This window comes from Pinus tabuliformis, chromosome 2_2, assembly GCF_031772625.1.
Source record: "Pinus tabuliformis cultivar Carrire ecotype Pingquan chromosome 2_2, CPIR1, whole genome shotgun sequence".
Classification (NCBI taxonomy): Eukaryota; Viridiplantae; Streptophyta; class Pinopsida; order Pinales; family Pinaceae; genus Pinus; species Pinus tabuliformis.
In genome coordinates this window covers 770,213,699-770,285,787 of record NC_142300.1, presented here as the reverse complement: position 1 = coordinate 770,285,787, position 72,089 = coordinate 770,213,699, and positions in this window count along the sequence as shown.

The window sequence follows — 72,089 nt, the reverse complement described above, 5'->3', positions numbered from 1 at the left end:
TAGGGCTTTCCACTTCTCAAAATATCCCGTGCGTAGGGTATTTGTAGTCTTCTGTGTTTAAAGACTATATGACTGCAGTCTGAAAAATTCCATAATTGTCAAATTTATGATCAAAAAATGCGTGCACATATAGCTCCTCTTCATCTAATTATTTTTGTCGGTCCTTTCACTAAATGGGGAATTGAATTTCTTACAACCCTCACTCAGCCGACGGGCATGGATATATTATCCTTGTGGTAGATTATTTTACAAAATGGGCTGAGGTGATGCGTACATACAAGAATGATGATGAAACAACATCCATTTTCATGTTCAATCATGTAATTGCTCAATTTGGAGTACCGCAAGCTATCGTCATGGACCATGGTAGCCATTTTCGAAACCATATGATGACTGATCTTACCACGACCGATCTTACCACCAAGTTATGCCTATGTCATGATAGTTCTACCCCATATTCCGTGTAGGAAAATGGCCAAGTGGAATTTGTTAACAAGGTTTTAACCACCATGATTAAATGGATTATTGGGACTCATAACCAAGAATTCCATCTAATTCTACATCTAACCTTGTGGGCATACCACACTATAGAAAAAACTTCAACTGGTTTTACTCATTTCTATCTTGTCTATGAAATGGAAGCGGTTCTTCCAATTGAATGTGAGATACCATCTTTGAAACACGCAATTGAATTATTACCAACTACTTTTACTGAAGAGGAATGCTTTCTACACTTAGCATGTCTCGATGAGACTCACCGTGATGCTCTATTAACTAGCGAGACCCAAAAGAAATGAGTTAAAGCACCGGATGATCAGAATATCAAACCTCCTTCCTAAAAGGTGATTTAGTCTTAGACTATGATCAAGAGCATGATAAGTTAGGCACTGGAAAATATGAGCCTATGTGTCATGGCCCTTATATTGTAAAATGTGCATTTTGGAAATGGCATAAATGGTATTTACGTAAAGAAACACTATGCTTAGATTGTTTGGTGAAACATTTGTATATTATTGTACCATAAATTTTCATATGACAACTTTTATCGGTTTTGCGATTTCTTGCTACTTCCTCTGCTTATCATGTGTTTCACTTGATTTACAGATGTCGACATTCCCCCAGACTTACATTGGATTCACTAATGGCGCTAGTCATAGTACTCATAATTTGTCTTCCACAACTTGGGTCATCTATTCACCCATAAACGAGTTAGTTTCTATTCATGGGATATGCCTTGGTCGAACAATGGACAATATTTCATAATATAGCACAATGATTGAGCTAATATCTAATGCCATTTCATTTGGAATTCATTGATTGATCATTGGGTTAAATTCACAACTCGTGGTATTACGTTTTAATGGTGTTTATTCAGTTAGAATTTCTTCCATGTTGAGGATGTTTTTGTGGGTTCGTCTCTTGGAACGAGAATTTGATTATATTGAGTATCGACATATTCCAAGGAATTTAGACACATTAACAGATGCATTAGCTAATTATGTGTACTTAAATTGGCACTTATAAAACATTTGTAAAGAAATCAATAAAATATTCATTCATATATTGTACAAGACAATAAAAAATAGAAGTAGTAGTTTTTTCATTAGATAAAAGTTTGTAAATAAGTGTGTCTTTTACAAAAAATGTCATCTAATGACATGAAGCCCTGTCGCCTTTATTTTACGAACATGGCTATACATCATCGAAAACAAAAAATGTATCCCTTAGGCTAGTCACTACGCATGATGATGGTCATGGTAACATACAATAACAAATTCTACTCGTCGTAGCAAATGACTAATAGGACGAGGAACTCCTATAGCATGACTTTGGTAGCAGAGAGGTAGATCATCCATAGCGGGAATGTCCACAGTCAACCTCTCAAGGTTGTACTCTATCTCTATTAGTGTCTCTGTCACATCCAGGTTCTGTACTATGGGGGAAACTGGCTACTCATCATGCTGATCATATCTGTGCAATCCATCTGGTCTCACACGAGCCACATCTACATGATCATTTTGGATAATTAGTTGGATGCCAAAAAAAAAAAAAATGAAAATATTGAAATAAAACAAAATGTAAAGTTTTACCTATAGCACCCCACTGCATCCCAGGAGGCAGTGGCATATCGATATCTCCTGTGTAGTCCATCCCTACATATGGAAAGTCCTCAATCATGATGATCTATCTTTCCAGCCACTTGAAGAAGTCAAGAGTAAACTTGATAGTTTCTCCTTTGCCACCTCCATGGCGTGCCATAAGTGTACTCCATTTTAGCATGCAAGGGTCATGAGGCCCTCCTCTCTCTGCAGATACCAATGGAGCCAAAATAGGAATCCACTCCAGAGAAAATGAAATAACAAAGGCGCCATAATCAAATTTTTTGAGTCTGCTCGTTTTAACCCTAGTTAATTTCCCCTTCAATTTGGTAGCTATAGCCTCACACTAGTTAAATATGACACCTTTAAATAAATCCATAGAAGCCTTCATATGAGCCTTAGTGAAAAAATGTAATGCTGCACTACCACACAACCGTGCAACAATAAACCCGATGGCTTTCAAAGGAATTTGAGATATGGTATTGATATCAATTCGACCATCTTTGAGAGCAACCCTGATGCCGGAGCATCCAGCTAAGGGCGCCATGACCGAGTGTTGGTCTCAGCTAAGGAGGAGAGGTTCATCAGTAATTTGAATTTCATTTTTGTTTGTTAATTAAGAACAGTATTAAGAGCCTGTTTTATGTCTTTGTCTATTAATAGGTAGTTAGGGATAGTACAGTTAGGGACAATACAGTCAGGTATAAGTAGTTGCAGACACATGGTTGTCTGGTCTCTTTTTTAGTTTATCTTCATAGTTATTTACTTTTGAAAAAAAAAAAGCAAAGTAACATGGAAGAAAATATTATCTTTGTATTCTACAGAACGAAAGAATCAAAATAGAAAGATAGTTAACAACTGCATAACTAAACAAGCAACTTCCAACAGTTTGCTAACTATATTGTGAAGACTATAAAACAGATGTACACAGCATGGACTGGGTTTGACATATTTTTCTGGGAAGAGAATAATAATACAAAAGAGAGATATTTTCTTTTCATTTTTTCTAGAGTCCATCTGAATAGCTACTATGTTCATATCATCTAATTCTTGTTATATGTAATAAAAATACAGTCAAACAATCTGTCAATATCCTTTCTGGTAGAACAGAAGCGAGTTCCCAAAAATAATGACAAGAAGAAAGTATAACTACGAGAGAAACATAGACATAAACAACGAAGATGAACACATAATTCCTTTGCACGCTAAGAAGTTACATAGGCACAAGAGCATGCTAAAGCGAGTCACCATTAGCAAGTTCAGTCACAGAATCAAATTCGGGCAAGAGGTAATCCTATGCGTACTAATAAAAATCCTTTTCATTAATTTTTCACAATAATTACAATAGCCAACAGTGTGGTTCCAACCATAAAATTACAAGTTTAAAGTCCAGCAGTCCTGAAGGTGAGGAAACCCTCCTTTGGGAATAGAGCAGCGAAAAGAGGGTTAGGGTTTAAAACCCTTAAACAAAAATTCATTACAGTTAACGACAAAACCCATATTAATCAGTCAACCGAACCAGAAAACCAAAATTGCTCACAACTGAACGACATTGCAACCGGATTCAGGTCGAGTACAAGAAAAGACAACCAGAAACCCTTCAACCAAACAGAGAAAACAAGGAAAGATCCTACCAGTTCCATTCGAGGAAGGAGCTGAGGGATACTCCAGCGAGAGACCAGTGACCTGCAAGGACAATACAACAAGGCATTAGCATCGTGGTTTGGAAGCAAAACAAAAATACAGTGAAGACTAACAGAAAGGGAATGAGAATGTCGAAAGAACTTACCCTATCGACAACAAAGCTGGACAAGGAGAATCATAACTAACCGCGGCCATCACGAAACAAAATCCTGCTCGCAAGGAGTCGAGTCTATTAGTGCACAGAAAATCTGTGAGCATAATATTCATCAGGGAGAGAAATTTTTACCTTGCCAGAGTGAGAAAACGCCGAATGGAAGGGTCCTGTTGAGGCCGCGACCTGAGCACAAGTGCATGCATACACAAACAATCGATTATACAACCATACAAGTAGCAGAGGAACCATAAGTTAATCTAAAAGACCGAGCGAGCAGCGAAAATGAAACAGTGAGCATCGAGCCACCAAAGGAACAGAGAACCTCACAATAGTTCAACCAACGACTAGCAGAGCTAAGCCAATAAGAGTGTAAAACAAGAAAAGGGTTGAGGCACAGCTGCCACTTACCAACAGAGAAGCCACAGTCAGCACGAGCAAAACATTGTTGCATAACAGTGACAATCACCCACAGAACCACAGAGCTCACAACCCAAACAGAGTATAGTGAAAATGACCAGGAGAAACCAATACCCTAGGGTTTAGCCAAATGCGGGACGGAAGCCCGAGGCCAGGACAACTGTCCTCTCGGCGTACAAATTCATCAATACAAAAATCAATTCGAAATCTAAAATATCGGCGCTAAGCCCCGGTTAATAGAACAATTATTTCTAAAACATTGTTAATCAATGGTTATTGGGGTGATTAAGTCATATAGCACAGGCTAGTCGCATCATAGTGGTATCAGAGCAGGATTTAGAATTGGATTGAGAAATGGATGTGGGAAGACGAGGTCATGGAAGAGGTGCTCGGATGATAGCAAAGGAAGGATTGCGGGAGGAGATCAAGATCCTTACTGCCCGTTTTGAGGCAGTTAAAGCAGGGAGAAGAAGGGATCTGGAGATAGGAGATGATAGTGAAGAAGACATTGTAGTGACAACAGATGGATCGGATGAAGAAGGGATGGAAATGAGACTGTTGAGGTCGGTCCTATTGGTGAGCAGCAAGCCTAAACTAGAAATCCAAAATTATGACGGTAGCTTGTCCACAAAAGTTCTGTTGGACTGGATTAGCAAACTGGAAAAGTATTTTGAGTGTGAAGAGGTCAGTGAAGACTCTAGAGTCAAGTTCGCTACAAAAAAGTTGAAGGGACACGCAGCCCTGTGGTGGGATAGTGTCCAAATAGAGAGAAGGAGGATGAACAAGTTTCCAATCAAGAAATGGTCAAGGATGGTGGCCAAGTTGAAAGGTAGATTTCTGCCTAAAGATTACCAGATTGCACTACATCAGTATGTGCAGAATCTGAAGCAGAAAGGGATGACAGTACAAGAGTATACTGAAGAGTTCTACCGGGTAAATTTGAGAGTTGGTTATGCAGAGGATACCCCAGAGAAAATAGCAAGGTATGTGAATGGTTTAAGGTTAGAAATATTAGATGAAATTAGCATTCTTTCCCCAAAAAATATAGAAGAAGCATATCAAAGTGCTCTGAAAGTAGAGGAGAAGATCACTAGAAAACAAAATGCTAGGAGAGGACAGGGAACCGGTAGAGGAAGAGGATAGTCTTATGACAGAGGGTGAACTGCTAGCAGTAATGAAGAAGGCAGCAGTTCCAAATCTTCTGGAACAGCAGAAAAAGGTTACAGCATGAGAGGTGGCAGGCCATACCAGCGATGGAGAGGAAATGGGCAAGGAAGAGGAGCTAGTTATCAATGTTATAGGTGCCACAAGTGGGGGAACATATCTTTTGAGTGTCCGAAGGCGGAACAAGCTAGATAGAGGGGTGTGTATGTCGCACAACGAAAGGAAGCAGAGGAACTTCCCCAAGAAGCAGAAAATGTGCCGGAAACAGGGGAAGCCTTAGTTTTGAACAAGGTGTTGTTGAAACCAGCGAAAGAAACAACTGAACAAACTCAAAGGAAAGCTTTGCTTTGGACAGTTTGTAAGTCACATGGAAAATGTTGTAAGCTGATTATCGATAGTGGGAGTACAGATAATTTGGTTGCCACGAAGATGGTGGAGAAGTTGGCGTTAAAGCGATTGAAACACCCCACTCCTTATAAGTTATCGTGGCTGCAAAAAGTCCATCAGTTGTTGGTAGATGAATAATGCAAAGTGGAGTTCCATATCGGCAGATATAAGGACAAGGTAATTTGTGATATAATGCCAATGGATGTATGTCACATGTTGCTGGGCATGCCATGGTAGTATGATAGGAAGGTGGTACATGACGGGAAGACAAACTGTTATAAATTTGTCAAATATGGGATCAAGCACACGCTTGTGCCCATCAAGGAGGAAGAGACAGCCGGAACAAGTGAGACGAGAGTGCTAATAATGAGCAGAAAGCAATTTTTGAAATAGATTGAAGATAGTGAAGTAAGCTATGCTGTTGTAAGAAGAGTGAAGACGGTGCTGCTACACACAGAGGTGTCAGATTTGCCTGCAGAAATTCAGCAGATGCTACAGGAGTTTAGTGATATAGTAGTGGATGACTTGCCAGATAAACTGCCCCCTAAGAGAAGTATAAGTCATCATATTGACTTTATACCCGGAGCAAGTTTACCGAATAAGGCAGCATATCGGATGAGCCCCAAAGACAATGAGGATATTAGAAAACAGGTGCAGGAATTGCTAGATAAAGGGATGATAAGGGAGAGTTTGAGCCCCTACACAGTTTCAACAGTTCTCGCTCCCAAGAAAGGAGGAGAATGGCGGATGTGCACAGATTCAAGGGCCATTGACAAGATTACCATCTGGTACAGATTTACACTACCACGGATGGACGACATGATGGATTGCTTGAGTGGGGCAGCATATTTTTCAAAGATTGATTTAAAGAGTGGGTATCATCAGATTCGAATACGAGAAGGGGATGAGTGGAAGACGGCCTTCCAGACCAATGAGGGACTGTATGAGTGGCTGGTAATGCCATTCGGACTGAGTAATGCACCCAGTACCTTTATGCGATTAGTGAACGAAATGCTGAAAGAATACATTGGGAAGTTTGTAATACTGTACCTGGACGATATATTAATTTTTAGCAAGACGAAAGAGGAACACTTCCGACATGTTTGAAAAGTGCTGGAAAAATTGTAGCAGAAAAAGCTGCTGATAAATCTGAAAGTGTACTTTTTTGCAAAATGAATTGGTTTATCTAGGTTTCTTGATTGTAGTAAACGAGTGGAAGATGGACCCAGAGAAGATTGTAGCAATTGTCAACTAGCCATCCCCGAAAACTCTATTTGAGGTACGTTGTTTTCATGGGCTAGTGAGTTTTTACCAAAAATTTATAAGAAATTTCAGTGGAATCTGCGCACCTATGTTGGACACTATAAAGAAGGCAAGTCAGCCTTTTCATTGGACTGAGGCAACAGAGAGGAGTTTTAAGCTACTAAAGAAGAAGATCACAGAAAGGTCGATCCTGAGATTGCCAGATTTTAAAAAGCTTTTTCAGGTTCGCTGTGATTCAAACGGTATCGCCATTAGAGCTGTACTTAGCCAAGAATATAAACCTGTTTCATTTTCAGCGAGAAGTCGAACGAAAGTAGGCAAAAGTATTCATCCTATGGCAAGGAATTCTATGTTGTCATCCAAGCAATGAAGCACTAGAGACACTATGAATGAGTTCGTTTTGTTCTCAGATAATTCTGCACTACAATATGTGATGCAACAGCATAAGCTAAATTACAAGCATGCAAAGTGGGTTGAATATTTGCAAAGTTTCACCTTTGTGTTGAAACACATCAGCGGGTAGGCCAACAAGGTGGTAGATGCGTTGAGTAGAAGAGCCCTACTCTTGCAGGAGAGTATGATACAAGTGTTGGGCTTTGAGAACTTGAAAGAGTTGTATCAGACTGACACGAATTTCAAGGAGGCATATGAAGCCTATCAGAATCCATTGGTGAGAGACAATAGTCTGTGGTTGGACTATAACTTGCAGGAGAAGTTATTATTTAAAGGGGGACAATTATGCATTCCTGACTGTTCAATGAGAGAAAATATCATTCGGGAGAAGCACAGTGGAGGTCTAGCCGGACATTTCGGCATAGACAAGACATTAGAGCAACTCAGCCATTCTTATTATTGGCCAAGAATGCGAAGGGATGTGCAGAGATTTGTGAATAGATGTAAAGTGTGTTAGTTGGCAAAAGGACAAAGTCAAAATATGAGACTTTACACACCATTGCCCATTCTAGGTAGACCGTGGGACTTAGTCAGCTTAGACTTCATCTTGGGTCTACCAAGGACACAGTGGGGTTATGATTCGGTGATGGTAGTAGTGGACCGGTTTTTGAAGATGGTGCATTTCATCCCTTGCAGAAAGACCAGCAATGCCACTCATGTGGCCCACTTGTTCTTTACAGAGATTGTTAGGTTACATGGTCTACCTAAGTCCATTCTCTCTGACAAGGACGTGAAGTTTACAGGGAACTTTTGGCACACCCTGTGGAAGAAGATGGACACGCAGTTGAGTTACAGCCCTGCTTATCACTCGTAGACCGACAGGCAAATAGACGTGGTAAACAGGAGTCTGGGGAACCTACTATGAAGTGATTGGTGAAAATTCACAGATGTGGGATCGAGTACTTGCCCAGGAAGAGTTCTCTTATAATGACTCGCCCAATCATAGCACGTGTTACAGTCCTTTCCAGATCTTGTATGGCATGCATCCTTGCGGAGTGCATGAGTTGCGAGATATAGGACAACAGGAAAGATGGAGTGCTGATGGGGAAGATTTCGCTAACGCAATGAAAGATTTGCATGAACTGGTGAACGTCAAATTGTAGGACAACAGTCAAAATTATAAGCAGTGAGCAGATTTGAAATGGTGAGAAGTGTAGTTTAATGTGGGGGATGAAGTCCTCATGCATTTGCGCAAGGAGCGTTTCCCTAGAGGCACATATAACAAACTGAAATACAAAAAGATAGGCCCCTAAAAAGCTCTCCGAAAATTTTCAACGAATGCCTATGAAATACAACTACCACCAGGAATAGGCATCTCGCCCATCTTTAATGTGGTAGACCTGTTTCCATACACTGCTGATCCAGAACAAGATAGTACAACATGGCCTACATGGGACACCCAGGATGGAAGTGAGACTTGGATGATACAAATGCCTTACGTTCAGCCCCTCGAGATTGAGACGATCCTCAACACTCAGGTGGCCAAGCAAACTCGACAGAAAGAGTATCTGCAATATCTGGTCAAGTGGAAGAACCCTCTTATTGAGGATAGTTTGTGGCTTGACGCCACGCAGATAGAGCAGGTGGGTTATTCAGTTGAGAAGCTCATGGATCAGAGTCATGAATTTTTCTTACCCCGGGAGCCTGATGCAGGAGCATCCAGCTAAGGGTGCCATGACCGGGTGTTGGCCTCAGCTAAGGAGGAGAGTTTCATCAGTAATTTGAATTTCATTTCTGTTTGTTAATTAAGAACAATATTAAGAGCCTGTTTTATGTCTTTGTCTGTTAATAGGTAGTTAGGGATAGTACAGTTAGGGACAATACAGTCAGGTAGAAGTAGTTGCAGACACATGGTTGTCTGGTCTCTTGTTTAGTTTATCTTCATAGTTATTTACTTTTGAAAAAAAAACAAAGTAACAGGAAAGAAAATATTATCTTTGTATTCTACAGAACGAAAGAATCAAAATAGCAAGATAGTTAACAACTGCATAACTAAACAAGCAACTACCAACAATTTGCTAACTATATTGTAAAGACTATAAAATAGATGTACATAGCATGGACAGGGTTCAACATATTTTTCTGGGCAGAGAATAATAATACAAAACAGAGATATTTTCTTTTCATTATTTTCGGAGTCCATCTGAATAGCTACTATGTTACTATCATCTAATTCTTGTTATATGTAATAAAAAGATAGTCAAACAATCTGTTAATATCCTTCCTGGTAGAACAGAAGCGAGTTCCCAAAAATAACGACAAGCAAAAAGCATAACTATGAGAGAAACACAGACATAAACAACAAAGACAAACACATAATTCCTTTGCACGCTAAGAAGTTACAGAGGCATGAGAGCATTCTACAGCGAGTCACCATTAGCAAGTTCAGTCACAGAATCGAATTCGAGCAAGAGGTAATCCTGTGCGTACTAATACAAATCCTTTTCATTAATTTTTCACAATAATTACAATAGCCAACAGTGTGGTTCCAACCATACAATTACAAGTTTAAAGTCCAGTAGTCCTGAAGGTGAGGAAACCCTCCTTCGGGAATAGAGCAGTGAAAAGAGGGTTAGGGTTTAAAACCCTTAAACAAAAATTCATTACAGTTCACGGAAAAACCCATATTAATTGGTCAACTGAACCAGAAAACCAAAATTGCTCACAACCGAATGGCATTGCAACCAGATTCAGGTCGAGTACAAGAAAAGACAACCAGAAACCCTTCGACCAAAAAGAGACTACAAGGAAAGGCCGTACCAGTTCCATTCGAAGAAGGAGCCGAGGGATACTCTAGCCAGAGACTAGTGACCTGCAAGGACAATAAAACAAGGCGTTAGCACCGTGGTTTGGAAGCAAAATAAAAAGACAGTGAAGACTAACAGAAGGGGAACAAGAATGCTGAAAGAACTTACCCTCTCGACAGCAAAGCTGGACAAGGAGAATCATAACTAATCGTGGCCATCATGAAACAAAACCCTGCTCGCAAGGAGCCGAGTCTATTAGTGCAAAGAAAATCTGTGAGCATAATCTTCATCAGGGAAAGAACTTTTTAGCTTACCAGAGTGAGCAAACGCCGGATGGAAGGGTCTTTTTGAGGCCACGACCTGAGCAAAAGCACATGCACACACAAACAATCAATTATACAACCATACAAGTAGCAGAGGAACCATAAGTTAATCTAAAAGACAGAGCGAGCAACAAAAATGAGACAATGAGCATTGAGACACCAAAGGAACAAAGAACCTCACAATAGTTCAACCAATGACTAGCAGAGCAAAGCCAATAAGATCGTAAACCATGAAAAGGGTTGAGGCACAGTTTCCACTTACCAACAGAGAAGCCACAGTCGGCATGAGTAAAACATTGTTGCATAACAGTGATAATCACCCACAGAACCGCAGAGCTCACAACCCAAACAGAGTATAGTGAAAATGACTAGGAGAAACCAATACCCTAGGGTTTAGCCAAACGTGGGACGGAAGCCCGAGGCTAGGACAACTGTCCTCTCGGCGTACAAAATCATCAATACAACAATCAATTCCAAATCTAAAATATCAGCGCTAAGCCCTGGTTAATAGAACAATTATTGTTAAATCATTGTTAATTAACGGTTATTGGGTTGATTAATTCATATAGCACGGGTTTGTCCCATCAAACCCCATCAGTGAAATATTGTATCAAATAGGTATCATTGGTCTCGCCACCGCGCCTATCGGCATACAAGCTAATTTCCTTGCCACAACGTGGGAGTCCACTCAAGAAGTAAATGTCATCAACGTTGATGACAAGACTATGATCTCTAACTATAAAACACTCTTCCTAAAAATTCCACTTGCCTAACATCCATTCAAGCAAGTCTTCTTGGGCTCTCATGGTCGGAATGGTGAAAAACATGTATAATCCACAATTTGTTAGGGTTTTATGGTTACTGGGTCATCGAGAGAAAGTATATCTTGTTCTCCATGCTCAGGCTCTCTCCATTCCATGTTTATGGACCAAAAGCCTCTAATTAAACATTAAAAATCATTAGAAGCAAACATGGAGAGATTTAGCAAAAATTTGGGGCATTTTCATTTGTTTTTCTTTGCCTTTGGTGCTATGCGCAACCGACTTTAATGAACAGTGCACACTTGTGTAGTTTATTTCCTTGAAACTGTGCACATTGCATTAGAAATTATGTCGGTGTACACATGCTCGATGAAGAGTACCTGTACACATCGAGGGTGAAAATAATTTTATGAAACCCTCCCCAAAAATCCAAAATCCATGGTGAAAAGCTAAAAACGTTGATATGAAAATGAAGAGACCGGATAAACCATTTATCTGGTGAAAGCATCTCCCCATTTCGTCCAACAATTTGCCTAGAATCAGCTTCGAAAGTTTCTGGTAAAATATGGCTTCTATCTCTCTCGAAATGGTAAAAATGCAAATGATGAATTTTTTTTACTTTTTTGGGCTTTTTATAGGTTTTTCAGGGATAATTAAATACTATTTTACACCTATTAAATTTTTTGAGTCCGATTTTATTAATATTTTTGTTTTATTGTTGAATAGAGATAATTATTTTGAGTTTAAGTGTGTAGGTTATGGGATAATTACGAAAACATATTGTTTTGGTGTTGAGTACTATTTATCACTTTTTCAAACTCATTAAAACTTGTTAAAAATAAAAACCACAGATTTCTCTTTATGCCCTTTTTCAGACACCTTAGAAATGAAAATATCGTCGAGCACTTGATTGTTCAAGCTCGTAAAAGTAAATGAACAACTGTCCTTTCAGTATAAGTTTACCCCTTTTACGGACTAAACCAAATTATTTATAGAAAAGGTATATGTTGAGCAATGATGGTAAATAAAGTTTTCTCTTGCATTATTTTATCTTTTTTCGGGTTTGAGGGCCTAAATGTACGAAAAAATAACATTGTGGAGTTTACTTACGTTTTTCTTCTGACTCCCTAAAACTGAAAAATACTGAGATTTACTTTTTCTCGTCTAGTTAAAATTTTATGGTAAAAGAGCTGAATGAGTTTTATTTTTGTGTCTTTTCAAACTCTTTAAACATGAAAATGACATCGAGTTACTCCCTTACTAGACTTGTAAAAATTAAACAATATAGGACTCATTAAACATAACGAGATCGAACCACTCCTTCTTAGGGTTTGTTAAAAAAACTTTGGAGCACTCATCCAAAAGATGATCTTACATGAAAAATATATACTATCCTCCTCAAGCTTGTAAAAAATAAAGAGGTACTTTCCAGTAATGGTGGGGGAAAAGTGAGAAAGAATATTTGTTTTACAATTGTAAAAGGAAGTATGTCACTCTTGAACATGACACTCTGTCACTTTCGTGTCTGGGTTGGGAAATCCATTTGTTACTTAGTTGATCATACCTCATTGAAAGTCTTTAGTTGGGTTGGGTTTTGTTTTTTGAGTCAAATATTATCAATTCATCATGTCGTGTCTCTGATCTGTTCAAGATAAGTTCAACCTCAGTCAAAATTAGTTTGCTAGTCTTTTCCTTTAGTTGCATTGACCATCCTTGAGTTAGTCCTGAATTACTCTAAATTGATGTTCTCCAAAACTTGACATTAGTTTCATGTCGTAGGGCCTCCTACGACATATCGCTTCCTATCAGCTTCAACTCATTATCTACGAAATTGATCTAGAAACCTTCAATACCTTGAAGCTTTCATGCCCTAATGGTAGGCTTCTCACCTTCAATGATAGATTCTCATCATTGGACTTCGGTCGAATGATTCTATGAGTGTTCAACATCAAATCATCTATTCACACTTCATACATTGTCTTGGAAGTACCTTGAGATCCATTGTCATTATTGGTGTTGTTTCGTGCGCTTGTTAACGATACACATATTTACTAGTAAGCAAGTGGTTTCTACCATGTTCAACTTCAAAACATTTACTCGCATGGATAGATTCGTATTACGGATCGAGAAATAGAGATCAAGACCCTGGATCTGGTTTCATCCATCTAGGATACGTGGAGTTATCAAATATTCGTGATTGTAAACATAGATCCATTCATGGTTGCGTCCATACTATGATGTTTTTTGACATGGACCTTCAGGTGTATTTTCGTACTATGCTTTGAGACATTTATGTTTTGAGTATGGGAATTCCTACTTCAGTGATGATATTATATATTGCATTCTAAATGTTTTTTGATTGTTTCAGGTATCCAACTACAGTCTCTAACCCAAACCTTCGCATGATAAAGCACGTGAGTCATCAAAATATTTCTTCTGACTTTTCTCTTTAGGGGGAAATCTGTTACACGTCATTTTTTCGCATTAGGAAAATCACCATCGGTTTGGATCTTTTGATATCCACGCATATGTTATGGAGACTTACATTGCAGGGTTTGAAACTAAATCATCCCAAAGAAGGTGGAATTTCTAGATCCTATGGTACAAAACCCTAATTTTGGATATGTTCACAGTTTCCTAGTCACTTCCTATGCATAAGCAGGTAATACCATTATTATATGTGCAGAAGTACACAATGTCTTCCATTACGACCTATGAACATGACTTGAAGTACGTAAAAATAAAAAAACAAATTCTAGAAGGATTGTTGGTAGAATCTATCCCAACCAACAAGCTTTGAATGAGTTCTTATTTAATGTTGATACCTCCCATCATGGAGTAACACCCCTTCATTTCTAGTACCTCTTTCCCACTAATACTGGATCTCATCCCTTGGAGAATGGATCCATAACATGTCATCCTTGGCCTATAAAGCCATTACAGGTTTGGGGTTTGAGGGAGGACAATTGGAAGTAGGTTTATGCTGTTGAGATTAGGTTGGAAGGCTTGTCTTGCAAGGGAGAGGGTTGGAGATTGCAGAAGGAAGTTGCTACATTAAGGCTACATGGCTGTAAGACTTTTCTCTAGTTTTATGAATATAAGCAATTGTTCTTTCTTAGTTACATCTCTATTGATTTTATATGTAGGATTCTTTGATCACCTACATGACTTTTGGTTGCATAATTGATCAATTTTCATATATAATTGGTTAATTAGTTCATTATCTCATTGATTATATCCTATATGATTTGATCTCTTGTTTGTCTCTGTCTTTGCAAATCTCTTTCAGAACATTACAAAGAAGTTGTCGGGGGTGACAAGAGGACATTTGGATCATCAAACAGTGCATGATTGAAAGATTCAAGGGACTTATCAATAAATTAACAAAACCAGTAAGAGGCCTCTTTCATTATATTGCTTTCAAATGGTCAGAACTTAGGGAAATATAACAATTACTATGTGTTTATTACTAGGGTTCTTAGAAGTATAAGGAGATCACTCTTGTCTGCAAGAGGGATTTGTCCTCATAACAAGGTTGAATAAAATTACGATTTTTCTTAGGAAAAAAAATAATGTTGATGCCGATGAAAGGCTTGTCTATTTTGGAGTAACGTTTCTGAAGTTTTAATTTAATTATCAATATTTATTAGGTGGATGGTACGGATTTAATGTTCACAAATTAAAGGTTGAGATTTATTTAACTGTGCTATTTTTTCCTTTTTCATTAGATTGATTAATTCAAAAAAAAAAAAAAAAAAAAAAACTAAACTTATATGAACAAGTCTCATATGAAGTGAGTCATGATTTTTTGGAGATGTGCTATTGATAAGCCATGGTATTGGTTCATGATATTGTAACAAAACCCATTTACAAATAAATAATGTCCATGATAGACTCGGAATAACAGTTAGATAATAAAACTGCTATGTCAAGTGCTAAATCTCCGCAATACGGTCAAATTAGACGTCTACAACTTGAGCATCATTTTGTTGCAGGTGTTGACCGGTCAAGCAACTAAATGTTCTAACATTAGTTTTTGATACTTTTGAATGGCATGACGATTTTCTCTTATTGTCCATTTTACCCATGGTATTAATAAATGTGCCATTCTGCGGGGTTTTCAGCCATTTTTTATACATGTTAAGTGAATATATGGAGGATATTCTTTTACAATCTTTCACTTTTTTCTTTTTAATTCTTTTAGTGGAAAGGGATGATAAAAGGGATTCCAACTTATTTTATTTAGATGCTATTCTGATCTTCATATCTTTATCAAGATTTAATTTGAAATTTAGAATTTTCTCACTTTCCACTAGAAATATTTTCCTCTCTATCAAAAACGAAATGCCCCCCCCTCCCACAAAATAAATTTGTCGTAAAAAACAATTTTGAATACAATAGAAATATTTTCCTCTCTATCAAAAACGAAATGCCCCCCCCACCACAAAAAAAATGGACTCGAGACCATTTCTCTCTTAATAAATTAGGGACCTTTCTAATCCACTTATCTTTAAATTAAAAATCATTAACATGAAATAATTTTTACTAATAATAATTAACATTTTATTAACATTTCATAAGAAATTACTCAAACCACATATTATAATTTGACCTATAATAACAAAAATTTCTAATATTAATTTGTGGTAATTTGACTTATAGTAGCGAGTACGTTGCCGCCTAATTTAAATATAGTTAGATGGAAATCTAGATAAGTGCATGCAAAACTAGAAACAAAAAACAAAAGGGAAGAAAAGTAAAATTGGAAAACAAGAGATTAGAAAAAAATGGGCTATATATAATTATAGAGAGGTAAGTTGTGTAATTTATAAATTGTAAAGATATTCATAACAAATTGTTAAATATTTCCCGCTTTATTATTATACCCTATTTTATGATTTTTCTTTTAAATACAAATTTTGGTGTTAAGTATCATGCATGCATTCGTGCATAGCAACTAATGACATGCTAATTTATGATAAGTATTCCCAGTGAAAAAAAAACTTCACATAAACTAATGTGGATTTAGAATTCTTAATAAGCAAATCAACAAATTCAGAAATTTTAATCAACAAATTTTACTCAACTTTGAAACTAATAAACAATGAGACGCTGTTGAATGTAAACTAGTTTGGTTGACTTATGGAGTTCTTACACAATGGAACTTTTATGCTGGGTAAAGTTTGAAAAAGCATTTATATTTTAAGGGCATGTCAAATATAGCTAAATTCAATTAAAAATTTTGTTTTGAAAATGACAACCAATGGATAATTACTAGGACAACCCATGAGCATGTGAATTTAAGGATTTAAATAAAATGTACTATATATGGTTCCCTTATTCTTGGCATAAGACATGAATATGCGATTCTACTTCTACGTTGTGATTATCGTGTACATTATATATGTGTGTGTGTGTGGTGGTCAAATTCATTTTGGGCAATAATATTTTCTTATATTTTATATCAATTTAAGTTCAAATATAAAGATATAAATTAAGAGTGTATTAAATAAAATATTTTAAATTATTAAATGTTTAATTAATAAATATGTAATTAAAAAAATTATTGAAATATATTAAAATATTATTTAAAAATAAATTAATTTTTGTTTACATATAAATTTAATCATTTTTAATAATAATTAAAAAATGAAATTTAATCATTTAATTAAAGATTTAACTTATAACCATTTCAATAAAAAATTTAAGTTCAACTAACCTAAAATATATAAAATTATGATAAAATAAATAATTATTAGTTTTTTTTTTCAATTGAATTAAACTATTTGAATTAGAATTTTGTATTAAATATTATATACAATATTATAATTAGATATTATTAGTATATTTATAAATTTTCTGCTTAAAATTTAAGTAATAATTAAAATACGGATATAATTTTTTATTTTTGAAAATACATTTTTATAATACATATTTATTTTAAAATAGCACTGAAATTTCATAAAAAATGAGATATGTACATGTCATTAATGAGATCTATTTTAATATTATAATTTAACATACATTTTAATTTTAAAAAAATCAACAACATATAATGATTTTCTTAAACATTAAATATAGTATATAAACATCATTAGATATGAAGTAATTCGAATCTAACAAATTATTTAAAACCCAATATGACACCCACTTTAATATTACTTTAAGAAAAACAAACTTGGAATTATAAAACGTCAACAACAAATTAAGGGTGTGTATTTTTTAAGGTATAATGAGCCACGAGTCACATAAAATATACCAATCACATTTAAATTCACATTTGTATTAAAATAATCCACTAAATAAATCGAATTTTATTATTTTTTTAAATAAAAAATTCAATCTTACTATTAATTTTGTTTCCCAGTTTTTAAGAATTGTGTAATGATTTTTTTGGAGGGAATTCCCTACTTAAACATTTCAAGCACATGTATCACCAGCGAGGCAAAGAGACTTAACATATGGGAAGCTTGGAATAAAAAATGGAGTTGGAATTTTTCATATTTCAAAGTTTAATACAGAGAGACTGTCACGATTACCCATGAGCATTATCCAGGGCTGTAGTGTAAAAATTATGTTTTTTTCTCTGAAAGTTATGGAAATTTTAGTCATATTTTGAAAAAAATATTTTGAAAAAATAAATTCAAGTAAAAGCTGTTAAAATTCATAATTTTAGGTGTTCTAGACATTTTTGATGGCGTTGAATCTATATTTCCACCATCAAAAATATGATTTAAACACTACATCTACCAAATTTTAAATTTTTTTTGTGCGAATTCCGACCGGTTTGGACCCTCGGTGCAATTCCTCTGCCTCCATAAAACGACTCCTTATCGAGGTCGATGTGGATGCACAATTAAAGAGGAACTCCATTTAGACAAAATCCAAATCCTTTCCTTATTAAACGGTAATAACGAGGCAGGGCATATCGAAGCCGAAGCATGGGATATCAAAGCTGGTTACCACAGGGAAAGTTTGGAAGGAAAGAGGAAGATATACTCTGATTCAAATTTCAATGGATATGCATTCTCATGATTAACATCACCTCTGTAGAAGTAGTGAGTGAGCCTCGTGATTTCTGAGATGATATCAATGTCGTATAAGCATGATATGAAAAGCGTAAGAGTCAACATTTTATATTGAATTAAGTAATAGATTTTTATTAATATTAATAAATAGTAAAAATGATGTGGATGGTATAATAGTAGTTAATGATGTAGTTACACTATAAGAGGTGAAATATTTTAACCAATGAGATAAATGAAATTAAATTATTTAAAAATAATAAATTTTTTTTCATAATCCTAAACTTTGGCTAAATTTCGAATTTTTTTAGTCAATGGGAAACTAATAGAAAGAAATGAATATGTTATATAGCCACAAGTACAAGGGGAAATAAAATATAGCTAAATTAAAGTAAAAGTTTTGTTTTGAAAATAACAACTAATTGATAATTAGTAGGATGACCCATCAACATGTGCATTTAAAGATTTAAAATATATTTATTATATATAGTTCCCTTATTCTTGGCATAACAAATGGAAATGTGATTCTACTTCTACACTATGATTCCCTTGTTAATTATCGTGTAGATTATGTGTGTGTCTCTGTGGGAGGGGGTAGGGGCAGTGGGTTATCAGGTAGAAAATGGAAAACACAAGAACACTGGCAAGAAGCACGAAACAACACATTGGGAAAACTACAAAAAGGAGATGGAGACAAGGAAAATCACGGTCAAAGAAGGGAATGACATCATAAGATGGGGAAAAAGAATTAAAGGGATGTCCATGACATCAAAAGGATACTACATAAAGGCTAGAAGCACTAGCAACCCCGAAACAAAAAAATGGGACATAATTTGGAAAATGAAAACCTGGCCAAAGATAGCGTTGTTTACCTGGATTATGACCCACGAGCGAGCTTTAACCTGGGACCAGCTGTGAAGGAAGGGGACGCAAGGCCCATCGTGCTATATACTATGCCAGGAACAAGAAGAAACGATGGAACACCTGACTAACACCTGCCGAGTCAGCAACATCCTGTGGTGACACCACCAGCAGCTCTTCGAAATCAGCGATAGAGACACAAATAGTATGAAATTAACAGTAGAAAACTGGAGGAGTAAACCATACCAAAATGCAGTCCTGAATAGAGCTTGGAATCTCTCCATAGGGTTCATCCTATGGAACATATGGAAAGAAAGGAACCGGTTGATTTTTAAGGACGATGGCAGAGTAACGAATGATATGTGGAACCAAACAGTCCAGAACATAAGAGAAACCATAATCATAGAGAAGTGGACCGACGAAGACTGGAAAGCAGACCAAATAGAGACACGAATTATGAACCATCTGCAACTAAAAATAAGCATAACAAACATGGCTGTAAGGAAATATCAGGCCAAAGACGTAAAAGACAACGATTACTACAGGAATCCGCAACAGGGATTCACAAAGTTGAATTTTGACGGAGCTGCAAAAGAAAACCCATGGGAGGCACGCATTGGAGGAATATTCAGGGATGACAGAGGAAGAACGCTAAGGGTATATGCGATGGACTATGGAAATGCATCAAACAATGAAGCCGAATTCCATGCATTGAAAAGGGGGATAGAAATAGCGATAAGATGGGGGTATCAGAAACTCCAGGTTGAAAGAGATTCGAATTTAGTGATAGACATGCTCAAACAATCACATCAAGGAACACCAGCAGAAAAGCTAATTCGCAGCTGGCGGACCGCATGGATAGTCAAGGAGATAAGCAAACTGCTAAGAAGGATAACATACATACTACCATCCCATGTGAGACGAAGAGGTAATGCACCAGCAGATAGCCTAGCGAATTGGGGATGCAGGAAGGGAGACCAGCAGCTGGATGCAAGCGGGACAGAGCTAAACCAAAAGGAGGAAATGGCACAACTGATACAACTCGTAGAACAAGATAGGAATACGAGTGAACATCTAGAGAATTCAAAGAGAAAAGACTAGAGCAGAGAGGGAAAAGGACAGACGTAGGAAAGGATAGGGGAGGAACAAGATAGGAGAAGACAGGTGATTGGTAGGATGACAGAGCAGGGTAGAGGAGGGACAAACCCCGAGAGTACGGGGGATGAGCCAGAAAGGAATATCAGAGGAGAGGGCAGGATAGAGAAAACGAAGGCGGGCAGAGGAATAAAGACAAGTGGTGGAGTAGAGTTAGAAATACTACAGCAAGAGCAGTCGGGAGAGGATAGGACATGAGGGCAACATCCTAAGACAGTAAGGAAGGGATCTGTGCCGGGAATAAAACAGGACAACTGGTAGTAAAGACAAGAGCCAAGAACAAAAAAGAGATAAATCTCAAGGAAAATAGGAAAGAGGCATTATGCATGCAGACGACAACGAGGAAAGGTGACGAGAAAGGAAGAGGAGGCAGTGAGAAGACGCAGAAGGCAAAAGAAAGGCGAAGTTTGGTAAGCAGGTATGTAATACCTCTGGCTCTAACTCTTGAAAGCTTTAATTGTTTGAGAAATAGGCCTCTAGGATATTGGTATTATAAGCAAACCTGGTATCGTCATATCAATTTCTATAGAAACCTTAGTGGAATGGGGGAAAACAGGACTGAAGAGCTCTCGTCCACTCTAGACAGAGAGAATGAGAGGAGAGGCAGAGAAATCTATGAGAAAGAGGGCCATTCTCAGGAAAAATTCAATAGTTCCCCCCTCAAAATATGGGTCCTGGCAAGACTCATTGGAGTGAAAGGCAGAATGCCTGTAGCCTTGAGAGAAGAAAGCTGGGAAAGGAAAACCCCAATCTCCAGTGAGATGACACTGCAACCTAGGGGGAGGGGAGGGAGAGAAGCCAGCAGAAACCTTGCTAAAAAGCCTGAGAAAACCGGGTTCAGGGGATACCTCTTCTACCTAAAATTATCCAAGGGCGAGGCCCCAGGAGGGAAGAGGAAAAAAAGGCAGGAGTTGAAATCCTGTGTGGGATGGGAGAAGAAATGAACCCATCGATACCCCATGACCCTGGGAATTAAAAGAGATGGAGCCAAATTCAGATTGGTGGGAAACCAGAAGATAGGAAGCTCAAGAAGGAAGAAGGAGGAAAAAACCAAGGAAAATGTTTTAAACCAAAATAATATGACTGACATATGCTTTGATTTTGTGATAGGTTCAATAATAGAATAGGGAAGGCATGTAGAACAGTTCAGAGAACTCAATATTACAGGCTTCAACCGCCAAGCTAAAGGCAAAATGGCTCCTAGAAGAGGAAAGAGGACAACTAAGAAGGATGAAGGAACAAGTGGTCAGGCAAAGAAAAGATGTAGGAAGCAAGATGGAGACCAAATGAAGACAATTATTGACTTCTACATGGGACGAAGCCCAAAGGAAGTAAGGGACTAGATTGCTAGTTAGGAGTGAGACCTAAGAGATAATCTTAGATACAGAGGTATGCCTATGGATGAATGGGAAACAATGGTGCAAGACGTCGAGACTACTAATCGAAGACAATCCTTGTTCAAAGAAACCCTGCACCAATATTGGGTCATGAAAAATGTGGTGGCACAAGCAATGATCGTCCACCGCAAGCACATGGTAGGGGAAGAATTCGGAAAACAAGAAGACAAAACGGAGAAGGACCCAGTCAGAGCTGAACTTCTAAAGGAAATAGCAACCATACAGATTCAGACTTACAAGAACAATCTTGCATTAGGAAGGATTGAGCAGATCCTGAAAGAGATAAAGTGGAAAATGGAACAGTGAAGGGAGATGCCAGGATCCAGTGCAAAGGCACCAGCTCTGGTAATATCCTCAGATGAGGAATGATCAAGCGAGCTAGAAAGCTTTGAATTTTGTCTATGATGAATAAAACAAACATGTTTATGTTGATCAGTAGAGATAGTAGTAGAGACAATCAACATAGAAATAGTACATGGATTGTTATGAACTTATTTAAATTTTGGATAGGATTTAAAGTTGAGCAGTGGTCACCTGGTTTCCTTCGGGTAGGTGACTACCCGGAACATAGGGATGTAATTTTTTTTGAAAAATAGATGATAAATAGAGATCTACCAAGTTTACAAAAAAACAATATTTGAAATTATTAAATGTTTAATTAATAAATATATAATTTAAAAAATAATTGAAATATATTAAAATATTATTTAAAAATAAACTATTTTTTATTAAAATATAAATTTAATCATTTTTAATAACAATTAAAAAATGAAATTTAACGAGGTTTAGCTTATATATATATATATATATATATATATATATATATATATATATATATATACACTTGATAAAAAAATTATGATAAAATAAATAATTATTAGCTTTTTTTTAATGGAAATAAACTATATTTTGAATTAGAATTTTGAATTAAATATTATATATAATATTATAATTAGATATTATTAGTATATCTATAATTTTTCTACTTAAAATTTAAGTAATAATTAAGATACGAAATTAGTGTACTTGTATATAATTCTTTGATTATTGAAAATACATTTTTATAATACATAATTATTTTGAATGAGATATATAAATGTCATATAAGCATGATATGAAAAGTGTACAAAAGTGTACGAGTCAGCATTAATAAAGGTTGAAATATATAAATGTCATTAATGAGATGTATTTTAATATTATAATTTAATATACATTTTAATTAAAAAATAAATAAAAATCAACAACATATAATAACTTTCTTAAATATTAAATATTATATAAATTATATAAACATCTTTGATATTATAATTTAATATACATTTTAATTAAAAAATAAATAAAAATCAACAACATATAATAACTTTCTTAAATATTAAATATTATATAAATTATATAAACATCATTAGATTAGATATGAAGTAATTTGAATCTAACAAATTATTTAAAACCCAATATAACATTCACTTAAATATTACTTTAAGCAAACTTAAACTTGGAATTATAAGGCATCAACAACACCAGAAAATTATGGGTGTGTATTTTTTAATGTATAGTGAGCCACGAGTCACATAGAATATACTAATCACATTTAAATTCACATTTCTATTAAAATAGACAACTAATTAAATCGAATTTTATTTCTTTTTAAATGTAAAATTCAATCTTACTATTAATTTTGTTTCCATCTGTATTTCCAATTTGTAAGAATTATGTAATGAATTTTTTTGAAGGGAATTCCTTACTTGAACATTTCAAGACTTAACACGTTGGAAGCTTGGAATAACAAATGGAGTTGGAATCTATCATATTTCAAAGTTTAATACATAGAGACTATCATCATTACACACTATCATTATTGAGGGTGGTAGGTTAAAAATTATGTTTTTTTTCCTAAAAGTTATGGAAATTCTAGTCATATTTTGAAAAGATCTGACAGGTTTGTAAATCCAAATAAAAGTTGTCAAAATTCATAATTTTAAGTGATCTAGACGTTTTTGATGGTGCTGAATCCATTTCCACCATCAAAAACATGATTTAAAATTTTAGAATATTAAATTTTTTTGTCTGAATTCCAACCACTTTTGACCGTTCCTGCAATTTCTCCCCCTCCATAGACTTCTCCTTATTGAGATTCCTCCCCCTCCATAGACATCTCCTTATTGAGGTCGATGTGGATGCACAATTGGAGAGCAACTCCCTATAGACAAAATCCAAGGCCTTTTCTTATTAAACCGTAATGAAGGCATGGCGTGCCGAGGCATGGCATATCAACACTACTTACCATGTAGAAAGTTTGGAAGGAGAGAGGAAGATGTACTGTCATTCAAATTTAAATGGATACACATTCTCATGATTAGCATCACCTTTGTAGAAGTAGGTGAGTGAGCGTCCTCATTGCCAAGATGATATCAATGTCATATCCTTATTAATGTCGATGTGGATGCACAATTGGAAAGCAACTCCCTATAGACAAAATCCAAGGCCTTTTCTTATTAAACCGTAATGAAGGCATGGCGTGCCGAGGCATGGCATATCAACACTACTTACCATGTGGAAAGTTTGGAAGGAGAGAGGAAAATGTACTCTCATTCAAATTTAAATGGATACACATTCTCATGATTAGCATCAACTTTGTAGAAGTAGGTGAGTGAGCGTCTTGGCAAGGGAAGGAGAGAGGAAGATGTACTCTCATTCAAATTTAAATGGATACCCATTCTCATGATTAGCATCAACTTTGTAGAAGTAGGTGAGTGAGCGTCTTGATTGCCAAGACGATATCAATGTCATATAAGCATGATATGAAAAGTGTATGAGTCAGCATTATACATTAAAATAATATTCAATTAATCAATAGATTTTTATTTTACATTAATATTAATTAATTTATATTTTAATAAATAATAAAAATAATGTAGATGGTACAATAATAGTTAATGATGTAGTTATATAATAAAAGTTGAAATATTTCAACCAATAATATTTAAGATAAAATAATAAATTTTGTTTCATAATGTTAAACTTTGGTTAAACTTTAAATTTTTTTAATCAACGGGAAACAAATAAAATGTCAATAAAAAAATACCAGCACAAGTATCAGGGGAAGTCAAATATAGCTAATTTAAAGTAAAAGCTTTGTTTTGGAAATGATAACCAATTGATAATTTTTTTTTTCTGTAAACTGAGGTAGGAATTCTATTACTTCAACATCGTAAAAATTACAACCAAGCTATATACAAAAATATACATCGTTGCCCGCCCTTAAGGGAAACCGGGATCCGTCGATAGTTTTTAACTGCCATCCATAAGAAAAACATATCCAAACTATCTATCCATACAAAATTTTCTACTATGAGTTTCACAAGCAAACTATATCTTGTTTGAGACAATTCCATTAAGGATTACAAAATTGACAAACTAAAAAAGTTTCCGAAAACCTGTTGACAGCATAGTCCATTCCTTAGTGAGTTGGGATATCCAGTTGTGGTTCACCTTCTGCCTTGATCTCGAAACCATTTTCCTTGAGCAACTGTAGAATTTTGTCCAGCTTATGATTTTGGACATTCAGAGTCATCTGTATATTCCTTAATTCCCTTTTAAAAGTAGGGAATCCATGGACTAATTCCACCATTTCGACTGCAATTTGCTCCATGGCCCTAGCCAGGAGTCGTTTCATGCCCCAGTAAGCATGCAGAGATTGTTTTTATAAAGACAACCTTCCTCTAGTATGTCTAGGATCAGGTATGTAGTTCTGCCAGTCCTCCATCTCTGGGTCTGAAGCTACCTGCATAGCTTCCTCTTCCAACTGATCAATAACTGTCCTCATATGTTGGCTAGTTCCATGATTATAAGCTTCCTCTGCTTCAGTGAGTTTCATGTTCATGTCCCGCCTGGCCCTGCCTCTAACCCTACGCTGCGGTTGCCTACTCCCTCTACCACCTTCGTCACTGCTCGTTCCCAGGCCCCGTTGAGTCCCCCGAACTTTCGGTGGTCGTCCTCTTCCACGTCGGCCACCCCTACCCTCCTCGGAGTCTTCTGGTTCCTCGAGGTCTTCACTCCGACTCATCCGCTTCCCTATCTTCCCTCCTGTCACCCGTCGCTGATCTTCGTCCACTAAATACTCATGGATATCAAAATCCTCCTCAGATTCGTCAGGGATATCCAAATAGACGCGAGGTAAGAATTCCGCTTCAACAGCTTTGCCCTTTGCGGCCTCGAACAGACCTTTTCCTGTCTGTTCTTCAACCTTACCCTTACTCCTTGTCCAACGGCCATCTTCTTGCACCCTTCGCCCATCCATACTCGGCACTGTCGTGGTTTGCATTCTACACTCACACGCTCTCTTGATACAGGGATTTTCTGTAAGTTGCAGACGATACGCTGCGCATTTACAAGCAAAGCGTCTGATGACCCTCATCCACCACCCTTCTAACTTAATAAAGAAAACTCGTCTGACGCCTGCCTTAACACTTGCCCCATTAAGTTTACGATGATGTGAATCGTACCCAATGTTCTCATAACATCGCGCTGGTGTCCTCGACAACGTACCCAAAGCCTGCATTGGGAAAATCATCCCGCTCGTTTGGTGATCACGATCGTCGCCCCTATTTTTATCGCTCTCCACGCGGTGCATAAACCCCTGTCGATCATTAACTACCATGTCAGGACGCCTCCCTTTCTGAATAGGGAAACAATTAATGATTTTCTTGCAATGCCATTGCCGCATCATAATCCGTTTGTAATATATTTCGTAGTGCGCTCCATCGTGGATCGTCACGATATGCATCCCAGCTCTCATCCATGATTCTTCCCGACGCCTCGCTACTCCAATTGGCTAAGAAATCTGTAGCCTGATTACCATTTCGTAGGACGTGAGTAACCATCATATAGTCAATCCGACCAAGCAATTCTGCGATGTCTTGTATGATGGCAGCTGTTCGCCAGCTCGTCGCTACCTGGTCCCACCGTTTACCATTCCGCAGTTTGCATAACATGTCAACTGTAATTTTAGAATCCCCTTCCACCTCAAGATTTTGGTAGCCATTTTGAACTGCAATTCGAAGTCCATTATAGAGGCCCCATAGTTCTGCTTCATTGTTGGTCATATCTCCGCCCCATTCCGCATACACCCACCGTGTTCGTCCTGAATTATCTCTGAAGAGGCCACCCCATCCAGCGTTTCCCGGATTACCCTTTGACGCCCCATCAAATGTCAGTTTAATTCGCATATCCCCTTGCAATCTGAAGTGATTTGGACTATGTATCTGATATCTAATTCCCCGATCCGGGTTAGGGAAAATCATTGTATAATCTAGAGACAAACTTACGAGGATTCGTTGCTCCTCCTAGGGCCCTTTCCAATCATTATCATCCCATGCTTCAGATAAAACTGTCTCCTTGATTGATCTACAGATTGTTTCCCAAACTGTTGCTTGTGAAGAGGCTTTTCCTCTAAAAATTCGCCGATTGCGCTCCTTCCAAACTTCCCATATTGCAAAGCCAATCACCAGAGTCCACAATCTCCGAACAACTTTACACTGAAAATTCCCTTTACCCCAATGGAACAAGGTGACCCTGAGACTAGTTGGATCCCGATTTGTTTGTCCAAATAATACTCTGATTTCCTCCCATATACTCTGAGCATAGAGGCATCGATTTAGCAAATGCTCCAGATTTTCTTCCTCATGAAAGCACAAGTAACATCGGGATGGTCCATGCATACCACGTTTTTGAATGTTTTCCCATGTTAAGATCCGGCCATTACAAACTAGCCACACAAAGAACGTTATTTTGGGCCACCATTTAGCGTCCCAGATCTTGTTCCATTCCAGTTGATCGCCGGCCCTTACCCCCCTCAACTTCCAGTGATATGCTTCTTTAACAGTGAACATGCCTCTCGTTGTTTTACCCCACCTTAGAATGTCGTTACCACCTCTAATCTTAATTTTACGTGAATCCATTTCCCGGGTATACCGGTGTTCTGTCTCCATACTGATACCATTTGCCCATTCCCTAAGCGGTTTCCATATTCGCCAAATACCATGTACATCTCCTTGACGCCAATAGTCTTTGATATGTATCATACCTGCTCTCTGTCCTAGCACTTGAACATCCTGAAGAATATGTTCTCCATTTAATTTATGCCGCTCCTGCCACCCTTCATCCCAAAAATTTGCTGTACCACCCTCACGGATTTCCCAGAAAGCTAAATCCCTGACGATATCTTTATTGTTGCTTGAAAAGTTCCATATTTGTGACCCTCGGGGAGTTTCTACTAGACGTAAGCGATCTTCAACTGTGCTTGGCATATTATATTTTAAATTCCATATTCTTTTCCATAGATCAATACCCCCTTGTACCCATCTCCACCACAACTTCGCCCCGAAGACCTGGTTAATAATTTCAGGATCGCGAATTCCTAAACCGCCCTCCGCTTTGCTTTGGATAACCTTCGTCCATGAAACAAGGACCCATTTCTGTTGCTGTTGCGTACCACTCCACAAAAATTTTCCAAATATTTCCCGCATTTTAGATAAAACGCCTTTGGGCGCTGCCATGATAGATAAGGAATATATGGGAATAGACAATAAAACAGACTTTAAAAGAACAATGCGACTAGCCAAATTCAATGTTCGAAAGGACCAATTAGCCAGGCGTTTTCTAACCCTTTCCAACAAACTCTGCCAATTTTTTAGACAGTGGGAGTAAATATCCAGTTGGACACCCAGATATTTAGTTGGTAATTCACCCAGGCTGAAGCCTAAGACTCTAGTTAAATGCGCTTTGACATTTGCAGGAGTATTAAAAATAAAGGTGCAAGACTTGTCATTATTAATCGTCATACCTGAAGCCATCATAAAAACTGCTAAAACAGATTTGAAATTTCTAACCTCTCTGATCGATGCTTCTCCAAATAGCATCAAGTCATCAACAAATTGTTGATGTGTGATAACTAAATTAGGTCCCCACAATCTGAGACCTTTGATTCTATGTTCGCTTACCTCCTTCTTGATCAGACGGCTTAACCCTTCCATAGCTAATATGAATAAAAAAGGGGAGATCGGATCCCCCTGCCGAATACCCCTGGTTACATTAAAAGAGGCTGATGGGATACCATTGACCAATATTGAGAAATGAGGAGTAGAGATCATACTGGTAATCCAATGTATCCATCTGTTGTCAAACCCAAAAGCACCCAATACGTGTTGAAGATACCTCCAATTTAAACAGTCATAAGCCTTAGATAAATCCAGCTTCATAAGCATTCCCTGCTTTTTCCGCACCTTTAAAGAATGTATCACCTCCTGCGAAACCACTATACCGTCGAGTATTTGGCGTCCCTCCACAAAACCAGTTTGCTCCGGCGATATTAGATTTGGTAAAATATGTTTCAGTCTTTTGACAATCAAAGTAGAGATAATCTTGTAAATGACATTGCATAACGCAATGGGTCTGAATCCCTTAGGTTCATCCGAGGTGTTACTTTTAGGAATGAGGGTCAATAAGGTTGAATTAATACCTGGCCATATATACTGTCTCATTCGTGATTCCTCCACCGCCTCCAGTACGTCGTTTCCGATAAAGTGCCAGCTAGCCTGAAAGAATTCCGCCGTATACCCATCCGGGCCTGGGGCCTTATTCTTACTCATATTCATAACCACTTCTTCTAATTCCTCCATAGTTACTCTCCGCATGAATGCCTTATTTTGATCCTGGGTAACTAATCTTGGTATCTCCCGACATATTTGATGAATAGCCTGCCTTCGGTCCTGTTGATCCTCCGTTAAAATTCCTTTAAAATAATCAAGTAAGAGGTTTTCAATATCTTTCTGCTCTAACACTCGTTCTCCTTCCTCATTCTTTAGTGAAAAAATCCGATTCCTCTGCCGATGTTGGATCGTGGCTTGGTGAAAAAATTTAGTATTGCGCTCCCCTTCCCGTAACCAGCGGATTCGTGATTTCTGTCTCCACAAAATCTCCTCTTGTTTTCTGCGTTCCTCTAGCAGACTGAGAATTCGACCTTCCTCCCGACTCTTTTCTTCATCTCGACCCTCCAAAATTATCCTTTGTTGGATGTTCTCCATTTCGCCTTCTAGTTTATGCTTTGCCTCAAAAATGTTACCAAATTCTTTACGATTCCAGTCCTTAATTTGCTGTTTGATTGCCTTGAGCTTCAGCTGAATGGTATGCATTTTACCTCTGCCACTAATGTTACTTCGTTTCCACCATTCTTCCAAATTGGTGATAAATTTTGGATCCCGCAACCAAAAAGATTCAAAACGAAAAGGTCTTCTTCCTTTGACCCTTTTCATATCAATCTCTAACCGGATGGGCCAGTGATCGGACCCCAAGGTAGGTAGAATCTGCGCTTCAATAAAGACATCACTGTTAAGAATTTGTTCTGATAGCAAAAATCGATCCAATCTGGATGCAATTTGGTTCTGACCCCCCCGTCGATTATTCCAGGTATATGTCCCATTGATTGTGGGGATATCGACTAACCGTAGATCTCTTATCATATCATTAAATTCCTCCATTGACCCGTCCTCTCTCCGTAGCCCCCCTCTCTTTTCATCTAAAGTCCTTATCATATTAAAATCCCCACCTATTATCCATGGGGAGTGGGGACTGAAACTTCGCATCATGTGGAGGTGCCTCAGAAAATCTTTGCGATCCCTACAAATATTAGGCCCATACACCCCAGTAAACAAAATCCGTTCCCTCATCCCTACCAGTCGAAACAAACCAGAGAGTATCCTAGGCATAGTATACCAATGCTCAAAAATTACCTGCTCAGGGTTCCACAAAATAGCCAGGCCTCCAGCGGTTGCAGTAGCATCTAAGGCCATAACCTCATAACCTATTTTCAATTTCCGAATAATATCTATCAACGTCTGACTTTCCATTTTCGTTTCCTGTAGTACCATAATACTCGGCTTACCTGTCTGGATTCGTTCCTTCAAATATCTCTGTTTACCACGACTATTTAACCCCCTTATATTCCAGGTAAGCACAATCATTTATAACTTTTGGAGGTTGGTAAAAAAACCTCTGATAGAGGTATCACCCGTCCTGAATTAACAAGAGTCTCACCAACAGCTTGAATTGACTCATTCAAAGTTCTTCTGCCTTTTTTCCTACCACTCTTACCAGGACTTTCTCCTTCCAAATTTGGTACATCCGGATTATCAACAGCAGCTATCCGCTTCTCTTTATAGCGCTGAAAAGTCTCCTTGTATAATTGCTTCTCTTGTTCTGGGATAAACCGTTCATCGAGTTTTTTCCAGTCAGCAAGTAATTTCTTCAATATTTGTTCTTCCTCGGTTCTGATTTCCTTTACCACCTCTTTTCCTTTTTTCAAGTTATCTATAGCAACTTCATTTCTTACTTCTACCTCCCCATCTGGTGCGCGGCTTGGACTCCTGCTTTTCCTCTTACCATCCTTTATAATTTCCATCGGAGCAGCCACATTAACCAAATGTTCGGGTTGTATTGGGTTGGATGCAGGAACTTCCGTATCCTGGTGGTCCTGGGGTTCCTCAGCGTCTTGCTCCTTAGATTCGTGGAGGATATTGAAGCGGTTCATACTCTCAATTGGGGAATTCGCAACCTTAGTATTCTTTGCAGGAACCCCCGTGGTTTGTTTCCATTTCCTCTGAACCTCCTGGAATTCTTGTTCGACCCCTTCCTCACCTGCACGTGTTTGACTAACTGTCTTCAATTCCGGTTCAGCTGTGTCCGTAGTTACTAGTGGACAATCTCTCACAAGATGACCGTACACATGACAACGTCTACAACGAAATGGTATATGCTCGTAATCAATGGGCTGTTGCCAGATTTCATCCTGATATTCAAGCTCAATAGACTCTGGAAGGGGGGCCGAAATGTTTATATAAACACAAATTCGGGCATAAGAATTATATTTGCCTCGTTTCGTAGATTTCGCAACCTTCACAAAAGTGCCTATAGAATTTCCAATTCCTTCCAGAATTCCAGGGCTCCAGAATTCATCAGGGAGCCCAAATAGCCGCACCCATAGCGGGGCTGCCATGATTTTTTCCTCATTAGGGTTGTAACGATCCTCCCAGTATCGTATGAACAAACCTGCATTGTTCAGAAAATAGGGACCATTTTCAAAGACCCGTTCTTTATCCTGTAAGTTTGTGAAGATGACAGTGAAAAATCCCTTAGCTCCCAATTTCAGATCAATGTGTCCCATTGGCTTCCATTTCTGATGGATCCATCTCGTTAAGTCCCTTTCAGAGGGCCAGTAACCGATAAATTTACAGATTAATGCGTGGTCCCTCATATAACACCGATAATCTTCTAACGTGTTATTTGGGATGACATACCTGGGTTTTTTCTGAGCTCTGGGGAGACACTTGTTCACCAGTCTAGCCTGCCATTGAGATCCCATAACTGGAATACCATGAGGCCTCTCCATCGCTCCCCCTGATCCACTATTGGTTCCAGACGTTCCAGCTGTAATATTACTGAAGGAGGGGATCTCTCCCCTCCCCTGCCGCGCTGCCATGATGTAGTCCCGAGCCACCAAAGGTAACTGCTACCCTACGTTGAAGCTCTTCTCGAAAACCCTCGTGCTGATTCTCTCGAAAACCCTCGTGTGTGTATTCGAACTGTGTGTTAATTGTTCCTCATAGATGATGATGACACTCAAAATTTATCCTGGATTTTTCTTTTGTTATTAAGATGACCCATGAGTATATGCATTTAAATATTTAAAATAAATTTACTATATATAGTTTCCTTATTCTTGGCATAACACATGGATATGTGATTCTACTTCTACGCTATGATTCCCTTGTTACTCATAATTTTCGTGTAAGATATATATATATATATATATATATATAGATATGGTTATCCGGTTGTTTTGGGTGATGGTCTTTTTGTATATTTTATATAAATTAAAATTAAAACATAAAGATGCAAATTAAAAGTATATTAAATAACAACATTTTAAATTATTAAAAGTTTAATTAATAGATATGTAATTTAAAAAATAATTAAAGTATATTAAAATATCATTTAAAAATAAACTAATTTTTATTAAAATATAAATTTAATCATTTTTAGTAATAATTAAAAAAAATTTAATCATTTAATTAAAGATTTAACTTATAACCATGTAATTTGAATAAAAAATTTAAGTTCAACTCTCTCACACACACATATATATAACATTAAAATATTGCAAAACATTAATAACATTAAAAATATTGTTACTTCTAAGTTCAAAGAAAAAATGTGGTGTGAGAAAGATTTAGCAACTAAAAGAAACTAAAGATATTATAAGGAGGTCATCAACCCCACCCTAGAAGATCAAAAGTATCTCTCTGTTTTAACTAGTTCAAAGAAGAAAATTAATATAGCCAAGATTAGAACGAACTCTCATGAGCTACATAGTGGAGCTACATAGTGAAATGGGTCGTTGGGCAGTTTCTAAAATATCATCAATGGAAAGGCTTTGCCACCTCTGTGAGAATACAAACATCGAGGACGAAAAACAATTTCTCTTGGAGTGCCCCACACACAACCACAATAGATCTCAATTTCAAACTCTTTGTTGCAATACTGACCTTTCAAACTCTTTGTTGCAATAATGACCTTCCTAGCCTTTTACGTTGTCAAAATTACAATGAGCTCGGGAGGCTTCTCTCCAAGCTTTTTGAGCATTGGAATAAAATCTTAAATCAAACTAAACAATTCATTTCTTTAGGTCAAATAGACCAAAGTTTGGTCTGAGTGGACGTTAATCATCATCATCATCATCATCATAAAATTTTGATAAAAAAATATGATAAAATAAATAATTATTAGCTTTTTTCAAATGGAATTAAACAACTTTTTGAATTAAAATTTTGCGTTAAATATTATATATAATATTATTATTAGTATATCTGTGAGTTTTCTACTTAAAAGTTAAGTAATAATTAAAATACAGAATTAGTGTATTTGTATACAATTAAGTAATAATTAAAATACAGAATTAGTGTATTTGTATACAATTTTCTTATTATTGAAAATACATTTTTATAATACATAATTATTTTGAAATATTATTGAAATTTCATAAAGTGTAAGGTATATACATGTCATTAATGAGATCTATTTTAATCTTATAATTTAATATACATTTTAATTTAAAAAGAAATCAACAACATATAATAACTTTCTTAAATATTAAATATTATATAAGTTATGAAAACATCATTAGATATGAAGTAATTTGAATTCAACAAATTATTTAAAACCCAATATAACAATCACTTTAATATTACTTTAAGCGAAACTAAATTTGGAATTATAAACCGTCAACAACACAAAAAATTACTAATGTGTATTTTTTAATCACATTTAAATTCACATGTGTATTTAAATAGTTTACTAAATAAATCAAATTTGATGATTTCTTTTAAATATAAATTCATTCTTATTATTATTAATTTTGTTTCCATCTTTATTATTAATTTTGTTTCCATCTTTACTATTAATTTTGTTTTCAACCCCGCGCCATGTCCATAGCGACCGGCGGTCCTGATCCCTGATCTCGCGGGTCAATGTAATCTCATATCTATACTGTTACCTCTTGATTACTGGCATGTGAATCTTATGGCTTTTGTTAACTCCTCCTTCAACACTGGATAGGACATCCTAGAAAGAGGGCATGCCTAAACTAACTTCCTCCTCCCACCGGTTTTGGGGCGCGGAACCGTCTTGTTTTGGTTCTTCTCCACATTCTTTCGGGGTGATCTGGAAATTTTTCCGCTATTTTATTCACTGATATTTCGATATGGGAATCTTTCCTCACTTTTCTCCCCATGGTGCCTTGACCGACTCTGACTCTGTTGACTATGACTCTTGTACCTCTGTCTTAGTGCTGTACTGCAACTGCCCTAGTTCGCGCGATAAGGATATGATAACGAGAAGACACAACACCTGAGAAGAAACGTGTTCTTTGAGGTAATTATTGCTCGACCTAAGGTTATGCATAAGTTCCCTGTTATTGTGCGGCTTGCAGGCGGTTGCACGTAGCTTAGGTTTATAGTGGTAGCCAGTAGATTTGATCCAGGATAACTCTCACCAGTTACCGATTATCCTAGATTAAAAATAAATTTAAATTAAAATATAAAAAAACAAAATTAAAATATATTAAATAACAACATTTTAAATTATTAAATGTTTAATTAATAGATATGTAATTTAAAAATAATTAAAAAATATTAAAATATTATTTAAAAATAAACTAATTTTTATTAAAATATAAAATTTTAATAATAATTCAAAAATAAATTTGATCATTTAATTAAAGATTTAACTTATAACTATGTCATTTCAATAAAAAAAAAATAAGTTCAACTAACATGATAATATAATAATATTATCTATATATATATATATATATATATATATATATATATATATATATATATAATTTTGATAAAAAAAAATTTATGATAAAATAAATAATTATTAACCTTTTTTAAATGGAATTAAATTATATTTTGAATTAGAATTTTGCATTAAATATTATATATAATAGTATAACTAGATATTATTAATATATCTATAATTTTTCTACTTAAATTTTAAGTAATAATTAAGATACAAAATTAGTGTATTTGTATATAATTCTTTTATTATCGAAAATACATTTTTATAATATATAATTATTTTGAAATAATATTGAACTTTCATAAAAATTGTAATATATACATGTTATTAATGAGATCTATTTTACTATTATAATTTAATATGCATTTTAATTTAAAAAAATCAACAACATATGATAACTTTCTTAAATAATAGATATTATATAAGTTATGTGAACATCATTAGATATAAAGTAATTTGAATCCCACAAATTATTTAAGACCCAATATAACAATCACTTTAATATTACTTTAAGCAAAAGTAAACATGGAATTATAAGGCGCCAACAACACTAGGAAATTATGAGTGTGTATTTTTTAAGGTATAGTGAACCACGAGTCACATAGAATATACTAATCACATTTAAATTCACATTTGTATTAAAATGGTCTATTAGGAAAATCAAATTTTATGATTTCTTTTAAATATAAAATTGAATCTTACTATTAATTTTGTTTCTATCTATATTTCCAGTTTGTAAGAATTGTGCAATGATTTTTTTAAGGGAATTCCTTACTTGAACATTTCTGTTAAACAGACATGGACAGCACAAGAATGTGAAAGATAAATCAGTGAGTACAATTTTTATTAACAAAAGATGTACATTTATAGTACAATAGGTGACTCTTGGGATTCAGATCCCAAGGTCTCTTGGACTGCTTTGTCCATTCAACTTCCACGCTAACCCTTTAGGATTAGGTGTCCAACATTCCCCCCCTTAATCCGAAGGGTTATGTATGAGTCCAAGAAAATAGCTGTAATACAAAATGTGCAAAGAATGCATGGCAGCACTAGGCTGATTGTGCTCTATGAAATGTTGGTAAAAAAGGGCGGTGGTTTAAGGATGACCACCAACACTGGAACGCTTAGTGCAGTTCCCGGAACTCTTCCAAAACTGGCAAGAAACTGAAGTTTTCTGCTAGAGGAAGTGATCCTATTGTTTTAAAGAGGGAAACCTTCAACCATAAAAGGGAGGTCTCACCCCGCATAAAAGGTAAAACTTCAACCTGAAAAGGGAAGTCTCAACCTGTGATGGTTTAAGGATAACCAACAACTCTGGAATGCTTAATGCAATTCCTGGAACTCTTCCAAAACTGGCAAGAAGCTGGAGTCTTCTGCTAGAGGAAGTGTTCTCAATCTGTTCACGGGCATCTTTGTCTCTGGCTGCAACTCTGAAACTGGTGTGGCAGGTTGTGGCTCAGGCTCGCTTGATGTGACTTTGAAGCTTGTAGATGACCATCATTTCCCCCCTGTCAGGTACAAGGTGAGAAGATGGAGAAAACTCAACTGCAAGACTGTTCAATACTCTGGAACAAGTTCTAACATGTGTTTGGAATATCTTCTTGGCTGTTGATGCCCATTGCCAAGAAGCGATCCATCCAAGATGAATCTTTGTTCTTGCAGGACGTTTGTTTCTGAAGCATCTGTGTGAAGAATGACTGGTTTTATGACAGTGCTTACATGGATGAAGATCAAAACAGTGATCTTTCAAATGGCCAACTCGGTCACAGTGTTGGCATTTCACGATCTGTTGTTGTTGTTGTTGTTGCTGCTGTTGCTGTGGAAGAGGGGCAGAGTCTGGAACAGCTGAAGCTGAACTGTCATGAGGAGTAGCTGAACTGTCATGAATGAATCCAGCACTCTGAAACTGAATGGGCTTGGCATAGTCTGGAATATGAAAGGACAAGTCCTTGTCATATCCAAGACCAGTTTTGTGCTTGTTGTGGACAAGCTGTTCCCAAGGTCTGATGATGGGCTTGGGAAGTGCAGACTGAGTTTCTGCATCTGCATGTTCGGCTGCTGCTTTATTTGAATAAACTATAACATTATTAACATGCTGCTGATGGGTGGTTGTATCAATGTTCTGAACAGAAACAGGTTCAGAATGGTGTAGCTCTTCTTGCTGTAGTTGTGATTCAAGCTGCAAAAAGTCGATCTTTTCTTGTGCATCATGCAGGCAGGTCTGAATGTCACAAAGAGTGTCTTTGCTAACATTTACCTTCCCACCAATAGTGGAGTGTATTAGTGTATTCAGTAACTCTAATACATCATGAAATCTAGCCATTGTCTCAACAAAGAAATGAACACTCAGCAAGTCTAGACAAACCCCAGCGAAATTAAGAATATCAGTAGACTTTGTAGCTGATTCCTTCAAACTTGCCTCTATATCCCTTCTGGAAGCTCAGGAAAGCAAAAAAAATAAAAAATCCGCAAGTACCAGCAAATGTCTGAGTTTATAGTCCTCCTTTTACAGTATCAGCAGCAAGCTTTTGGAGTTATATCCAGGAAGCTATAAAAGAAAACAGCTGATACATAATAGACAGAAAAATGTCCTTACAAGCATGTCTGTGAAACACTCATTAATATTTGTATCTAAAATGATTGTTCTATAGGAATTCTCAAAAGATATACACTTTTGGCTGCAAATGACACTTCCTCATGAAACAATCACTGATTTGATTCGGTGTACAACTGTGAGCCGATACAGGCACTCGTTACCCTCCAATCTAAACAACAAATACAGTGCAGCTTTCCAGCCAATACAAGATTCACCTTCAGAAATTGATTTTTGCAAATCAATTAGACAGCCACGAAATAAATGCGTGTCCAAGGTACATTAAGATTTCAGCCACTGGAAGAGGAGATTCATATGAAATTGAGCAGAGAGAATCAAAACAAATTGACCGGAACTGAACAGAAGTCGACTCCAGCCACTGGAAGGTTGATGCTGCCAGGCGTGGTCACGCCTTACACATTCTGCGCCTCTAGTCCACCTACTCTACTACCAGTTCCATTTACTACCCCTCGGCACTGAATACTCCATCTTTTATGCAGTAAGTTTCTTGGGCAAATTTGGTGTAGAAATGGAGCGGTTACTGCCACAGAAATCTCTTGGAACTGAGCGAGCAAATTCAATTGCAAGGAAGCGCCTGGAAGTTATATCAGAGTACTGATTCACCAATGGTCAAGAACTTCTCAATTGTTTATATTGAGATGGCTTTTGATCGCTTGCACATGGAGGAGAAGATAAATTTTGCTCCTGAATTACTTAATGGTCTTTCAAAGTTGCCTGGTCAACATCAAGATATCTTATTGCGAATTGTTGCACTGGCTATGGAATGCCACTCCAACCAAATTAATGAAGCAGTTGCTACAACCAAACTCTCCTTTCAATACAGCAACCGACCAAATGATCGTTTCAATACAGTAAAAAACAGCTCTTCATTAGAACGACCCTTTCGATGCTTCTCCCACTTCGCCTGGCTCCTCGGCAGCGCAGAAATCAGAGGCCATTTCGGTCATGCCTTGATCTATTCATCTCACTACATGCTTGCCAAGCTCTCTGCACCGCAACGTATCTCCATTCTAGTAAAAAGCCTCCTTATTCACAAGTTATTTTGACATTTTCACCTTCTTAAGATTTGCAGCTTGTCTCGATGGACAGCGTATCTTCCCCTATTCCGCACACAGATGGGCATTCGTCAAGAGATTCAAGTCCCCTCCGCAACTCCGAGGGCCCGAACGAGCACGGCGGTCACAGACGCAGATCAGGAAGCCTCTCGTCTGGATACAGCACTCCGCTTCAATTCGGAACTCCTGTAACCCCCAGAAGTGTCAGAGGAACACCTTCGTATTATAACTATCGCAATGATGTCAGTAGCTCCTCGACAGGTAGGCATCCAAGACAACCGGTCACTCCCACAAGTGGAGGGGAAAATGCAGATATGCATCAATCTTCTGAGGGCGATCTTGATGGGAACCCTCCTATGCTTGTCTGGGGGACTAACATCAGTGTTCAAGATGTTAATCAAGGAGTTCAGCGTTTTCTTAGGAATTACAGAGATGATCCTTCAGATCTTGAGGGAAAATACATGCGCATTTTAGAGCAGACAATGGAAGTAGAGGGCGATTCTTTGAATGTTGATGCAATGAACATCTTGGATTACGATGAAGACCTTTATGGGAAGATGGTTAGATACCCCCTTGAAGTTCTTGCTATTTTGATATAGTTTTGATGGATGTTGCTGTCCGCCTTAAACCTTTGTGGGAGAAGCACATACAGGCAAGAATATTCAATCTCAAAGATACTGTTAACATGCGAGATTTGAATCCCTCGGATATTGAGAAAATGGTTTCAGTGAAAGGGATGATTATACGATGCAGCTCGATAATTCCAGAAATCAAAGAGGCATTTTTCATACCAGATGCAGAGGTTCCATTCAACAGTGGTTCAAAGCATGTTTCAATGACCAGCCTTTGATAACATAGCAATGACTCATTTAATGCAGCGACATTCCACACATAGAATGAACCATACGCTGCTCCCTTCAACGCATACAAATCAGAGAGAACGTTAACAAATTTCAAATGATGGCAGCAATGCGTTTCAGCTGAGCCTTCGAATAATCTTCAGTGGAGACGAGTTATGGAGCATCCTGAGAACAACGTTTCTGATGCACCGGCTCTTTCAAAGGAAACCGACGCTCAAGTGTGGATAGAGGCAATCAGTGTGCAGAGAATCAGTGTCAGGCAGAGGCAGAGCGGCCCAAGACAGTGCAGCGAAGAGTCACCTACTCGCAGACGTTTATGAACAGTGAACGTTTATGGACAGAGAACACAGGACAGATGTGTTATATGGCAGAGGGCCAGGACTGCTGGCCCTGCTCAGGACAGAGGAATGGCAGCGCTGAAACAGGTGGCTCGCAGAAACAGGTGGCTCACAATGGAGCAGGGCAGGAGATCACCCGCTCTGATACCATGTTAAACAGACATGGACAGCACAAGAATGTGAAAGATAAATCAGTGAGTACAATTTTTATTAACAAAAGATGTACATTTATAGTACAATAGGTGACTCTTGGGATTCAGATCCCAAGGTCTCTTGGACTGCTTTGTCCATTCAACTTCCACGCTAACCCTTTAAGATTAGGTGTCCAACAATTTCAAGCACATGTATCACCAGCAACGCCAAGAGACTTAACAAGTGGGAAGCTTGGAATAAGAAATGGAGTTGGAATATTTCATATTTCAAAGTTTAATACATAGTGATTATCATGATTACCCACGAGCATTATCGAGAGCCGTAGTCTAAAAATTATGCTTTTTTTCCCTAAAAGTTATAGAAATTTCGTCATATTTTGAAAAATTCTGGCATGATTTTTTGTAAATCCAAGTAAAAGCTATCAAAATTCATAATTTTAGGTGTTCTAGACATTTTTGATGGCGCTAAATCCATTTCCACCATAAAAAACATGATTTAAACACTACCTATACAAATTTTGAAATTGTTCTAGATTCTGACCACTTTTAGACCTCCGTGCAATTCCTCTACCTCCCTCCATAGACGACTCCTTATCGAGGTCGATGTGGATGCACAATTAAAAGGCAACTCCATGTAGACAAAATCCAAGTCCTTTTATTATTAAACCGTAATGACTAGGCAGAGCATATCGAAGCCGAGGCATGGCATATCAAAGATATCAAAGCTGCTTACAACGTGGAAAGTTTGGAAGGAGAGAGGAAGATGTCCTCTCATTCAAATTTCAATGGACACGCTCGATGTGGATGCACAATTAAAACGCAATTCCGTGTAGACAAAATCCAAGGCCTTCTATTATTAAAGCATAATGACGAGGCAGGGCATATCGAAGCCGAGGCATGGCATATCAAAGCTGCTTACCACGTGGAAAGTTTGGAAGGAGAGAGGAAGATGTGCTCTCATTCAGATTTCAATGGATACACATTCTCATGATTAGAATCAGTTTTGTAGAAGTGGGTGAGTGAGCATCGTGATTGCCGAGACCATATCAATGTCATCTAAGCATGATATGATAAGCTTACGAGTCAACATTTAACATTAAAATAATGTTGAATTAAGTAATAGATTTTTATTTTACATTAATATTAATTAATTTATATTTTAATAAATAATAAAATAATGTGGATGATATAATAGTAGTTAATGTTATAGTTACACAATAAAAGTTGAAATATTTCAACCAAAAATATTTAAGATAAATGAATTTAAATTTTATTTTAAAATAATAAATTTTGTTTCATAATATTAAATTTTGGCTAAATTTTAATTTTTTTTAGTCAATGGGAAACTAATAGGAAGTCAATGAAAAATGAATACCTTATATCCTGTCGAGCGACAAATATAAGAGGATGTCAAATATAGCTAAATTAAAGTAAAGGTTTTGTTTTGAAAATGACAACCAATTGATAATTACTAGGATTACCCCTGAGCATGTGCATTTAAAGATTTAAAATAAATTTACTATATATAGTTCCCTTATTCTTGGCACAACACATGAATATGCGATTCTACATCTACGCTTGTTACTGGTAAATATTGTGTAATATATACATATATGGTTATCAAGTTTTTTTCGGGCCATTGTCTTTTCCTATATTTTATATAAATTTAAATAAAATATAAAGATACAAATTAAAAGTATATTAAATAACAACACTTTAACTTAATAATGTTTAATCAATAACTATGTAATTTAAAAAATAATTAAAATATTATTTAAAAATAAACTAATTTTTATTAAAATATAAATTTAATCATTTTTATTAATAATTAAAATATGAAATTTAATCATTTAATTAAAGGTTTAACTTATAACCATGTAATTTCCATAAACAAATTAAGTTCAACTAATCTAATATATGTATATGTATATGTATATATATATAATGTTGATAAAAAAATATGATAAAATAAATAATTATTAGTTTTTGTTTAAGGAGTTGAATTATATTTAGAATTAGAATTTTGCATTAAATATTATATATAATATTATAATTAGATATTATTAGTATATTTATAATTTTTCTACTTAAAATTTAAGTAATAATTAAGATATAGAATTAGTGTATTTGTATTTAATTTTCTATTATTGAAAATACATTTTTATAATACATAATTATTTTGAAATAGTATTGAAATTTCATAAAGATTGATATATATAAATATCATTAATGAGATCGATTTTAATATTATAATTTAATATAAATTTTAATTTAAAAAAATCAACAACATATAATAACTTTCTTAGATATTAAATATTATATAAAGTATGTAAACATCATTAGATATGAAGTAATTCGAATCTAACAAATTATTTCAAACCCACTATAACACTCACTTTAATATTACTATAAGCAAAAGTAAACTTGGAATTATAAGGTGCCAACAAGGGTGTGTATTTGTTAAGGTATAGTGAGCCACAAGTCACATAGAATATACTAACCACATTTAAATTCACATTTTATTAAAATGGTCCAGTAAGTAAATCGAATTTTATGATTTCTTTTAAACATAAAATTCAATCTTACTATTAATTTTATTTCCATTTGTATTTCCAATTTCTAGGAAATGTGTAATGACTTTTTTTTTTTTAAGGGAATTCCTTCAACATTTCAAGCACATGTATCACTAGCGAGGCGAACGAACTTAACACGCGGGAAGCTTGGAATAACAAATGGAGTTGGAACCTTTCATATTTCAAAGTTTAATACATAGGGACTATTATGATTACTCATTAGCATTGAAGACGGTAGTCTAAAAAGTATGTTTTTTTTCCAGAAAGTTATGGAAATTCCGGTGATATTTTGAAAAATTTTGGTAGGGATTTTTGTGAAGTAAAAGTTATCAAAATTCATAGTTTTAGGTGTTAAAAGCTGCAAAAATTCATAATTTTAGGTGTTCTAGAGGTTTTTGATGGTGCTGAATCTATTTCCACCATCAAAAACATGATTCAAATTTACATCTACAAGATTTTCAATTTTTTTTGGCTGAATTCCGGCTACTTTTAGCCATTCCTGAAATTTCTCCACTCCATAGATGACTGCTTATCAAGGTCGATGTGGATGCACAATTAAAGGGCAACTCTCTGTAGAAAAAATCCAAGGCCTTTTCTTATTAAACTGTAATGACCAGGTAGGGCATATCGAAGCCGAGGCATGGCATATACCACGTGGAAAGTTTGGAAGGAGAGAAGAAGATGTACTTTCATTCAAATTTCAATGGATACGCATTCTCATGATTAGCATCAGCTTTGTAGAGGTAGGTGAGTGAGCGTGGTGATTGCGAAGATGATATCAATGTCATATAAGCATGATATGAAAAACCTACTAGCTAGCAATTTACATTAAAATGATATTGAATTAAGCAATAGATTTTTATTTTACATTAATATTAATTAATCTATATTTTAATAAATAGGAAAAATAATGTGGATGGTACAATAGTAGTTAATGATGTCGTTACACAATAAGAGTTGAAATATTTCAACCAATAATATTTGAGATAAATGAATTTAAAATTTATTTAAAAATAAAAAATTTTGTTTCATAATTTTAAACTTGGGTTAAACTTCAAATATTTTTAGTCAATGGGAAAGTAATAGGAAGTCAATGAAAAAATGAATTAGCTAAATTAAAGTAAAAATTTTGTTTTGAGCATGTTCATTTAAAGATTTAAAATAAATTTACTATATATAATTCCCTTATTCCTAGCATAACACATGGATATGTGATTCTACTTCTACACTATGATTCCTTTGTTACTCGTAATTATAGTGTACATTAATTAATTATATATATCTATATATATATATATATATATAAGGTTGTGGGGTTTTTTTGGCCATCGTCTTTTCCTATATTTTATATAAATTTAAACTAAAATATAAAGATATAAATTAAGGATATATTAAATAACAACATTTTAAATTATTAAATGTTTAATTAATAAATATGTAATTTAAAAAATAATTAAAATATTATTTAAAAATAAACTAATTTTATTAAAATATAAATTTTATCATTTTCAATAATAATTAAAAAATGAAATTTAATCATTTAATTAAAAATTTAACTTATAACCATGTAATTTCAATAAAAAAAATTAAGTTCAACTAACTTTATATATGTGGAAAAAAATTGTTTTTGAAAAAAAAATTATGATAAAATAAATAATTATTAGTTTTTTTAAATAGAATTAAACTATATTTTGAATTAGAATTTTGTATTAAGTATTAAATATTATATTATAATTAGATATTATTAGTATATCTATAATTTTTCTACTTAAAATATAAGTAATAATTAAGATACGAAATTAGTGTATTTGTATATAATTTTTTTATTATTCAAAATACATTTTTATAATACATAATTATTTTAAAATAGTATTAAAATTTCATAAACGTTGAGATGTATATATGTTATTAATGAAATTTATTTTAATATTATAATTTAAAATACATTTTGATTTTAAAAAAATCAACAACATATAATAACTTTCTTAAATATTAAATATTATCTAAGATACATAAACATCATTAGATATGAAGTAATTTGAATCTAACAAATTATTTAAAATCCAATATAACACTCACTTTAATATTACTTTAAGCAAAAATAAACTTGGAATTATAAGGCGCCAACAAGGGTGTGTATGTGTTATGGTATAGTGAGCCACAAGTTACATGGAATATAGTAATCACATTTAAATTCGCATTTGTATTAAAATGGTCCACTGAGTAAATCGAATTTTATGATTTATTTTAAACATAAAACTCAATCTTACTATTAATTTTATTTCCATCTGTATTTCCAGTTTGTAGGAATCGTGTAATGATATTTTTTTAAGGGAATTCCTTGAACATTTCAAGCATATGTATCACCACCTAGGCCAACAGACTTAACACGTGAGAAGCTTGGAAAAAGAAATGGAGTTGGAATTTTTCATATTTCAAAGTTTAATACATAGCGACTCCGCATGTATTATTGAGAGCCTTAGTTTAAAAATTGTGTTTTTTAAGTTATGGAAATTCCGGTCATATTTTGAAAACATCTTGTAGGAATTTTTGTAAAACCAAATAAAAGCTGTCAAAATTCATAATTTTAGGCGTTTTAGATGTTTTTGATGGTGTTGAATCCATTTCCACTATCAAAAACATGATTCAAACCCTACATCTACAAGATTTTGAATTTTTTTCCTGGATTCAGGCCACTTTTGATTATCAGTGCAATTCCTTCACCTCCATAAATGACTCCGTATCGAGGTGGATGTGGATGCCCAATTAAAGAGAAACTCTATGTAGACAAAATCCAAGGCCTTTTAATGACCAAGTAGGGCATATCGAAGCCGAGGCATGGCATATACCACATGGAAAGTTTGGAAGGAGAGAGGAAGATATGCTATCATTCAAAATTCAATGCATACGCATTCTCATGATTAGCATCAACTTTGTAGAAGTAGGCGAGTGAGCGTAGTGATTGCCGAGACGATATCAATGTCATATAAGCATGATATGAAAAACTTATTAGTGAGCAATAAATTTTTATTTTATATTAATATTAATTAATTTATATTTTAATAAATAATAAAAATAATGTGGATGGTATAATAGTAGTTAATGATGTAGTTACACAATAAGAGTTGAAATATTTCAACTAATAATATTTGAGATAAATGAATTTAAATTTTATTTAGAAATAATAATGTTAAATTTTGGTTAAACTTTAAATTTTTTTAGTCAATCGGAAACTAATAGGAAGTCAAAGAAAAAATGAATCGAAAGTATAAGAGGGTTGTCAAATATAGGTAAATTAAAGTAAAAATTTTGTTTTGAAAATGACAACCAATTGATAATTACTAAGATGAGGCATGAGCATGTGCATTTAAAGATTTAAAATAAATTTACTATATATAATTCCGTTATTCTTGGCCTAACACATGTAATTCTATATATATATATATATAATGACAACCAATTGATAATTACTAAGATGAGGCATGAGCATGTGCATTTAAAGATTTAAAATAAATTTACTATATATAATTCCGTTATTCTTGGCCTAACACATGTATATGTGATTCTATTTCTAAGATATTGTAATTATTGTGTAATATATATATATATATATATATAAAAGTTGTTGGATTTCTTTTGGGCGATCGTCTTTTCCTTTATTTTATATAAATTAAAATTAAAATATAAGATATAAATTAAGAGTATATTAAATAACAACATTTTAAATTATTAAATGTTTAATTAATAAATATGTAATTTAAAAAATAATTAAAATATTATTTAAAAATAAACTAATTTTTACTAAAATATAAAATTTATCATTTTTATTAATTATTAAAAAATGAAATCTAATCATTTAATTAATATTTAACTTATAACCATGTAATTTCAATAAAAAAATATAAGTTTATATATATATATATATATATATATCTAGGCCCCTGAGATTTTGGATTGGCGGTAAATGGGTGCATTATTAAGGCACTCTTTGTGATAGATCACTGGTTCAAATCCCCTGTAGGTGCTTACCTACCAAAACAAATATATATATATATATATATATATATATGAAAAAATTATATATATAAAAGAAAAAAAATATGTTTGAAAAAAATAATTTATGATAAAATAAATAATTATTAATTTTTTTAAATGGAATTAAACTATATTTTGAATTAGAATTTTGTATTAAATATTAGATATAATATTATAATTAGATATTATTAGTATATTTACAATTGTTCTACTTAAAATATATGTAATAATTAAAATATAGAATTAGTGTATTTGTATATAATGTTTTTATTATTGAAAATTCATTTTTATAATACATAATTATTTTGAAATAGTATTGAAATTTCATAAAGATTGATATATATATATATATGTCTTTAATGAAATCTATTTTAATATTATAATTTAACATACATTAAAAAAAATCAACAAAATATAATAGCTTTCTTAAATATTAAATATTATATAAAGTACGTAAACATCATTAGATATGAAGTAATTCAAATCTAACAAATTATCTAAAACCCAATATAACACTCACTTTAATATTACTTTAAGCAAAAGTAAACTTGGAATTATAATGTGCCAATAAAGGTGTGTATTTGTTAATATATAGACAGCCCAAGTCACATAGAATATACTAATCACATTTAAATTCACATTTGTATTAAAATGGTCTACTAAGTATATCAAATTTTATGATTTTTTTTAAACATAAAATTCAATCTTATATTAATTTTATTTCCATTTGAATTTCGAGCTTGTAAGAATTGTGTAATGATTTTTTTAACCGAATTCCTTAAACATTTCAAGCATCTGTATCACCAGCCAGGAGAACAAACTTAACGCGTGGGAAGCTTCGAGTAACCAATGGAGTTGGAATCTTTCATATTTCAAAGTTTAATACATAAGGACTATTATGATTACCCAACATTTATTATTGAGGGTTTTAGCCTAAAATTTATGTTTTTTTCCCTCAAAATTATGGAAATTCCGGTCATATTTTGAAAAAATCTGGTAGGGACTTTTGTTTATCCAAGTAAAAGCTGTCAAAATTCATAAGTTTAGGCGTTCTAGACGTTTTTGATGGTGATGAATCCATTTCCACCATAAAAAACATGATTCAAACACTACATCTACAAAATTTTGAAAATTTTTTCCTGGATTCCTGGCACTTTGGACCATCCGTGCAATTCCTCCACCTCCATAAACAAATCCTTATCAAAGTTGATATGGATACACAATAAGAAGGAAACTCCGTGTAAACAAAATCCAAGGCCTTTTCTTGTTAAACCATAATGCCTAAATAGGGCATATCGAAGTTGCATGGCATATACAACCTGGAATGTTTGGAAGGAGAGAGGAAGATGTACTCTCATTCAAATTTCAATGGCATATACCACATGGAAAGTTTGGAAGAAGAGAGGAAGATGTACTTTCATTTAAATTTCAATGGATATGCATTCTCATAATTAGCATCAGCTTTGTAGAAGTAGGCGAGTGAGCGTCGTGATTGCCGAGACGATATTAATGTCATATAAGCATGATATGAAAATCGTACTAGTCAGTGTTTTACATTAAAATAATATTGAATTAAGTAATAGATTTTTATTTTACATTAATATTAATTAATCTATATTTTAATAAATACTAAAAATAATATGGATGATACAATAGTAGTTAATGATACAGTTACACAATAAGAGTTAAAATATTTCAACCAATAATATTTGAGATAAATGAACTTAAATTTTATTTAAAAATAATAAATTTTGTTTCATAATGTTAAACATTGGTTAAACTTTAATTTTTTTTAGTCAATGGGAAACTAATAGGAATTCAATGAAAAAATGAATACGAGCCTCAAGTATAAGGGACATCAAATATAGCTAAAGTAAAGTAAAAGTTTTGTTTTGAAAATGACAATCAATTGACAATTACTAAGATGACCCGTGAGCATGTGCATTTAAAGATTTAAAATAAACTACTATATATAATTCCCTTATTCTTGGCAAAACACATGGATATGCGATTGTACTTCTACGGTATGATTCCCTCTTTTATATATATATGTATGATTCCCTCTTTTATATATATATATATATATGTATAAAGTTTTCAGGTTTCTTTTGGGCGATCGTCTTTTCCTATTTTTTTTTATAAATTAAAATTAAAATATAAAGATATAAATTATGAGTATATTAAATAACAATATTTTAAATTATTAATAAATATGTAATTTAAAAAATAATTAAAATATTATTTAATAATAAACTAATTTTTAGTAAAATATAAATTTTATCATTTTTAATAATAATTAAAAAATGAAATTTAATCATTTAATTAAAGATTTAACTTCTAACCATGTAATTTCAATAAAAATTTAAGTTCAACTAAGTTCAACTAACGTCTATACATATACATATATATATGTATATGAAATAAAATAAAATAAAAATTGAAAAAATATTATCATAAAATAAATAATAATTATTTTTTTTAAATGGAATTTTGTATTAAATATTAGATATAATATTATAATTAGATATTATTAGTATATCTATAATTTTTTTACTTAAAATATAAGTAATAATTAAAATACAGAATTAGTGTATTTGTATATAAATTTTTTATTATTTAAAATACATTTTTATAATACATAATTATTTTGAAATAGTATTGAAATTTTATAAAAGTTGAAATATATATACGTTGTTAATGAGATCCATATTAATATTATAATTTAACATACATTTTAATTTGAAAAAAATCAACAACATATAATAATTTTCTTAAATATTAAATATTATATAAAGTAGGTAAACTTTATTAGATATAAAGTAATTCGAATCTAACCAATTATTTAAACACCAATATAACACTCACTTTAATATTACTTTAAGATTACTTTAAACAAAGGTAAACTTGGAATTATAAGATGCGAACTACCACAAAAAATTGAGCCTATTATTCTTTAAAATATTTGTATTAAAATGTTCTACTAAGTAAATTGAATTTTATGATTTCTTTTAAATATAAAATTGAATCTTACTATCAATTTTGTTTCCATCTTACAATTCTAGTTTGTAAGAATTGTGTAATGATTTTTTTGAAGGGAATTCCCTACTTGAATATTTCATGCACATGTATCACGAGCTATGCGAAAAGACTTAACACGTGGGAAGCTTGGAATAACAAATGGAGTTGGAATCTTTTATATTTCACAGTTTAATATAGAGGGACTGTCATGATTACTTACGAGGAGAGGCATAGTCTAAAAATTATGTTTTTTTTTTAAAGTTTTAGAAATTTGAAAATTTTGTTTTTTTTCTAAAAGTTATTGAAATTTTGAAAAAATGGGGTAATATTTTGTAAATTCAAGTAAATGTTATTAAAATTCATAATTTTAGGTGTTGTAGACATTTTTGATGGTGCTGAATCCATTTCCATCGTCAAAAACATGATTCAAACACTACATATACAAGTTTTTCAAAGTTTTCACGTGTATTGATTGTCCATGCAATTCCTCGACCTCCATAGATAACTCCTTATCAAGATCTATATGGATTAACAATTAAAGGGAAACTCCGTATAGACAAAATCCAAGACCTTTTCTTATTAAACGGTAATGACCAGGTAAGGCATATTGAAGCCAAGGCATGGCATATCAAAGCTACTTACCAGTGGAAAGTTTGGAGGTTGAGAGGAAGCTATACTCTCATTCAAATTTCAATGGATACACGTTCTCATGATTAGCATCACCTTTGTAGAAGTAGGTGAGTGAACGTCATGATTGCCGAGACGATATCAATGTCATATAAGCATGATAGGAAAGCGTACAACATTTTACATCAAAATAATAAATAATATTGAATTAAGTAATAGTTTTTTATTTTACATTAATATTAATTAATCTGTATTTTAAAAAATAATAAAAATAATGTGGATCCTATATAGTTAATGATGTAGTTAGATAATAAGAGGTGGAAGATTTTGACCAATAATATTTGAGATAAATGAATTTAAATTTGATTTAAAAATAAAAAATTTGTTTCATAATTTTAAACGTTGGCTAAAGTTAATTTTTTTTTAGTTAATGGGAAACTAATAGGAAGTCAATGAAAAAATGAATACATTGCGACAAGTATAAGGGGCCTCAAATATAGCTAAATTAAAGTAAAAGTTTTGTTTTGAAAATGACAACCAATTGATAATTAGGAGGATGACCCATGAGCATGTGCATTTAAATATTTAAAATAAATTTACTATGTATAGTTGCCTTATTCTTGGCATAAAACATGGATATGTGTAATGTCTCCATGTAAAAAAAAATTGAAAATGATTACAAATCTCAACATAAACTATATTTGCCAAATGTATTTGACTTATCATAAACAACATTTTTGAATTTAAGCTTCTGTGATCCATAAGTTTAATGAGAAGATTTTTCGGCAGAAATCACATTATAGTATTTTTTTCGGCACGTTTCGAACCAACGAGTGTGGTTCATCGTTCGGACGATGAACCACACTCATTGGTTCGAAATGCGCTGAAAAAAATGCTATAATTTTATTTTCGCTGAAAAATCTTCTCAATAAACAACATTGATTAATTATTATAAGCACTTTAATAACTGTCATTACCATACAATTGGGTTGACATGATAGTGGCGGAATGTTTTTACAACCATTGAGTATTTAGTGGACGGACTCATGATTTTCAAGGTTTATAATTTTATTAATGGATTTGTCAACTGCATAGTCGACTATCCCAACCATACAACAACCCTCATACCACAACATGGAGTACTGTCATAAATGTTTTCAGGCTTGATCTATTGCGGGATGGTACAACCTTATGGTGGACTTTAATATATGAAAGCCACTTGCTAGGATGAGGGGACGACCATCTCGGGATGCTTCTCCATGGCAGACAACTGTCCCTTGCTGCTTCGTGGTCTGTACCCCATCGAGGGCTCTCCTTGCTGCATTGAATCAGACGGTGGAGGCTGCTACTGGCAGTGTTATGCTTGGTCGGGCACGGGAAAGGTCTTTGTTGTTGTTTTGTTTTCGATGGAGGGTTTCGGCCCCTGTTCTCACGCAGAGGGTTTCTCTGTGGTAAAACTTTGAACCTAACCTCTATCATTTTATCTGCACCACTGCTTTGGAAGGCCTTCTGCACCTTGACTATCTTTCCTTCTTGTCCACAGTGTGCTGCTATGGCTTTGGGCACGTCTACAGGGGTGTTGGAGGTGTTCTGCGACAACCCGGGTAAGTCATTTCGACCCTAAGGGGCATCGTTAAATTGTGTTGCAGTTTTTATTATTATTTAATCGCCAGTGTTTTCTAACTAGCCTCATTGACAGGGTTTGCAGGTGCAGTTTCAGGTGGCCTGGCTTCGGCTGTCGAAACTCCAAAAACTCCTTTTGGTCTTCAATGGGTATGAGCTCGGTTTTGTTTTATCTTACAAGAAAAGAAAGGCTTGCCCCTGGTCTTATGAATTTTATGTCACATGTTTAAGTTAGCAGAGTGGTGGTTTTGTTCTAGCTTCGAACTTCTAGGTTTAAGCTAGGTTAAGCTTGTTTACTCATTTCTCTATTTAATGAGACCCTGAGCCTCTAGCCATTGAGGCGTTGTATTTCGTTTTTATGGGAGCTGGTCCTGAAGTCTCTGCTCTTTTCGAAAGTATTGTAATTGTTCTTTAATTTAATGGTGACTACTGTAATCAAACTGGTTTGCATGTTTTTAAGCCGGCTTGGCCTGAGTTTCAGTTACATACTTCTGGGTAGTTTTTTCCTCCTGAACTGTAAATCCTGAAGGACGGTTTCTATCTGTGGTTAATGTAAATTTATTGTTCCTGTTTATGCAAGTCCCGTGGACTCATTCATTTACTTGTCGTCTGTACTGGAAAGAAAGCTTTAAGTGATTCTTTCACTCTCTGAGATTATAATACTCTGTTTCTTCACTTTCTGATATGGATGTGTTCGATCTCACAGGCTATTTCTTTTTGCTAATGGTTTCATATTTTAAGCTTTCCCTTTCGTAGATAACTGCAACCCTTGTGGCTATATGATTTACAATTTTCTACTGTTTGCATACTGTACTAAATTCGGGCTCATTTATCAGTACCCAAACTTGGGGTTTCCACCTGATTAGAGTAGGGTTATGCATTGGTTTAAATAATGTGAAAGGTTCTCTGGTATTTAAAGAAATGTAAGTGTTATTCTTTTTATTGTTGTTCCTTTAAGTTAAAGACTTAAACACCACTCGAACTTGTACTTAGATACTCTGTCAATGTTTCCTTTCCTACTTGTATTGTGCCAATAATATTCATGCTGCTATCTGAGAATTCTTCTAAATAAGGAATACAATGTTGTCTCTTAATTTTTCGAATTCTATCTCATATTGCAAATTTCTGAATTTAAAGGGTTTCAGTACATACATGCACAGTGATAACAACATCTTAATTACTATTCGTATATGCGACTATATTTGAAATTTAGCATTCTGTTTCTAATAATATTGCTGATAATTATTAAGCGAGATATTCCAGATGTAAACTTATCTAGCTTGTTGAACTGCTTATAACCTTTTAACTCGTTTTATCCTCCCAACCTTGAGACTTGCACTCCAGCACCTTCAGTATCTCCCCGAGCTAGGTAATTTATTCAAGAGGAAGTCAATTTTGAACAACAACATATATCTGGTCCTAACCAGACTTATCCACTACTTGTTTATGTGTCTCTGCAGTACATAATTCTCCTTTCTTGCTCCTCCTTTCCCATGTGTCTCTGCAGTACATAATTCTCCTTTCTTGCTCCTCCTTTCCCTTGACGGCAGATGCCCCCACCTCCCATCCTCTTGATCATTTAGGGATGGATTTTTCATGGAAGCAGTTAGGGTTGGTAACTACCCAACCTAATTGTTTCTTGAGAACTAATTTCCATCACCCTCCTGACAGATATTTCTAATGAAATTATAACAATTTCTTTCCTTACCATATTTCCAGCACTAAATTTCTTTTAATCAATTAAAACATAATTTCTAATTACATAAACTTTCAATTGTTTTACTACAAATTAAAACAGAATTTCTAATTACATAAACTTAAATCAGTTCCAGTTTATTTTACTTGCAGTAAAAAACATATTCACATTCACAGGGGATATCACAATATGCTATTCTACTTCTATGCTATGATTCCCTTGTTACTCGTAATTATATATATATATATATATATATATATATATATATATATATATATATATATATATATATATATATATATATATATATAAGGTTGTTGGGTTTGTTTAGGCCATCACGTTTTCCTATATTTTATATAGATTTATTTAAAAATAAATTACTTTTTATTAAAATATAAATTTAATCATTTTTAATAATAATTAAAAAATGAAATTTAATCATTTATTTAAAGATTTAACTTATACACATGTAATTTCAATAAAAAAATTAGTTGAACAAACCTGATTTTATATATATATATATGTTTGTGATAAAAAAATTATGATAAAATAAATAATTATTAGCTATTTTTTAAATGGAATTAAACTATATTTTGAATTAGAATTTTATATTAACTATTATATATAATATTATAATTAGATATCATTAATATATCTAAAATTTTTCTACTTAAAATTTAAGTAATAATTAAGAGACAAAATTAGTCTATTTGTATATAATTTTTTTTATTAAAAATACATTTCTATAATACATAATTATTTTCAAATAGTATTGAAATTTCATAAATGTAGAGATATATACATGTCATTAATGAGATCTATTTTCATATTATAATTTATGATACATTTTAATTTAAAAAAAAAAATCAACCACCCATAATAACTTTATTAAATATTAAATATTATATAAAATATGTAAACATGATTAGATATGAAGTAATTTAAATCTAACAAATTATTTAAAACCCAAAATAACACTCACTTTGGTGTAGGGAAAAGGTCATTTGAAAAATAAGGCTAGGTTGACGCGATCGATAATGGGATGGGGAAGATGAGCTCTGCAAGGCGGAGAGGTGCGACGGCGAACTAGGGTTTGAGGGATGGAATAGGAACCTTGGCAGATCGGGGACAGATCTAGTATAGGATAGTCGCGGCCTTATCAGAAACCACACAAAAGAACAGAGGCAAAATAATATCAGGGAAGCAGTCATAGATCTAAGTCTGACTGCGAGGACATGACGGAAGTAACCTGGGGGGGGGGGAGAGATCCCCTCCTACAAGGAGGTAACGGCAGGAGAAACAAGCAGGGCAGGAGCAAATGGAGGAATAGGAAACCGAGGTAAGTCAACACCAGTGATGGGAGCTGCGTGGCAAGCGAGAACAGTGAGCAAATGCCTCCCGAGGGCTTCTTAAAAACCCAGGTTCGTTGTGGCAAATAATAAACTGGAGGAGTATAGAAGCCATATGAAAGATCATGCTCTCATATGTAAGCTCGTAGGAACATGCCCGTCTAAAAAAGAGTTGACAAAATGGATACACCTAAAGTGGAAACCTAAAGGACACATAGATCTTAAACTAGGAGAAAAAGGGTTTTTTACAGTAGTTTTTACAAACCTGAAAGACAAGGAAAGAGTATTTGAGGAAGGGCCATACTTCTTCAATAATGCAGGTCTATTCATGCGCCAATGGGAGGAGTGCTACAATCCGGAGAAAGAAAATATGTTGGCAGCACCAGTTTGGGTCCGATTGTTTGGACTTCTGATTGAGTTTTGGGACCCAGAAATCCTAGAAGGAATCGGGAAATTGATTGGGACCTTTGTAAAGATTGCAGAGACTACCAGGAGAGGAAAATATACATCATATGCAAGGATCTGCATCTACATGAATATTACTGAACCTCTACTAGATCACATCGAAGTAGAGTACCATGATGAAATATGGCAACAACCACTTAATTACGAGCACATCCCATTTTGGTGTAGGCGATGCCATGAATATGGCCATCTGTTCAAACATTGCCCGCTAATTGAAGGAAATAACCCACCAAATCAAGGAGAGGAAAAGAAAAGGGCAGAGTAGGAGAGATAGAGGAATGAAGAGAGCAAAGAAGGGTTCATGGAAATTTAGAGAAGAAAGAGATCTCACAAAGGAAAGAACAAAATAGATTCTCCAAACTTAGAAGAAAGCCAACGAAATATGAATCAGTTTGAGATCTTGCGAGATCTGGAAATGGAGGTAGAAAGAGAAGAAGAGGAAGAGATATTAACAAAAGCCCATAAATATTATAGAAAGAACAACGAAGAAATGAAGAATAAAGAGGTGGTAAAAGAGGGAGAAAAGGGGGATAGGGAAGAAGAGCGAACCCAGGAACATATTCAAATGGAAATCGACCCGCAGCAGGGACAAGGAGGTGAGGAAGAACAGATAATGAGGAAACTGCTACAGGAATGGAAGCATCTGGATGAACGGTTCATACTGGAGGAGCAAAAACAACTCGACAAGGACATGTTTCAAAGATACAATGAAAAATGAGGATGAGGGATGGAAAAGCAACCAGAGCAACTTGGAACACAAGGAGATCAGAATCTAGAAACGGGAACCACAGGAAAAGGAGGACGGAAAAGAGGCAGGAGACCTTTGAGCGAGACCATTCAAATGGTGGGAGAAATGCTAGTGAGTTCCGGAAAAGTTGTGCCATTATCGGAGGTATTTCAACAACCATCAAAATTTTTAAAATGATAATTACAACTTGGAATATCAGAGGGCTGAACAGCAAGGGTAAACACAGATATTTGAAGGAGAGAATTAAAAGAGATAGACCAAATATCATGTTAATCCAAGAAACTAAATTAAAGGAGAGCAAACTAAAAGAAGTGATGAAAAATTTTAAGCCATACTATGAGATTGTGGGACAAGATGCAACAGGCAGTGCAGGGGGAGTTGCAATTTTGTGGAATCCAGAGGAATTCCAATTTGAATACTGGATCAACATTCCTCATATCCTCTCAGGAAGATTTAGGATTTTGGGCTCTAAAGAATGGATCCTTTTAACAAATGTATATGGGCCTCATACACAGAATGAACGTAGGGTCTTTTGCAAAACCTGGCAATAATACGCTCCATCTATAGCGATTCCCCTTGGATAGTTGGAGGAGACTACAATATGATAAAAGATATGAATGAAAAAAAGGGCGGACTCAGAAGAAGGGAGCCAGACATGGAAGCATTTGGTGAGTGGATAGCAGAACAAAGACTGGTAGATATTCAGACTACAAATGGAGTACACACATGGAATAATAGGAGGGGAGGCAGAAACCAGATTGCATCCAGACTAGATCAATTTCTCCTATCAGAACAGATCATGAACTGGGATATTTACATAGAAGCGGTAATCCTCCCTGGCATGGGATCCGATCATTGGCCGGTTAAAGAGGAAATGGATATTAAAGCTATCCCTAAAAGAAAACCTTTTAGACTTGAAGCCTTTTGGCTGAGAGACAAAAACTTCATTAAAAAAGTAGAGAAATGGTGGAAACAGAGTAGTCAAAGAGGAAGAAATAAAATGGAGACATTCCAGATGAAATTAAAAGAGCTTAAAAGGCACATAAGGAAATGGAATGAGGAGGAATTTGGGAATATACTCAAGGACCAGAAGATGTTAGAACAAAAGATGAAACAAATACAGCAAGAAATAATAAATACAGGTAGGAGTGAAGACCTGGCTAAGGAGGAAGGGATTTTGATAGGGCAACTTGAAGAGAGGTGGAAACAAGAAGAAATCTTGTGGAGGCAAAAATCCAGGGTGAATTGGCTGAGAGAAGGGGAGTGAAACACAAAGTTTTTCCATCAAGCAATGGTCTAGAGAAGGAACAAGGGTCACTCAACATGAGGATATAGAGCGAGTCCTGTCAGAGCACTTCAAGGAGATTTTCACAGAACCAAATGTAGAAAGAAGAGCAGTGATAAAGGAAATATGTAAAGAAATCCCGAGTAGGATCACCAGAGAGCAAAATCTAGCTCTGATGTGGGCAGCGACCCTGGAAGAAGTAGAGGAAATTGTAAAAGGCATGAAAAAAAATAAAGCCCCAGGTCCTGATGGGTTTACAGCGGAATTCTACCAGGCAGGGTGGGACTTCCTTGGACAATATGTCCTGGATGTGGTGGAAGAATCATGAAGAAACCAAAAGGTAAGTATAAATCTTAATGCAACTTTTCTGTCTCTAATCCCAAAGGAAGCAAAGTCTGAAACCCCTCAAGGCTTTAGACCTATTGCCCTTTGTAACGTGATATACAAGATCATAGCGACTCTAATGGCTAAAAGACTCAAGCCCCTCCTAGCTAGCATTATTTCCCTGGAACAAACAGGTTTTGTTGAAGGGCGGCAAATCTTAGATGGTTTGGTGGTCTCCCAAGAAGTTGTACACTCCTTAAAAGTGAAAAAGGAAGCAGGTATGATGATTAAATTAGATCTTTCAAAAGCATATGATCGTTTAAACTGGAATTACCTGAAAGAAATCTTAAGAGCTTATGGGTTTTGCAATAGATGGATAGAGTGGATAACATCTGCGATATCTTCAACAAATTTTTCTATTCTGGTGAACGGAACGCCCGCCCAACCTTTCAAATCGACCAGAGGTCTCCGGCAGGGAGACCCTCTGTCCCCTTTCCTGTTCATTATAGCCGTAGAAGGGCTAGGAAGGTACATCAAAAAAGAAGTAAGAGAGAAGAAGCTTAAAGGAATCCAACTGTGGGGAAATAATCTCCCAATAACCCATCAACAGTTTATGGACGACGTCATGATGTTTGGAAAGGCATCTCTAAGAGAAGCTAGAAGAATCAAGGCGATTTTAGATCTGTTCATGTCAGCCTCGGGCACTCAAATCAACAATGAAAAATTATGTACTTATTCTTTTAATACAGCAGGGAACATCAGGAACTTCTTGTCTAGAACCCTGGGATTCCAATTAGGGGAGCTCCCAACCAGGTATCTAGGAACCCCACTGGCCCTAACTCCATTAAGGATGTCCAACTGGCAGCAAGTTCTAGAGAAAATAGTAAAGAAACTTACAAACTGGTCCTTTCGATCCTTAAATTTTGCAGGCAGAACTGTCCTAGTGAAAGCGATGCTCGAGTCTATTCCAATATACCAACTCTCAGATATGGTAGCTCCTAAACGAGCGTGTAATAATATGACAGAGATATTCAAAAATTTTATATGGAGTGGTCAGCAAGAGAAAAAGAAATGGTCCTTGGTATCCTGGAAGGACATAGTAAAAAGAAAGATGGAAGGAGGACTAGGACTTAAGGATCCTCATATTCTGAACCAAGCTTTGGGGGCTAAGATTTGGTGGTGGTGGTTAAATGGGGGAAGTGACCTGTGGAAACAAATATGGACCAAAAAATATAACATGCCCAAGAAATCAGAGGAAATTTTGAGGATGAGGGATATCCCGAAAGGATCAACAATATGGAACCTTGCTAGTTCCAATAAAGAGTTTATTGCGAAGCATGCGTTCTGGGAGATAAGGGAAGGCAGCTCAGCGAAATTTTGGGAAGAGGCTTGGCAAAAAAGGGAAAGAATTAATGGAATACAAGACCTTATGGAAGTAAGCCAAAAAGTAGCAGAGCAAGGTATGATTGTAGTAAAGGACTTTTGGAAAAGGGAAAGCCAAGATGAAGTGTGGAGAGCTTGGAAAAGCCCGGAGGAATGGATGGTTCAGCTCATAGGAGAACAAAAAGAGAGATATCAAAAGGAAATGCAGACAAGGAGGATCCCCATAAGATCTGGACTAGACATCTTAAGATGGGGAAACACAACTAAAGGGAGTTTTTCAATTAAGGAAGCATACCATCTTCTAAACTCTGATGCTCTAGGGGATATGTTAGACATCTGGAAGATACTATGGAGTTGCAACTGGTGGCCAAAAGTGGCCCACTTCTTATGGCTAGTTGTCAAAGGCCGCATTTTAACCTGGGATCAACTTCAAAAAAAAGGTACTCATGGCCCCTCAAGGTGTCCTCTATGTAAGAAAGAAAAGGAGACACAAGAACACCTCCTAAACTTGTGTGCAAAAGCCCATTATCAATGGGAAGAGGTTAGGAGACTCTTCGGCAAACCAATAGAGATTAGCAGAGCATTAACAACACTATCAAAAGCTGGGGAAAAGGTCAATTCATGAGCCAAGTGGTGAAAAGGGCTTGGAGTTTAGCGGTTGGGATGAACATGTGGATGATCTGGAAGGAGAGAAATAGGAGAATCTTCCAAAACAAAGAGATGACAAAGAACCAGCTATGGGAAAAGACAGTGAACCATATAAGAGAAACTATATTAGCTGATAACTGGAATGGAGAAGACTGGAAAGTAACGCAGGAAGAAGAGCAGATCCTTAAGAAACTCAACCTGGATCAAAAGATGGTGGCTCCCCAGCTATGGAAAGAGCCCAGGCCGGTACTCAATGAAACAATGCACTATACTAGACCCCCGGAAGGATTTATTAAGTTAAATTTTGACGGGGCCTCCAAGGGAAACCCAGGCCCAGCTGGATTCGGAGGTCTTTTCAGGGATGATCAGGGAAGGACGAAATGGATTTATGCAGATAGCGGGGGTATCATGAGCAACAATGAAGCGGAGCTGATGGCAGCACGCCAAGGTTTAATGATAGCGATCAGGAATGGTTATAACTTCTTGGAAGTGGAGGGAGACTCTCAAATGGTTATACATGTACTTAAAAAACTCAATAATGGTACCCCCTGGGACAAAGTCACTCAAAGTTGGAGGACTGCCAGCCTAATACAAGAACTGACGACCATTATAAGTAGATTTGAATATATGATTATCAAACATGCTAAAAGAGAGGCAAACAAAGCAACAGACTTCCTTGCAAATTGGGGATGCCAAGAACAAGGAAGAAAAGTGGAAAACATATGGACGATCTATTCAAAAGATATAGGTTTTGAACAACTATGTTCGATTCTTAATCAGGATAACCATGCAGACACGACCTAAAGGCAGCAGCGACAACAGGCTCTAGATCGGGATGAGGAAACGTGGAGGTGATAATGGCAAGGGCATTGATTATAAGGACAAGATAGTAGGAAATGACCGTAGGTATCAGGCCACCCTCCCAACAAGCGAAATGAATACTCTGTCAGACAAAACTTCAAGTGGCAGGGGTGGGAAAGGAGGCATACAGATGATGGAGAAAAATGGCGGTGGTTATGACTGGGAGAGAAGGACGGTGAAGAAGCATAACAGGAAGGTGACGGGAGGCAAAGAAAATGATAATGTGGATGGAGTGAAGGAGGAACAGCTTGAGGAGCAAGAGGAAAACATTACCAGGGTAATCTACAAGCTTTGGTACGTGCAAACTGCTTTTCTCACCTTACTTGTTCTCCTTTTTATCAGTAGAATGAATAACAGTCAGTTGTGGGGGGAGATGGGAGGTGGAAAGAGTCCGGGAAAACTCACAAGGCCCAATGTTTCGCAGTATGAAGACCATCTGGAGAGATCCCATGGAGGAGGAAGAAACTGTAGTCAGGGGCAGAGGTTGAGAAATAATGAGGGAAACCAGAATGGGGCAGCCATGGCTAGAAGCAAAGGAAGGATAGAAGTCGGAGATTTGCCGATGGACCCCTTAAAATGGTACCTGACCCGCATGACAAAGGGAGTGCTTCACCCCCTGAACGCGGGAAAGGATTATCATGAACAAAGCATAAAAATGGAAGGGGGGAGTAGTAGGAGGAAAGAAATTCCAAAGAGTCAAGTGGTTTCCGATGAAGAGAATGAAATCGCTATAAATTTAGCACCTGTGATTGATGTGTGTGAACAGGAGGAGGTAGAAGCCAGGATGGCTCGACAGGGTCAAAGGCATGGTCAAGGAGGAAGGGGCCGCCCGAGACAAAGTAATCAGGGTGACAGGCCTATGGAGGAACCCGAGAATCAACGTAGAGAGAGGCGGTCTGCCCGAACTGTTAGCCAAGAGGCAGCCCGTGCCTACCAAGAGGAAACGGACGAAGACATTCACCGTATAATTCAAAATCTAGAGGAAAGAGTCCTTCAAGAGCAGTCGGGCTCGGAAACGGAAGAATGGGCTGCTATAGTTAGTGACCCAGGCAATACAAGGGGGAGACAGATGCTGTATAGAAGATCTCGACACATTTATTGGGTTTTGAACAGTCTTTTGGCAAAGGCCTTGAAACAAGTTGCTAAAGAAATGGCTGAAATTGCCAATGGAATCCCAAATGTTCAGAAGGAAATGAAAAATTTCCAAACCATTATGATCAACCAGAACAATAAGCTGGCAGAGATATCTCAAACCCTGTCCAGGATAGCAAGTTTAGTCCCAAGCTAGGAAGATCATGCGAATTTCCCCATGGAAACAAACAAAGATACTGGAACCAGAACTGGCTGATGCGGAGGACGATACACTGGAGGTTTTTTGTTTCTTTACAAACACTGTTTTATGCTGCATAGAAGCTTATTAAGTAATTTCAGATGCTATGTTTATATAGCTAGTATGGACAGAATTACCAAATTTTGGTTTTGGAATGCCTACAGTAAACTGAGGTGGCCAACAAACCTGGTTTCCCCTAGGGGCAGGTTGAGGCCACCATAACTGTGTATCTGGTCTTTATGTTTAATGTGAATAGAAAAGAAGAGAACTACCTTACATACAAAAAGAAATAACACTCACTTTAATATTACTTTAAGCAAAGGTAAACCTCCAATTTTAAGGGGCCAAGGGTGTATATTTTTTCCAGGTCACATAGAATATACTAATCACATTTAAATTCACATTTGTATTAATATAGTCCACTAAATAAATCGAATTTCATGATTTTTTTTAAATATAAAATTCAATGTTACCATTAACTTTGTTTCCACCTATACTTCAGTTTGTAAAAATTGCATAATAATTTTTTTGGGAGAATTTTTTAATTAAAAAAAAGAGTGAAGAGACTTAACAAATGAAAAGCTTAAAATAAGAAATGGAATTGGAATATTTCATCTTTCAAAATTTAATACATAAAGATTGTCATGATTACCCTCACGATTATTGAGGTCGATGTGGATGCACAATTAAAAAGCGACTGAGTGTAGACAAAATCCAAAGCCAAAGCCTTTGTTTATTAAACCGTAATGACCACGGAGGGCATATCGAAGCCAATGCATGGCATATCAAAGCCACTTACCGCATTGAAAATTTGGAAGGAGGAAAATTTACTCTCATTCAAATTTCAATGCATACTCATTCGCATCATACCACTAGATTTGTAGAGGTAGGTGAGCGAGTGTTGTGATTGCCCAAACGCTATCAAGGTCATATAAGTATGATTAGTTAGTATTTTGCATTAAAATAATATTGAATTAATTAAGAGATTTTTATTTTATATTGATGATGATGATGATGATGGTTAACGTCCGCTGAGACCAAACATTGGTCTATCGGACCTAAAGAAACAAATTATTTATTTTGATTTAAGATTTTATTCCTATGCTCAAAAAGCTTGGAGAGAAGCCTCTCGAGCTCACTATAATTTTGACATTGTAAAAGGCTAGGAAGGTCAGTGTTGTAACAAAGATTGTGAAACTGAGATCTAATGTGGTTTTACGTGGGGCACTCTAAGAGGAAGTGGTTTTCATCCTTGATGTTCCTATTCTCACATATATGGCATATCCTTTCCATCCATGGCGTTCTAGGAACTGCCCAACGACCTGTTTCACTATGGAGCTCATGAGAATTCGTTCTAATCTTTGCTATATTAATTTTCTTCTTTGACCTAGTTAATATAGAGAGATACTTTTGATCTTCTAGGGTGGGGTTAATGACCTTCTTATAATAACTTAATTTTCTTTTAGCCGCTAAATCTTTCTCACACCACATTTTTTCTTTGAACTTAAAAGTAACAATATCTTTAATGTTATTTGTGTTTTGCAATGCATCATTCTTGTTGATCTCCCAATAGTTTAACTAGGTCCTTGTGTCTTTATGCCACCCCCGATTCAGCCTTAGGTGGTTTTGGCTGGAATTTAAAGCTAGCTTAAGAAGTTTATGATCTTCTATGTTATTGAGTTTGTTGACACCTAATCTTCATGATTGGGGAATTTGTAAAATAAATAAATCAGGAATGTGAACAGTCATCGGAAGATGAACTGAACAATCACTCCTAATGTATAAAACAATAACATACCTATGGAATAAACACACCAATCAGTTTTTCTACCTTTGGAGAGTTACTGCCTGGCCTGACATGGTATCAGAGCCAGTTCTAAAAATAGTTGTAACTCCCTTATCTCTGCCACTGCCTCTGTCCTGAAATGCTCTGCCTCCATTGCATTGCATTCACCTGATTACTCTGTCCTGAGCGCTGCTCTGCCTCCAGCTATCAATTGAGAGCTACGTTGAGCGTCCACCGTGTTGCATTCTACGTGAACAGAGATTTGGAATGATGTATAAGCCTGACATGAGTCGGCCACAAAACACTGTATGCTAAGGTCCAGAATACACAACGTCTCATAAAATTTGCATAAACAAGCAGGGATAGCTTTTTAACGGCAAGTTTTATCAGTTTTTTTTGCACTGCATTCCGTTTTTCGAATTTCGTTGTCACCAAATTTGGACATTTGAATGGAGCTGAGAAAGAGCACTACTGTGCGTTTGTATTAATGTTTGAGTGCAGACGGGAAAGTGGTATGGTTAGAGGAGAGGCGTGTTGAGCTTCTGACTGAAACTCATCTGTTCATTCCATTGAATTCTATCGCCAATGATGGAGGTTGGTCGGCTATGTATTAGCCCTCTACACGCTCCCACAATCAGATATTCAACTGATAGCATAAATAAATGATGCCAACTCGTATCTTGTTTTTGTTCACGAATTCTTGATAAATATATTCAATCAGACAGATCCGTGGCCGCTGATAGCAGATTGCGAGATCAGAATAAGATTAAAATAATGGTTTGGTATTATCGTTTTGATGTGTGAATGCGTTTGCATTAGTAACCCTTTTGAATTAAAGCTGCCTGACATAGTATATGCCTTGGACGCTGTTCGCCTTGGTGTTTGTGTAAGTTTCCTTGGACCTATACTGCAACTGAAACATGTTATCTGTTGGAAGGAAGAGTGAAGGTATACCCAGATGGCTACAATGACTATGTTGAGATTGGACCCGCAGATTTGGTTGTGTTCTGAAGCAGTTGATAAGCATTACAGCTTTGACTAGCTGCGTATTGTGTCTCATATAAGTTTGTTAGTTATTGTATATTGTTCCTGACGCATATATCTACCTGCATTTCACATTAAAGCCATGGAACTAATGTTGCTATACTCTTAGAAGAAAAACCAGCAAGTTAATTTCTTCATATGTCTTTTATAATGGCTAGTTTAATTTAAAGACGTAGATCAACCTCTGCATCCCAGCTCTTTGGTTCTAGTTGGAAACGTTTGGCTGTTTATATGAGGATCCTTGAAGGGATTTGAAGAAACAATACATAAAAGTATTTGAAATTTTTTTTCCTTTTGAGTACAATTTCACTGTATATCAGCAGAAGTATTTTTTTCTATCAACAGAAGTTTCTTTTTTACAGAATGCATTCAATCATCTCTATGGTAGGAATAGTTCTCACTGGCAAGGAGAACTACCCTGAATGGTCTCGGATGATAAAACACACCCTCATCTTCAATGAGTTGTGGAAGGGAGTGTGTGTCGGAGAAGGAGACAATGACCCAGTGCAGCCTACATCAGACAAAGAGCTCGTCATTTGGGAAAACAAGAACAACAAGGCCTATGCATTAATCACAACATCTGTAAATGAAGAAGTAAGTCACCATATTTCATCATATTCAACTGCCTTTGAAGCTTTACAAAAGTTGAAAGAACTCTATGACTCACATTCTGCACTTGAAGTTGTTCAGCTCATGATTAAACTCTTCACTCTTGAACTGAAAAATAATGATCCTCTTGCTCTTACATCTGAAGTAAAGTCTATAATGCATGATATTAGATCCACTAAGGTTTAGTTGGATATCCCTCTTATTGCTTTTCTCAAGGCACTCTATCCTACCTACTCCAATTATCTTGAGTCTTTACAAGCAAATGGAAATCTTAAAGATATAACCTTTGACTCTCTTGTGAAAAAGTTTGCTGAAAGAGAAAAAGCCTTTGGAAAGAAGACAGCTCCTGAATCTTTTGAAGAGACTGTGTGCCTTGCTCATAAAGAAAAGCATCCTGCTCAAGATTCTACACGAGGAAGAGGTGGACGAAGAGGAAGAGGAAGATACTTCAGAGGCGGGGGGGGGGGGGGGGGTGGGGGGCAGACATTCTCAAGGAGAAAAGGCAGATCTGCATCGCATTCGCTGCAAACGAAATGGATCACATGATGCTTCTACATGCAAGCTACCATGGGACAAAATTGAGCAGAAAAGAAACCAGCAGAAAGGTAAAACTGATGATACAGACAAAGGTAAAGAACCTGAATCCGCTCACTATATTGAGGCACAATGTAACATTGGAGTAAATGAAGATTTGTTCAATGCTTCAATTGCTTCTTCGAAAAATGATTGGTTGCTTGATTCAGGAGCAACCTGTCACATGACTCATAGAAAAGATTTTTTTGAAGATTTCACTGACAATGTTGATGGAGCAGTATACTTTGCAGATCAGTCAAAAATCAAGCCATCAGGGCTTGGCACAATCAGGGTTAAATTGCCTGGTTTTCCAGACTTTCTTCTGGATCATGTTCTATATCTCCCACAGCTCAAGAGAAACTTGTTGTCCTTGGTCCACATCTGCCAGCAAGGTCACTCCATTCATATGTTTGATGGCAAGCTTGAGGTAAGAAAAGCATCTGACCACTCACTTGTCATGAGGGGAATAGAAGAAGAAAGACTTCTCAAACTGCAAGGAACCTCTGCTCATGCACAACATTTCTCATATATTTCTCATCATGAAGAAGGTACACTTCCATCAAGTTTATTATGGCATGCTAGATTTGGACATTTAAACTATGACAGTCTCCGCTTATTGAAGAAAAATGGTGTTGTTGGTTTGCCTACAATTCCTAGGAAACATAAGCAATGTGATGCTTGCATTCTAGGAAAGCATAGCAAATAGTCTTTTCATGATTCACATTCAAGAGCACATAGGAAGCTTGAACTCATTCATTCAGATTTATGTGGTCCAATGCCTGTTCCTTCTGCAAATGGAAATAAATATATCATGACATTTATTGATGATTACACCAGAATGTGTTGGGTTTATTTATTGAAGAACAAATCCGATGCTTTTCAAACATTCAAGAATTTTCATAAATGGATTGAAAATGATGCACAATCTCATATTGGGTCTATTCGTACTGATAATGGAAAAGAATATACATAAAATGAATTTGAAAACTATCTTCGACAACATGGGATCAAACATCAAACAACTGTACCTTATAATCCCCAACAGAATGGTGTAGGAGAAAGAATGAATAGAACAATTTTGAATATGGTACGATCCATGCTTTTCTTCAAAAATGTAAAGATAATGTTTTGGGCTGATGCTGTTCTATGTGCTCCATATATAAAGAATAGATGTCCATCTAATGCTATAAGAAACAAGACTCCTTATGAATTGTGGTATGGACATGTTCCTTCGGTAAAACATCTCAGGATCTTTGGTTCCACCTGTTATGCTTTGATACCAAAGGTACATAGAAACAAACTTGGTGCTAGAAGTCGTAAGTGTATCTTCCTGGGGTATTCAAACACCTCTAAAGCATACTGCCTCTATGATGAAGTAAATAAAAAGTTTGTTGTATCTAGAGATGTCATTTTTCTTGAATCATCCAAATCTGACAATGTTGTTGAGCGGCAACTTGATCGCTTGGATAGATTCGCAAAAACGAAATCATTTCAAGAATTTGATAATCAGATTCCAGATCTTGAAGGGGGGGTTCCTATCATAGAGCAACATGTGGAATCTTCTTTTGAAGAACAATCTCCCCTGCATGAAACTCAAACAACGGATGATGCTTTAAGTGATGTAATTGATAGAATTGGGAGACTCAATCTTGATTCAGTCCCAACTCAATCAACAGAGCAGCCTGGACCATCTCAGAAAGGTCCCCCAAAGTGGTTGACAAAGACACTTGAAAGTGTTCATCCTGATGAAATTGGAAAAAGAGGAACCAGAAATTCAAACCGACAAAATGGAGGTGATGTAGATGACTCTAATTCACCTGTTGATATGGATGTTACTTATGATTGTGAATTGAACTTGTCTACAGATTTTGAACCAACTTCCTTCAAAGAAGCTGCTTCTCATGATGAATGGAAAGAAGCGATGCAAAAGAAGTATGATGCTCTCATAAAGAATGGCACTTGGAAGCTGGCTGATCCTCCATTTGGAACCAAACCAATTGGCTGCAAGTGGGTCTACAAGAACAAGTACAAAGCTGATGGCTCACTTGACAAGCACAAAGCTAGGCTTGTGGAAAAAGGCTTTGCACAGAAGGAAGGGGTCGATTATGAGGAAAATTTTGCACCCACAGCAAAATGGGCTACCATCCGGACACTCTTTGCACTAGCTGCTCAGAACGGCTGGAAAGTCCATGAAATGGATGTAAAAACTGCATTCTTGAATGGAGATCTAAAAGAGAATGTTTTTATGTCCCAGCCTGAAGGATTTGCTGTGAAAGGACATGAACATAAAGTATGCAAACTTGTGAAGTCCTTGTATGGCCTCAAACAAGCACCGCGAGCCTGGTATGAAAAACTAACTGAGCATCTTCTGAAACTCAACTTCAATCATTTTGATCTTGATGATGCAACTTTATTTGTCAAGAAAGTTGGCAAAACAGTTGTGTATATTGTGGTGTATGTAGATGATCTTTTAATGACAGGGAACAATGAAAGCTACATTTCATCCATAAAGAAGGAATTAGGGAAAAGTTTTGAAATGACCGATTTGGGCTATGTTCATTACTATCTTGGCATTGAAGTAACCCAACATCCAAAATCCATATTTCTTTCTCAAAAGAAATACATTGGAGATTTGTTAAACAGATTTGGCATGATAGAGTGCAATCCTCTTTCTACTCCAATGGAACAAAACTTAAAGCTCACATCTATTGAAGGAAAGGAATTTGAGGATGCAACAAAGTATAGACAGCTTGTAGGAAGTCTCATCTACCTCACTACTACCAGACCAGACATTTCATTTACTGTTGGAATCCTCTCCAGGTTCATGCAAAAGCCTTGTGAGGGACATTGGTCTACTGCAAAAAGAGTTCTAAGGTACTTGAAGGGAACTCAAGACCTTGGAATCAAGTATACACAGGTGGATGACTTCAGCTTGATTAGATACTCTGATTCAGACTTCGATGGAGACAAAGAAACTGGGGTATCTACTTCAGGATATGTTATGAGTCTTGGATCAGGAGCTGTCTCCTGGAGATCACGCAAACAATCAGTTCCAACAGATTCCACAACTGAAGCAGAATACGTGGCAGCAGCTGAAGCAACGAAAGAATTTGTGTGGCTCAGGAAAATTCTTGAAGATTTGCAGGTAAAACAAGTACAATCAACTCCACTCATGATTGATAACACCTCTGCAATAAAGTTGGCCAAGAATCCAAAGTTCCATGATCGAACAAAGCATATCAATACTAAATATCATCTGATTCGACATCATGTTGACGCCAAAACAATCCATCTCCGTCATTGTTCCACAAATGAGCAAATTGCAGACATCTTCACCAAAGCACTTGGAAAGGAAAAGCTTGAACGATTCAGAATGATGCTTGGACTCACTAACATCCCTTCAGATTAAGGGGGGGAACGTTGACACCTAATCTTCATGATTGGGGAATTTGTAAAATAAATAAATCAGGAATGTGAACAGTGATCGGAAGATGAACTGAACAATCACTCCTAATGTATAAAACAATAACATACCTATGGAATAAACACACCAATCAGTTTTTCTGCCTTTGGAGAGTTACTGCCTGGCCTGACAGAGTTTGTGCTTGTACAACAGAAACCTAATCATAGCTAGGCTCTCAATAGGGGAAATACCTACTTCTATAAGGAGAACATGATATGGTGTATTACTTTTAATTTTCAGGTTATAAGTTATAAAATGCTTCTGGATTTGCTCAATCTTTCGTCATGATTCTCTGGAGATGCTGCAACCCCAAACCTCATAGCCATATAAGATAAGAGGAGTGAATAAAGTTTCAAAGAGGAACTTCTTTTTATCCCACATTACAAGATTTGCCATTTTACAATTATTTTGAAGACCAAAATAAGTTTTCCACCCCCCATTAATTCTTTTCTCAATGCTATGGTTCCAGTTTAATTTATTTATTTTTTAATAAATAATAAAAATAATATGGATGGTATATAATAGTTAATGATCTAATACATTGAAATTAGTTTTTGTTATTATTAAACAAATAATAAAAGTGAAACATTTCAATCAATAATTCTTAAAATAAAATAAATTTTATTTTATAATATTAAATTTTTGTTTAAACTTTAATTTTTTTTAATCAATAAGAAACTAATATAAAGTAAATGAAAAATTGAATAGATTATATCTTGTTATAAGAAATATTTTTAACCAATTATCATAGAGCGTGCTCGCTACTTTCATTTTAACAAATAATAAAAGAAACTACCACATCTCACATTGTGAATCTATGACTATAATTTTGTTTTCGGAGATGTCTAAGCAGGCAGAGGAATTTCCCAGATGGCTAAAAGTGGCCGAAATCCAGGCAAAAAAATCAAAAAATCTTGTAGAGACATTGTTTGAATCATATTTTTGATGGTGAAAATAGATTAGCACCATCAAAAACATCTAAAATAGCTAAAATTTTGAAGTTTAGCAACTATAACTTGGATTTACAAAAATCCTTACAGGCTTTTCTCTAAATAAAACCGGAATTTCCATAGCTTTCCGAGCAACTCCTCCGCCTCGTTAAACTAGGCGTTTGTTTTCTTACGGAGTTTTTGCATGTAAGAGAAACTCTCACCCTTTAAAGTGGCTAAGGGTGGTGGGGGAGGAGCCATGGGAGTGGGTGGTTTCCTCTCTTGAAAACTGTGCTCTCCAATTTGAACTCAACACAAATTTGGTCTCTCAAAATCCTATTTAAAGATTACACTTAATTAAATTTTAAACATTAAAAATAATTAAAGTTTAAACATTATAGTTAATTAAAATCATCATGGATTAATATTCAGTGCACGAGATATTTATACCATCGTGAATCTATGACTATAATGTTGTTTCTCGAAGGATTTTTTCCTTTGAGAGAAACTGTCATAGTGTTAGGTGGTTAAGGTGGTGGAGCCATGTGAGTGGGTGATTCCTCCCGTGCGCTCTAATTTCATCTCCACGCACAAATTTGGTCTCTCAAAATCATATTTTAATGATGGTAATTAATTAAATTTTAAATATTACAATTAATTAAAGTTTAAACTTTGTAATTAATTAAATCTATAATGGATTAATATTCAACGCATAGGATAGTTATATCATTACCTAATTTAACTCTGTATTACAAATTGAAAAAGTGGTTGGTAGTTTCCTAAATCCTACTAGTTTCTTTGGCTTAGCTACACTACCAAGGGGTTCACAAGGCAACCTAGGTAATGATTATAATATTATGAAATTGTGAAATTCCAATTTCAAATGCTTTTTGAGTGTTACTCCCACCAAAAAAACCACATTACAAAAAAATAACATTTTTTGTATTATATAATAAAACATTAAAATATTTAATATTATCATTATAGATAAATGACATGTTCTTAACTATTGATAAAATTAAAATTATTATAATAAAACATTATTTAATAGCAAAATATTATATATATATATATATAATTCAATTACACATTAATTACTTCACTCTCGGTTATATATTCCTGAACCGATTATTAGTTATCTTGCTGCAGAGGATCATGGACCCAGGGAAATTAATGTTGATCCACCTACGAAGATGTAAAAATTGTTTTTTAGTTACAACGAAAAGTGTTTTGTGAAGGTTCAGCGGGAGGAAAAAAACAAGAAAAAATAGTAGTTTTATATAACATTAATTAATGGAATAAAGTTATTAATAGATTTAGTAATAATTATATATTATCAATTTTATTACATTAATATTTTAATTTATAAATTTACTTATTAAATATAAATTAATTTTTAAATGTTAATTATAGTTATTTAATATGGACTTTATTTTAA